Source organism: Trifolium pratense, linkage group LG6 (assembly GCF_020283565.1).
Source record: "Trifolium pratense cultivar HEN17-A07 linkage group LG6, ARS_RC_1.1, whole genome shotgun sequence".
NCBI classification, from domain to species: Eukaryota; Viridiplantae; Streptophyta; class Magnoliopsida; order Fabales; family Fabaceae; genus Trifolium; species Trifolium pratense.
In genome coordinates, this window is record NC_060064.1 from 24,219,425 (window position 1) to 24,291,513 (window position 72,089).

Genomic DNA, 72,089 nt, shown 5'->3' on the forward strand with positions numbered 1-72,089 from the left:
TTTATAATGAAAGAGAATTTTAAAATAAGTAAGTTAGTTGAATAAAGAGTAATTAAATAAGGGTATACATGGAATAAATTTAAATTTATAAGAGTATTAAATGAAAATAACTATGTTAAATGTGCTTCATTGGTATGTGTGATTTTTTCAAAGTGTTCCTTATAAAAAGGACCGGAGGGAGTATTAACATTATCCTATAACAAATAACATTAAATACTTCATTGATATTGTAAAACAACTTATAAGTTTATACTCCCTATAGTCCATAATATAAGAAAGACTTTACTTTTAGATACATTGGAAAGTTGATGTATCTAGTATATAATTTTTTTTTTTGAAAACTTGGTATTCGACCCTAGGACCGACTAATCCAAGGGGACCAATCCCACCGCCCACTTGCGGGGGTCCCATTTAAAGCCACATTTTTTTTTGCTTTGTATGGACTTATCCCACCGAAATTGGCACAAGGGGGAATCGAACCCGAGACCTTGAGATGAGCATACTCTAAGGACCCAAGCCAACACCACTAGACCAACCGCAAGTGGGTTAATATTGTCTAAATACATCAATATCTCAATATATATAAAAAGTGAACTTCCCAAGTGCTCTAGTATATAATATTGTTTAGATACATCAATATTTCAATGTATCTAAAAAAGTGAACTTTTTCTTATATTAAAGATCAGAGGAAGTATATTTTTCTTTTTCTTTTTTTCTCAAAGTGACTTATAATTTAGTACGGAGGGAGTAAAAATTTTGGTAAATTAACTATTAATAAAAATAAAATTAAAAAATCTATAAAAAAATATAAAACAAACCAATTTTTGAATCTGGATCTTCTCCAACCATTTCTCTCATGTTTTTTCCCCTACTATCATCTCAGCCATTCACTAATCTCTTTGTCTCTTCTGCACTATACTTTTTTCTTTTATTGATTAGTAATCATTAAATTAATTTTTTTTTTAAAAAAAGAAAGGCTAGATACAAAGTGTTGGAAAGATTCAATTCCCTAATTTCTCAAAGGAAATTTAGTTAGGTAAAGTAGACAATTAAAAAATGAAGGCAACATGAAACATGAATGTTTGAAGTAGATTGAAAACCTGAAAATTCATAAACACATTCCAACACATTCCAATTCTTAAACACGTGTGAGACATTTGTCCTAAATTTTCGAATAATACCAAATTTCCAACGTGTACCTAACTAACCACGAGCTCGCCACACGCCTCTCTCATCAAACTATCCCATCCCTCCACGTGTCTCTAATCCAACGATCCATACATCATCCCTTCCATACAAAATCCCCAAAACACCCCTCACTCCCATTATTTACTCCCTTTTTCCCTCTCCAGATTCATCCACAAACACTCATTTCTTTGCTCTAATGGCTCTTTCTTCTTCTAAAGTTTCATCCTTTAATGGATTTTCTCTCTCACCCATTTCTGGGAATGGTTTTAAAAAGCTAGATTTATCATCTTTTTGTAATTTGAGAGTTGATAAGAAATGTGGAAGTGGAAAGTTTACGGTTTGTGCAGCAACAACGGTTCCTTTGACTGGTGTTATATTTGAACCGTTTGAAGAGGTTAAAAAGGATTATCTTGCTGTTCCAATTGTTCCTCAAGTTTCTTTGGCGAGACAGAATTTTGCTGATGAATGTGAATCTGTTATTAATGAGCAGATTAAGTAAGCATTTTTATGATCCTTATTATGTTCATCTGAATTAGTATTTGGTGTTGCAATCACATTTGGAAATTGATTGATTAACTTGAGAGATAAAAAAGCTACATTTTCCATGATAAAAAACATTACACTGGACCTCTGATTCTCTAAAAATAGTATTAATTGTTTTTAAAAATCAAATATGGGAGCATGTTAGTATTTATTTTGTCACAGTCAGAAAGATGTGACTCCAACGCAGTCGATTGAACCGTTTGATTAAAATCGATCTACATTTTCAGCTCAAATAATTAAAATCTTATCTTAAAATTTGGACGGTTTAATATTAACCGGACGATTCAGATGTGCTGACTGCATGTAGTCACAATGCACTGAATCCATTTCCATGGAGAGATTATCAGAGATACATGCAAGGCCCCAATCAGAATTTACTATAAAATTTACATATATAGCCTATCATAGGGTAAATTTTGGCTTAGTGAGCTCCACAGATGAATCTGGTTGAGTTCGATTAGGCAGGAAATTTTTTTCGTCGGACTTCCCCTGGATTTTGGATTACAAGGGCCCGTACCACGGAACAAGATGTTAACACAAAAATAAAAATAGGAGAAATTTTGGATTCCAACTCATACAAAAACTCTAGGATCTCATATTTTGTTACTTTTTTCTTCTAATAATTAACCAAATTTTCATAATTTCTTTTTTCCTTTTGCATTCATTGGAGATTCCCTTGTTTCTATGATAACTTGCTAAGTGATTTTCCTTTGCAATTGTGTCACAGTGTGGAATACAATGTTTCATATGTGTACCACTCCATGTTTGCATACTTTGATAGGGACAACGTGGCTCTCAAGGGATTTGCAAAGTATCAATCATAAACTCCAATATATGTCTTATCCTTTTTTTTTAATCTCTCATTTCTTAAACAGGTTTTCAATTTCATATTGCTGTTTTTAATTGTTGAAAACAGGTTCTTCAAGGAATCTAGTGAAGAAGAGAGAGAACATGCAGAAAAGCTTATGAAATATCAGGTTATATTATATTACCTTTGTACTTCATACTTATATGTTTGAATTGACTTATTTGAGCTTATAGATAAGCATAATTACTTGTGAGACTCTGAATCTGATAACATATGATATCCTTAAGTTGTTTTCAGCTTATAAATAAGCTCTGTAGTATAGCTTATGGAAACGATCTATAGTGTATATTGAAAACATTTGGAGTTCATAGAAATAGGCAAATAGCTTATATATAAACACTTATATGATAGTAAGTGATTATTTAAGCTATTTATCCAATAAGAGAGGTTCTTTTATAATAACTGTATTGACATATCTAGCTTTTATTAACTTGTTTAGAACATTCGTGGTGGAAGAGTTGTACTTCACCCCATCAAGAATGTGCCGTCAGAATTTGAGCATGTCGAAAAAGGGGATGCATTGCATGGTGAGCTTCTTTGCTGATTTCATTACCTTGATGTTTGCAGCTTGACACATTATAGTTTGTCATATTCAGTAGTTTACACTTTAATCTATTATGCTGACTTTGGCTTTTCTTTTTCCTCTATTGTTTCCTTCAGCAATGGAATTAGCTTTGTCTTTGGAGAAGTTAACAAATGAGAAACTTCTGAATGTGCATAGTGTAATGCATCTTTGTCCCTTTAGCTTATTGTTGCAAAATTTTTTAGGAACACAGAAATTATTTGATTTGTAGTTGTCAAGGCTAATCAATTAAAGATTTGTGAATAACAGGTCGCAGACCGCAACAATGATCCTGAAATGACACACTTCATTGAAAGCGAGTTTTTGGCTGAACAGGTGAAACTCATTTAAATCAGTGTTAGGAATTCATATAAGCTTTTGAAAATTTAGAAAAAAAAAATGAGAAAAAGTTGGTTTAACAATGTCAGGGACGCTATATTTTGTGTAGCATTATAACTAATGTGTTTGTCAAAACATACCATTTTATTTCTTCAGGTTGAAGCAATTAAGAAGATATCAGAGTATGTGTCTCAATTGAGAAGGGTTGGAAAGGGTCATGGTATGTTTATAACTACCATCATTTTTCATATTGGTCCACAAACTTTGCCTTACACATAACACCTAGTATGATCCATGTAGCACCCATATTTCAAATTAAAGGCACATTTGATGTCCAACATATGCCAATGTCCGACACCAACACCGCATGGTTACATTTGATCACTGCTATTTTTTGTTCCCTCCGGTCCTTATTATAAGAAAAAGTTTATTTTTTAGGTTAATAGAATGTTATGAATCCAAAAAGTAAAGTTTTTCTTATAATAAGACTAGCGGGAGTAAAATTACTACCGGTGCCTATGTGTCAATGTCGGTACTGTATCTGATGTTTGTTTCTGTGTCGGTGCTTCATAGTTCATAGAGTATGATATTTCCTCCTATGGATAAGAAAGGAAATGGAGGGAAATGGAAGACTAGGAGTAAGGTGAACTCTCTTAGGGTCTAATGAAATTGATGTTTTGTGACTTGCAGGTGTTTGGCACTTTGATCAAAGACTTCTTCATGAGGAACATGCAGCTTGATCATGACTAGGCTTCTTTTCTAGTAGTATCTGTTAATCACGTTTGGTCTTTTATGAAGTGCTTGGTTGTTTTCTGTTATATCATATTTTTCCTATGTACCAAGATTGCAAAACTTGGAGTATTTTAGTTGTTAGTGTCACATGCAAAATGTTACAAGCCTTGTGTAGTAACATCTGTTAACCAAATTTAGTAATCTAAGTCTTCAATAAAAAGAGGTTTTCATGTTCACTATGTTTGTACCACAACTACTGAGATTTGTTAAATAGCCGCATAGCCGAATTTGAACAAATTTTTATTCTTCGGTCATATGGCATTGTTGCAAAGTAGAATTTTAACAAACTGTTACAGTTGCGTAGCGGAATTTGAACAAACTCCTTTCTTACGCGATATGCAATTGACAACACTGCAACTATAACCACAACTTTATTGATCGACTTCATGATATATGTCACTTGGATTATTGATCAAAATACTTTATGCAGTTTTATTGATCACTTAGGATTGTGGAAATGCAATGAATTTTTTCCCAGTTCATGATGATGGTTTCAGCATGTTTATGTTTGAAAGTTATGGAAACAAAACCAAAAAAACTCAAATATATATATTACTATCAGATTCTGTCTTTAAAGGAGAATCAAATTTGTACTCTGATCATTCACTTTCACTTCCTATGGTAACAAAACTATTGACATGATAGAAATTGAGGTATGAAGGAATGAATTGAGATACAAATTTTGAGTTCCCTTTTCTCTACACGCCTATGAATCATTCTTTAAACTTGGGACCATTTTGCTGATGACAAAAATTCATGTTGGCCTGAAACAAATCATCCAATAAGAAGACTTAATGATCTTTTTCTTCTTGCAAGCATGTTGAGGAGATGAAGATTCAATCATTTTCCACATCACTTGAATATGCATATTCTCTAATAAAGACTCACAAGTCCATTTCTGTGTCCTGTATTTAGTCAAGACCATAAGTAAACATAAAGGATCAAGGACCAAACATATACAAGTTAATCTATTTAGTCTATGTTGGAATAAACAATTTAATTAAGTGCTTATATGAAAGTTATTTCTATAACAAAATATTTAAGAATAATTGTGTTTATATAAGCTATAAACTGCTTTCATAAGCTATCCTGAAGGAATTGTCAGAATAATTGTAATGGACAAGACATAAGATGTTTCTATAAGCTATTCCAAAATCCAAACAGTCTTACAAGTATTTATGTGAGTAAATATGTTCAAACAAGCCGATAAAAAATTCTTACTTATATAGTTAAATTTCGGAATGCCACTGCAAAAAGCAATAAAGAAGACATTTGTGTACTTTTTTATCCTCTCATTTTGCAAAAAAAAATAAAAATTCAAGATATTTGCTTGAATATTTTTTTTTGGAGTAATTCGCTCGACTATTTTATTCAAACAAATATCACTATTTAAATTTAATAATTTATGGTTGTCAAAATAAAAATAAAAATTAACAGTATTATTATTTTTTATTATTATTAATGTTTCAAAAATATCTATTTGTTTTAATAATGACTAATCTCCACTAAAAAATCAAGATGACCAATTTTATTGGGTCATCCTTCCAAAAACTACGTTTTATTTTTCTTTCTAAAATGCTCGAATATGATATCTTGCTTAAAGAATTTGTGTCCAGTTCTACTATGATTATGGGTTTTTTTTTGTTTTCTTTCAAATTTCTTATTTTTAGAATGTCTGTTACTTAAATAGCGGATGTGTAAAATCTTGAAATTTTATGTTAGGGGTGTTTTTTTTTTCTCTCATTTTTATAACATCCGCTACTTAAGTAATGTAAGTGTAAAAATGAAAATGAGAAGCGCACGCGAGAAGTACTTAAGGTAACCCAAGCTTTCAAATTTTTGGACACAAACATTTAGGCATCAATTCTTTTTGGGTAAAAAAATATCTAATAAATGAATGCCACAAATATTTAGCCATGAAAGAAATATGAGGATTAAACGATATTTAGACTTGTCCATAAACCTTAACTCAACAGATAAAAATGATAAATCGTAAGGTAGAATATCGACATGACCCGAGTTCAAACGCAAATCTTTAACTTAGAAAGAAAAAAAAAAAAAATTTTAAGCCAACCATTCCATTAAAATAAAATAGCCCAATATAAAATTCTATACAACCCTAACGGATAGTTTCATTCCGTGTCCCCTTCTTATACACGCGTTCCACATTTTTCAATTTTTCTTCAAAGAAAAGGTTTATACACGCGTTCTGAAGAGAAACCCTAAAAATCAAGATCATCGATGGAATCTCTCGATCAAGAGTTACGAAGGTTGCATCTTCAAATTCGCGCAGTGTCACAAATTTGCGTTCCACTTCGAAGATTGCAGCGATTGATTCGTTTGATGGAATAAACCCTAAAAATCAAGATCGTTGACGGAATCTCTCGACCAAGAGTTACGAAGGTTGTATCTTCAAATTCGCGCAGTGTCACAAATTTGCGTTCCACTTCGAAGATTGCAGCGATTGATTCGTTTGATGGAATAAACCCTAAAAATCAAGATCGTTGACGGAATCTCTCGATCAAGAGTTACGAAGGTTGCATCTTCAAATTCGAGTAGTATCACAAATTTGCGTTCCACTTCGAAGATTGCAGCGATTGATTAATTTGATGGAATCTTGTTTTCTTCAAGATAGGGTTCAAACGTCCACTGAGTTTCGAAAAGCGATTGATTCATTTGCTCAGGTAATAGAATTTCGATCTTTTGATTGTAAATTGGGAATTTCATTACAAAAGTTTTGCCCCTTCAGTTTATAGTTGGTACATGTTTCAATCTTCTGCTGTTGGAATACCAATTTTTTCATTCTTGCTTCAAGATGCTTCCATTTTGTGAGTGAAAAATTTAACTGGGGAATATAAATCTATGAGATTTTTTGTTTTTGCTGGAAAATCCTATAATATCGTGAAACACGGTAAAATGAAATATTTTTCTGCACTATATGACCCTAAATTTTAAAACAGTTGGAAGGAAATATCATGGAAACTATATTCATAATGTACAAGTTGGATGATATTTTTTATGGACCGAATGGAATTCTTTACTGTGAATTGTCCATGTGATTTGAAATCTCTTTTTGTAATTTGAAAAAGGATGATATAACCCTGAAGTTTGATGGTAGGAATCAATGAATATATTTTTTGCTCCAAAATTTTATAATTGTCGGGATGCACACTTTATTTATAATGTACAAATTTACAATGCTTTAAATGCATTATGAATGTGAATTTGTATTCACAATATAAGGTTGGTATCTATTGAGCTTTTATGACTTTAATGCAATTCTATAGTGCGAGATAAACTATGAGCCGAAATTTTGAGACAGACTATTGGCTGCCTTGCTGACCCGAAAGGAATCGATGAATATTATTTGTTATAAAAACTGTTGCTACTTGCTAGTATTTGGAAGGCTCATTGACCGTAAAAAACTTTATAAACACTTTACTCATAATGTAAAAGTTGCCTGATGCCTTTGACGCGATATTGATATGAATTGAATTTGATTCCTTCATAATACAAGGGATGGCTTATTGGATGCCTATGCCTCATTGACTGTAAAAAACATCATGAACTCTTTACTCATTGTAAAAGTTGCCTGATGCCTTCATTGTGATATTGATATGAATTGAATTTGATCCCTTCATAATATAAGGGATGGATTATTGGATGTCTCGATGATCCGAAAGGAATCAATGAATATTATTTGTTATATAGATTGTTGCTAGTATTTGGATGCTCATTGACAGTAAAAAAACATTATGAACACTTTACTCATAATGTAAAAGATGCCTGATGCCTTCGATGCGATATTGATATGAATTGAATTTGATTCGTTCATAATATAAGGGATGGATTATTGGATGCCTCAATGACCCGAAAGGAATCAATGAATATTATTTGTTATATAGATTGTTGCTAGTATTTGGATGCCTCATTGACCGTAAAAAAAACATTATGAACTCTTTACTCATAATGTAAAAGATGCTTGATGCCTTCGATGCGATATTGATATGAATTGAATTTGATTCGTTCATAATATAAGGGATGAATTATTGGATGCCTCACTGGATGCCTCAATGACCCGAAAGGAATCAATGAATATTATTTGTTATATAAATTGTTGCTAGTATTTGGATGCCTCATTGACCGTAAAAAAACATTATGAACTCTTTACTCATAATGTAAAAGATGCCTGATGCCTTCCATGCGATATTGATATGAATTGAATTTGACCCTAAGGGATAGATTATTGGATGCCTCAATGACCTGAAAGGAATCAATGAATATTATTTGTTTTAAAATAAAATGTTGCTAGTATTTGGATGCCTCATTGACTGTAAAAAAACATTATGAACTCTTTACTCATAATGTAAAAGATGCCTGATGCCTTCAATGCGATATTGATATGAATTGAATTTGACCCTAAGGGATCGATTATTGGATGCCTTGATGACCTGAAAGGAATCAATGAATTTGTTATAAAATAAAATGTTGCTAGTATTTTGGATGTCTCATTGACCGTAAAAAAACATTATGAACTCTTTACTCATAATGTAAAAGATGCCTGATGCCTTTGATGCGATATTGATATGAATTGAATTTGACCCTAAGGGATGGATTAATGTGATGCCTGATGCCTTATAATGTAAAAACATTTTGGCATATCTCAATTTTGTTTCTACCGAGAAATTCTATTAATGTGATATTTGCCTCTTGGCATTGTTTAAATTGAGTAGAATATGGCCCTAGGCTCTTGGTTTGTTTAGATTATTTCAACTGTTGTAGTTTCTGCATAGATTATTTTGTGTTAGAGGTGAGATTCAGAAATTTGAATCAAAATTCCAAGCTAAATGTTTTGTGGTGAATGATGAGAAGAATAAGAAGGCTAATAATCAAGTCAATCAAAATAATGGCCAGATTTTGGTTCTGTCCTGTCACTGAAATTTTTCTACAAGATTTTGGAGCTATTTTATGTGTGTTGTGTACATATATAATATGCTAGTATTTGGGATGATGTAGCCAATTTTCTGATGGAGCTTTGTTTGTTTTTGCCTTCAGGTGTCTCTCTTCAAGTTAGTTTTACTATATTCAGAATACTTAAGAGTACAAGCAAAACCTCAACTCCTACTAAAGTGTAAGTTTTTAGAACTGTTATGGGAAAGCAAATGATTTTATAGTGTAATCCAGTGCATGATTTGTTACTATATGTTTCTTGTTGCTTACATTTTTTCATTTTCCGTCTTTTGAACTCAAGATGATCTGCACCCATTTTCTGTTTTCAACTTGTTCAAAGGTGTCTCTCTTATGCTTCTTTACTTATTCTCTATACCATTCTTTGTTATTTACTAGACACATTTGGTGCTTTTCAACCTTCATATTTCTAGAATTCTACTAGTTTTGAATAGCTATTTCTAGAAGTTCTAGAATGATGAACTGGGTGCGTTGAATGATTCATAATGTCATGATATTTTCCAAACTATTTGATTCTGCCCTAGTTTGATGAAGGATCATCTTAGTTTGATGAAGGATCATCTTAGTTATGGCAGACATAGGTTACTTGCTTTTACAGGAACTTCTGGATATAAGACAGGCACCGAGCAGAAAACAAAGCATGTAAAAAATGTACCACACTTTACCTGGAACTTCCATTTTAGCTTTTCATTCCAGATATTGTTTCTTTGAAAAAATTAATTATGTTTTGAAGCATTGTTTTAATGATGGCATTGTATAAAAACTAGAATTGACAAGTCTGTTGTAACATTCATAGGTAAGAACAAATTTCATGTCAATGCCTTACAAAGTTCAAACAATAGAGGACTTTGTAAAACAAGTAGAAGCAGGGGATCTGAAACTCCAAGTTCGAGTACTAGAGTTAGGCAAATTTTTTAATCATCACATCGTATGGTATATAAGTTGTATATCCATATAAGTTCTTATGTGATTCTGCAACTAATTTATTCTTATTGGAAATGTGTTTCTTGATTTTTCTAGTCTGAAAGAGCTGCTAGGAATTCGAAAGTGTTACAAATAGCAACTAGAGCAGAGCTGCTCGGAAAGCGACAGTCTGAAATAGCAAGGATGATTCTTTCTTTGTTTTATGTGTGAAGGGGTTATTGGAAGGTCAGTATTGTAAGGAATTGCAAAATATGCTGACATAGATAAGTTATTAGTATCAGTTTTTCTGAGTCTGCTTGTTTTGGTGAATTTGTGGTTTAACTATCATGCTATGGCCTATGAGTAATACTTACAAATTTACAATGAAAAGTCATGTTTTTGGATCCATCATAAAAAAATGGCAGCTAGAGATGGATCGAAAGATTTTTTTTTTTTAATTTTTTCTTTTTATCTCTCTCTAGATTGAATTCGGTTTGTTTCGACTATTGGTATGTGCTCTAAAATTTTTATTTGTCGAGTGTTCAAGTTTTTTTTATCATGACAACACATATCATGTATGATTATGTGATCATTTTACTCCTTTCAGGCCGCAACAACGACCCTGAAATGACATACTTCATTGAAAGCGAATTTTTGGCTTAACAGGTGAAACTCATTTAAATCAGTGTTAGGAATTCATATAAACTTTTGAAAATTTAGTAAAAAAATGAGAAAATGTTGGTTTAACAATGTTAGGGATTTGTCAAAAAAATAAAATGTTAGGGACTATATTTTTGGTAGCATTATTACTAATGTGTTTGCCAAAACATACCATTTTCTTTTTTCAGGTTGAAGCAATTAAGAAGATATCAGCGTATGTGTCTCAATTGAGAATGGTTTGAAAGGGTCATTGTATGTATACCATCATTTTTCATAACACCTAGTATGATCCACGTAGCACCCATATTTCAAATTAAAGGAGCATTTGGTGTCCAACATATGCCAATGTCCGACACCGACACCGTGGTGAGCATATGCCAATGTCCGACACCGATACCGCGTGGTTACATTTGATCACTGCTATGTGTCGATTATTCATAAATGTTACACAAATTGAGTACCAAGATCAATTATTCACAACTACATATATTGCTTTTAGTAACATTTTTCAGGTAACATTTATAAAAAATGTTACCCATTTTCACTAAAACCCAATAAAAATGACTGATGCTGACTCGATAGCCCACTGTTTTTTCATTTCATTAGTGAAATTCTTTCTTGGCCAAAACCCTTATTTCCCATTCCAAAAAAGCGGTTTCGATCTCGCATTGTTCTCCCCCATCGCAATTCTTTCCAATCCCGATCGTTTCATTCATTCATCTCGCAATCGATCTAAGATTTACTTGTTCGTCCATCATACTGTTTTGTTCGTTTGACTATCCAATGCTTTGTTTGATCTCAGCCGAAGCTCCAGCATAATCAATCTAGGTACACAATTCATTCATAGATGTTTTGCGTTAGAACTTTACACATCTTTTATGTTGTTGAATTGCATAGATAGATTAACAATCGTTAAGATTTTTGCTCGAATTTCATATATTTGATGCTCTTGAATTTGATATAATTGATCTTGGTACTCAATTTATTCATAGTTGTTTGATTTAGTACCCTACATATCTTTTATGCTTTTGAATTTTGTAGATAGAGTACCAAATATGCAGATTTTTGCTCAAATTTCACATATTTCATGCGTTGAAATTGATATAATCGTCTTTTGCATGGATTTTTGCTTTGTTCAGGTAGATTGTATGTTTGAAATATCAATTGACTAATGGAGATAGCATCACTCATATAGATTGTGTCTTACCTCAATTATCTTAATGGACAGATCAAATGTAAGACATCTTTGCATAAGGAATTGCGTTTTAAATGAAGCAGAGTGTCTGATCGGCGCTGGTAACTTCTTATTACCCGCTTCGAATTTTTTTTCTCTCTCTGTGGTTTTGATCACAACTAAAACTTATGTGTAGGATTCAATGAAAGACTACTAGAAAGGTACTGAAATGATTCAGTTGGAAATTCCAGAGCTTATGGAAGATGATGTTCAACTTGTAAGTGGAATTGTAAATTATCATATGTTACCTATTTAGTTATCCAGTATTTAATTGGCTTGCACATATGAATGATCCTATAGTTATCTAATGGACAGATCAAATGTAAGACATCTTTGCATAAGGAATTGCGTTTTAAATGAAGCAGAGTGTCTGATCGGCGCTGGTAACTTCTTATTACCCGCTTCGAATTTTTTTTCTCTCTCTGTGGTTTTGATCACAACTAAAACTTATGTGTAGGATTCAATGAAAGACTACTAGAAAGGTACTGAAATGATTCAGTTGGAAATTCCAGAGCTTATGGAAGATGATGTTCAACTTGTAAGTGGAATTGTAAATTATCATATGTTACCTATTTAGTTATCCAGTATTTAATTGGCTTGCACATATGAATGATCCTATAGTTATCTATTTGTAGTTGGTGATCTTATAATTCCTTGTGATAGTTTCTTATAGTGAGGTTTTGCAAATCTAATATTTTCCTTTTTTGGTTGGATTCTACCATGGAATTAAGTTTTGTCTTTGTAGAAATTAGTAAATGAAAAACTTCTGAATTAGTTTCTGGTATGTGGAATCATATGTTGCAGCATGTGTGTTGACTGTTGAGAGCTTTGACTTATTATTGATTAGGGATTCTAAAACTGAATGTCTATGATAAGGATGTAAGTTGATGGGCATTCTTGGTAGTATGGGGGAGTACAGAACTATGAAAATTGGAAGAAAGCTTGAAAACATTGATGTGGTGGTGTTAATAGATAGTGGTGCTAGCCATAATTATTTCACCAAACTTGGCTATTGCGTTGGGCTTGACTGTGAAGCCTGTTACTGAACGGAGAATTAAACTTGGAGATGGTCATAAAGTAGTGAGCAAAGGAGTGTGTGAAGGTATATCATTATTACTGGGAAATATGAAGGTGGTGGTAGATGCTTTGATTTTGGATTTAGGAAGATTGGATGTTGTTTTAGGGGTGTCTTGGCTGTGTACTTTGGGGAAGGTGTTGATGGATTTGGAGACTCTGACGATGCAATTTTGGCATCAAGGAAAGTCAGTAACTCTGCAAGGCCAAGGAGAAAATCAAAAGAGGCAGAGCTACCTAAATTCTTTCCTCGCCAACAGATTTCATGATGGAGATTGGTGGATGAAATCACTTCATCAAGAGAAGAGCAATGAGGAGAGAATAATTGAAGATCTGAAGTTATTATTGGAAAAATTTGCTGCAGTATTTCAAGATACTATTAAGTTACCACCAATGAGATCTCAAGCACATCAAATTGAACTTTTCCCTGAACAGGGTGATGTTAATGTGAGACCTTACAGATATCCACACCATCAGAAAGAAGAGATTGAAAGGCAAATTAGAGAATTGTTGGAGGCTGGGGTCATCGGGCAAAGTATGAGTTCTTTCTGTAGTCCTGTTCCTGTGATATTGGTAAAGAAGAAGGATAATAGGTGGAGAATGTGTGTGGACTACAGAGCTCTGAACAAAGCTACAGTGCCAAATAAGTATCCTATACCCATTGTTGATGAACTGTTGGACGAATTATTTGGGGATACAATATTTTCTAAAATTGATCTTAAGTCTGGATATCACCAGATTAGGGTACTTGAAAGACATTCATAAGACTGCTTTTAGAACACATAACGGGCATTAGGAATACTTAGTAATGCCTTTTGGCTTAGTGAATGCACCTGCTACGTTTCAAGCCACTATGAATGATCTGTTTAGGCCCTATTTAAGAAAATTTGTGCTGGTATTTTTTGATGACATTCTAGTTTATAGCAAAACTATGTCTGAACATCTTTTACATTTGGAACAAGTATTGGCTGTGTTGTTAGAAAACTGTTTTGTAGCCAATCAGAAGAAATGTAAATTTGGTGGCCAACATGTGGATTATCTGGGCCACATCATTTCTAGTAAAGGAGTGGTGGTTGATCCAGACAAGGTTAAATGTGTCAGTGAGTGGCCTGTACCAAAAAATGTCAAAGGAGTGAGAGGATTTTTGGGGCTGACTGGTTATTACAGAAAGTTCATTAAGGATTATGGCAAGATAGCCAAACCCTTGACTGAACTAACAAAAAAAGACAATTTTAATTGGGGACCAGAAGCAGCTAATGCTTTCATTAAATTGAAGCTTATCATGGCTACGGCACCTGTATTGGGTTTGCCAAATTTTGAGCTGCCATTTGAGGTGGAATGTGATGCTGCAGGGAGAGGCATAGGAGCTGTGTTGATGCAGCAAAAAAACCTATAGCTTATTTCAGTAAGGCCTTATCTGAAGGAAATCTAGCTAAATCAGTTTATTAAAAAGAGCTCATGGCTCTTGTTTTATCATTTCAACATTGGCGACATTATTTATTAGGCAAGAAATTCTTGGTGTTCACTGACCACAAGAGTTTGAAACATTTTTTGCAACAAAGAGTTTCATCTCCTGACCAACAATGTTGGCTTGCCAAACTGTTGGGATATCAATTTGAAGTGTTGTATAAAAACCTGGACCAGATAACAAAGCTGCTGATGCTTTGTCAAGGTGCCATGGTGAAGAAGAAATGAAAGTCTTGTTGTCATCTTCTCAAAGGTTGGGAGGGCAGATGCCATTGCAGAATTTGACACAAGATGCTGACTTGGATTTGAATGTCTTGGTGTCTTCTCCTCAATGGCCGGAAGGGCAGAAGCTATTGAGGGAAGTGGCACAAGTTGCTCAAATCCAAAAGTTGATCTCTGAGTTGACTGACAATCCTGATAGCAAACCGGGATATGTAGTCCAGCAGGGAATTTTGTTTTACCATGGGAGATTGGTTATTCCTGCAACCTCTCCTTGAAGTAGAAAATAAGATTTGGAAAGGAAAGGTGTTTGTGAGGAAGAACCATAATGATAGAATAGAATATTATTGTCATTAAGCATAATTATATTTGTAATTATTTGTAATTACTTTCATTAAAGTCTGTCATTATTCATAGGTTTGATTAGCCTATTATTATTGTATATATAGACACTTAACCATATCAATGAAAGACAACAAAAATCATTTTCCAATAGAATATTATTTCCTTCAGTATTCCTTCCCTTTTTCTATTATGGTATCACGAGTATTGTTTTCTTTCCACGCGTGACCTACAAAACAAATTGCAGCGCCGCATCTTCTTCTTTCTCACCCAAATCCGCCGCATCCTCCCTTGCACCGAGCGTCTACCTGAGCCAGCTCTCACTGTCCGCGCCGACTAACCCAAAATGCGCCGACCACCGATCTGTTCGCGCCAGCACCGCCGTGCCATCCTCCGTCACCGCACAAGCCGATCATCAATTATGGTTCTGTTCTGCTCGCAAAACACAGCAACAAAATCACTGTTTTGGATTTGCGTTTTCTCTAAGTTTGAGTTTTCTCAGTTTCGCACAAATACGGTATCTTTGTATCTGCGTTTTGTCTGTCTCGCAAAAACAGAGATATCAAAACAGTTGTTTTATTGTGTCCTATTTTTCTGCCGGTTCACAAAACACAGCAAGTCCCTTTTGTTTTCACATCGGTCGACATGTCTTCCTCTCCTGCCGCTGCATCCACAACCTCTGTCGTCATTTCCACATCTGTCTCTTCGGCAAAAACAGATTTTCATCCTGCCCTTGCCGTCACCAACATCAAACATAGCATTCCTTTTGTACTGGAGCTGGAGAAGGATCACCACAACATGTGGGCCGAATTATTTGAGGTTCATGCTCGTGCCCACAAGGTTATTCATCACATCATTCCTCAACCCGGCAAAGAGAAGCCTGCCTCCACTGATGCCAGTTTTGAAATGTGGACAATTCTTGATTCAACGGTTCTTCAATGGATTTATTCGACTATCTCATTTGATCTCCTTATGGAAAAAGGATCAACTGCCATGGCTACCTGGAACCGTTTGGCCAACATATTTGAGGACAATCAAAACTCCCGTGCTGTTGCACTTGAACAAGATTTTTCCTCCACTCGCATGGAAGATTTTCCTAACGTCTCTGCATATTGTCAACGACTCAAGCAACTATCTGATCAACTGAAGAACGTTGGAGCACCCGTCAGCGAACACCGATTGGTCCTTCAAATAGTATCCGGATTGTCTGAGCTGTATCGTGGGGTTGCCACTGTGATTCGCCAGCAGAAAACTTTACCTTCATTTCTTGAGGCTCGCTCCATGCTCACCTTGGAGGAATCTGGTTTGGCCAAAATGCATAGCACTAGCTCACCCACTGTCTTGCATACTGCCATGCCACGAGACACAGATGACTCCTCCCAGCAGCGTTCCAACCGAGAACAGGACAACCGTTCTGGTTCAGGCCGCAACCGCAACAATCAAAGTCGCACAAGAGGGCGCGGACAGCGCGGTGGTTCTAGGTCTAACGGTCCCTCTTGGTCCTCTCAACCATGGCAGCAACTCCAACATCCCTCTTGGTCTCCTTGGGGATGGGTCCCACCTCCTTGGGGTGTGCCTCCTTGCCCATATCCTACATCTCAATGGACACAACCCACCGGTACTCCGAGGCAACCAGGTATCCTAGGTCAACGTCCACAGGCTCACGTTGCCACGCCTTCACCAACCCCCATTGACATTGCAGCTGCCATGCACACCATGTCTCTTAATCCGCCGGACAACACATGGTACATGGACACTGGAGCCACCTCCCACACAATGGCATCTCAAGGTAATCTCACGTCTTATTCTAATTTGAGTCATTTAAATCAGAAACTGATTGTCGGTAGTGGACAAGGTATTCCAATTCAAGGGTCTGGTCACACAACCCTACCTACATCTGACAAACACAAACACTTAGACCTTAAACATGTTTTACACACACCGCAAATTATTAAGAATTTGATTTCTGTGCGACAACTCACTACTGAAAATAATGTTTCCGTTTCATTGGATCCATTTGGTTTCTCGGTATTTGACTTTCAGACGGGTACTCCTCTCATGAGTTGTAATAGCTTTGGCGATCTATATCCAGTCACCTCTCCCTCTCACTTTGATGGTCTCTCTTCCGGTCTCTCGGCCATCCAAGTTCTTCTACTTTGCAGTCTCTTCATAAAAATAAGTTCATTAGTGGTGAACATTTAAGTTCCAAGACTATTTGTAATTCTTGTGTGTTTGGCAAACATATTGAGTTGCCTTTTGATTCATCCAAAAATGTTACTTTAATGCCTTTTGATATATGGACATCACCGATTTTAAGTTCTTCTGGTCATCGATATTATGTTTTATTCTTGGATGATTATTCTGATTTTCTGTGGACGTTTCCTAAAAGTAACAAATCTCAGGTTTTTGAAATGGTCACTTCTCTTTCTAATCAAATTCGCACACAATTTTCTCAAACCGTGAAATGTTTTCAATGTGATAATGGACGTGAATACAACAATACATTATTTCATAAATATTGTGTTGATAATGGTCTTATTTTCCGTTTCTCTTCCCCTCACACGTCATCTCAAAATGGCAAAGCGGAACGTAAAATACGCACCATTAATAACATGATTCGCACTCTTCTCGCCCATTCTTCTGTTCCTCCCTCATTTTGGCATCATGCCCTTCAAATGACTACTTATCTTCTTAATATCCTTCCTCGAAAGAATTTGTCAAATCATTCTCCTACTCAACTTTTGTATCATCGTGATCCATCCTACACACATCTTCGTGTTTTTGGTTGTCTGTGTTATCCATTGTTTCCATCCACTACCATTAACAAATTGCAACCACGCTCAACACCATGTGTCTTCTTAGGATATCCCACTAATCACAGAGGCTACAAATGTTTCGATTTGACGCAAAGAAAGATCAGCATCTCCCGACATGTCATATTTGATGAGACACAATTCCCCTTTGCTCAAATGTTTCTAATGGTTGTTTTGAGCGTTACAAAGCTCGTCTTGTAGGTGATGGTAGGTCACAAATTGCAGGTGTGGATTGTGATGAGACGTTTAGTCCTGTAGTAAAACCGGCGACTATTCGCACCGTTCTCACGATTGCTCTCTCTAAATCCTGGCATATTCATCAGTTAGATGTCCAGAATGCATTTCTGCATGGTGACCTTCACGAGACAGTCTACATGCATCAGCCACTCGGTTTTCGTGATCCTCATCACCCAGATTATGTGTGTCGCTTGCGAAAATCACTCTATGGTTTGAATCAAGCGCCTCGTGCCTGGTACCAGCGTTTTGCTGACTTTGTCTCCACCCTTGGATTTCAGCACAGCACTTCCGATCACTAACTCTTCATCTATCGACATGGTTCTAACTTGGCTTACATCTTGTTGTATGTTGATGACATCATCCTTATCATGACACTACTTGCATCTGAGTTTGCTATGAAGGATTTGGGACCGCTGAGTTACTTCCTAAGTATTGTCGTAACTAGACATGCTAGTGGACTCTTCCTTACACAGAGTACTTATGCTGGTGAAATTATTGCTCGCGCAGGCATGGCCTCGTGCAAACCATCTGCCACTCCAGTTGACACCAAGCAAAAGCTTGGTACCTCCGCCGGCACTCCGTATGACGATCCCACCTTATACCGGAGTCTCGTAGGAGCCTTGCAGTATCTTACTTTCACCCGCCCTGACATTTCTTATGTTGTTCAACAGGTGTGTCTTCACATGCATGCCCCTTGTATCGACCACATGCTTGCCCTCAAGCGCATCCTGCGTTATATCCAGGGAACCCTACACTATGGTTTGCATCTCTATCCATCCCCTATTGAGAAACTTGTCTCTTATACTGATGCAGATTGGGGGGGGGGCTGCCCTAACACCCGTCGTTCTATCTTCGGCTAATGTGTGTTTCTCGGTGACAACCTCATTTCCTGGTCTTCCAAGAGACAACCCACACTTTCTCGCTCGATTGCAGAAGCTGAGTACAGAGGTGTTGCTAATGTGGTTTCTGAATCTTGTTGGCTTCGCAACCTTCTCTTGAAGCTTCATTTTCCACTATCTCAGGCTACGTTGGTATATTGTGATAATGTTAGTGCCATCTACCTTTCTGGTAACCCAGTACAACATCAGCGTACTAAACATATTGAGATGGACATTCACTTTGTTCGGGAGAAGGTCGCCCGTGGCCAGGCACGCGTCCTTCATGTTCCTTCCCGTCACCAGATTGCTGACATCTTCACCAAAGGCCTACCTCGTGTTCTATTTAATGATTTCCGGACCAATCTAAGCGTCCGCGAACCTCCCGCTTCGACTGTGGGGGTGTGATAGAATAGAATATTATTATCATTAAGCATAATTATATTTGTAATTATTTGTAATTACTTTCAATAAAGTCTGTCATTATTCATAGGTTTGATTAGCCTATTATTATTGTATATATAGACACTTAACCATATCAATGAAAGACAACAAAAATCATTTTCCAATAGAATATTATTTCCTTCAGTATTCCTTCCCTTTTTCTATTACATAAAGAAGGCAATGAGTCCACATCCCAACATTGCCATGAATCTGAGCCGAGGAATGATCAGTCTCTATTTCTGAAAGTCGTAGTTTGTATCCTGATATAGATGATCCTGTAGCTGTTAGAAAACCTGTTAGATCTTGCACTATACACCATATGTCCAATTTTATATCAAAAATATTCAAATTTGTCTTCATCTTTTTCTACCTTCACCTCCAAATTGTCTAGTGTAGAGATTCCAAAGAATGTACATTCAAGGACATGCTGACCACACCTTGTTCACAAAGTTCTCCCCACATGGGAAAGTTGCGGTCTTGATTGTTTATGTTGATGATATCGTTCTTACCGGAGACGATATAGTTGAAATGACAAAAGTAAAAGAGAAATTAGCAGTAGATTTTGAAATCAAGGACTTGGGATCCATGAGATATTTTCTTGGTATGGAGGTTGCCCGATCAAAGAATGGTATTGTAGTTTCCCAACAAAAATACATTTTAGATTTATTGAAAAACAGGAATGAGCGGATGTCGACCAGTAGATACTCCCATGAATCCTAATGCAAAACTTTGGGAAGAAGGTAATGTTCCTGTTGATACTAGAAGGTACCAGAGATTGGTTGGGAAACTGATTTATTTGTCACACACCAGACCTGACATTGCTTTCTCGGTTATTGTAGTAAGTCACTTTATCCATTCTCCTTTTAAGGAACATCTTGAGGTAGTCTACAGGATAATGAGATATTTGAAGGAAAATCCCGGAAAGGGATTATTTTTTAAGAAGACTAGTGAAAGAAATGTGTCTATCTTTACCGATGTTGATTGGGCAGGTTCAGTAACTGATAGAAGATCAACTTCTGGATATTGTAGCTATGTTTGGGGTAATCTTGTGACATAGAGGAGCAAGAAACAAGGAGTTGTAGCAAGAAGTAGTGCAGAAGCTGAGTTTAGAGCTATGGCTCAAGGTATTTGTGAAGGATTATGGATCCACAGAGTCCTAGAATAGCTTAAGATGAAAATTGAGCTTCCATTGAAATTATACTTTGACAGTAAAGCCGCTATTAGCATAGCTCATAACCCAGTTCAACATGACAGAACCAAGCATATTGAGATCGATCGACATTTCATAAAAGAGAAGTTACATGCTGGAATCATATGTCTACCTTTTGTAACTTTGAGTCAGCAAACTGCGGATATCTTGACTCTTAGAATTGAGTTTTGGGCCTAACTCATCCTTACAAAATCGGCTTGTAAAGTGAGGATTGCCTCTAGTTTATAAACACTTAGTGAGGCAATATCGCAACCGATGTGAGACTTCTTTAACACCCCGCTCGCGGCAAGCGCTATGGCCTTGAGGCGCGGACATGAATGGTGGAGGGCCCGATCAGAAACCTGATTGCAGGCGGCCGACGAAGTGGCCCAACGAATCGTGAATAGGGTCTGATACCATCTTAGAATTTAGTTTTGGGCCTAACTCATTCTTACAAAACCGGCTTGTAAAGTGAGGATTGCCTCTAGTTTATAAACACTTGGTGAGGCCATATCGCAACCGATGTGAGACTTCTTTAACATTGACCAAAAGCTTAGCAAGACCCACCTTTGAGCATTTGATAGGCAAGTTGGGCATGATAGATATCTATGCACCAACTTTAGGGGGGTGTTGGAAAATATTTAGTTTCATAGTTTGTTATTTCTAGGAGATTCTAAGCTTATTATTATTTCCTTTTATTTTTGTACTCTTCCTATTTAAACCAGCCTTGAGCTGAGGAATAAATCACAACAGTATTCACTTATCTTACTTGCAGAGTTTCATTGTACTCCTATGGGGGGCCGTTCTGGGTTCCTTAGAACTTATAGGAGAATTGCTGCTAATATCTATTTGGTAGGTATGCAGAAAGCAGTTAGAGACTTTGTTCGAGCTTGTGATATCTGCCAAAGGCAGAAATATACAGCTACTACACCAGGAGGTTTGCTGCAGCCCCTACCAATTCCCAATGCTATATGGGAAGACTTGTCTATTGATTTTATCACAGGGTTGCCCAAATCAAAGCGGTTTGAAGCTGTTCTGGTTGTTGTTGATCGACTGTCAAAGTAGTCATTTTATACTATTAAAGCACCCTTATACGGCAAAATCTGTGGCTGAATTATTTGTCAAAGAGGTAGTTCGTTTGCATGGTATTCCTTCTACAATCATTAGTGACAGAGATCTTTTATTCATAAGTCACTTTTGGAGGTAATTAATAGATGTTTGAAAAGTTATCTGAGATGCTTTGCTTCTGATCAGCCTAAGTCTTGGGCTTATTGGATTTCGTGGGCAGAATATTGGTATAACACTACGTATCATATATCAATTGATAAATCTCCTTTTGAAGTAGTATATGGTAGATCTCCTCCTAATTTGTTGAGGTTCTTAAGCAATGAAACTAAAGTTGCTGCTGTGGCTTTGGAATTAACAGAAAGGGATGAAGCTTTGAATCAGTTAAAGACTCAACATAAACTTTTTATCTATATTTGTTGAATATTGATTCGAATTTACATTTCAGTGTTGGTGAATGGGTGTTTTTGAAGCTTCGACCTCATAGGCAACACTCTGATCAAAAGAATTAATCAAAAACTGGCTGCAAGATTCTATGGACCATTTCAGATAGTTGAAAGAGTGGGTGCAGTGGCTTATAAACTTCAATTACCTGCTAGTTCAAAAATCCATCCGATTTTTCATGTCTCATTATTAAAAAAAGCTGTGGGTGATTATCCAGTTCAAGGAGAGCTTCCTAAAGAGCTAGAAATTTCTTTAGAAGAGGATATATATCCTGAGAAGATTTTGGGCTCAAGAATTACCTTGCAAACTGGCAATGCTGTTCCTCAAAGTTTGATTCAATGGAAAAATAAATCTTTGGAGGCGGTTACATGGGAAGATGATGCGTTTATAGAAGGACAGTTTCCAGATTTTAGCCTTGAGGACAAGGCTCTTTTTGAGACAGGTGGTATTGATAAGGGTGTGAGTCTTAATAATAATGTGGAACATAAAGAATGGAGGGTATATTCGAGAAAACGATGGAAGAATGAGAAAATGAAGGGAAATGAGTAATAGCATGTGCAAGGGTGTAGCATGTGCTTATCAGGTGAGTGAGGTGTGTGAGAAGTGCGTGACAGTAGCGCTATATAATGAGTAGTATGGGAAAGAATAAAGTTAGCCAAGTTTTCTGTTGAGAAAGTGGGGTCATCAATCACTGGTGATTTGGGAGAGTCATTGTACTCTTTTGGGTTTGATAGTGTCACTATCATTCTGTTACCCTTTACATTCCTCATTTACAACTTTCTTTTGTATTCAATTCCAACAAAGTGCAGTTATAATACCATTAATATAACATTCCATTCATCTTTATTCATCTTTATTCATAAATTCATATACATACCTATCAGTCTATTTCTTTAAATTTAAGGATTTTAAAACTGAATGACTATTTGTTTATGTCCTTACATATACAAAATTACTATGTTCCAAGTTCTGTATGTTAAAATTAAGCCAATCATTGGAATTTACTAACCTGTTTCTTATTTACTTTACACATGGTGCTGCAAGGGTCCTGTGCTAGAACAAGTTGGTTTCTCACTTGGTGTGAAAAAGGCATAGCTGGTCAGACATGATTCAAGGTAAATAAAAGTTGTTGTTAAATTATGTTTAAAAGGGATGAAGATTTGAGCCATTTTCTGCACTGATTTACTTTACACTAAGCAATAAACTAATAATTTGAACAATTTAAGAAGAGAATTAACTTTGTGCAAATAACATGGTTGATAACTAGAATTGACAAGTCTGTTTTAACATTCATAGGTAAGAACAAATTTCATGCCAATGCCTTACAAAGTTCAAACAATAGATGACTTTGTAAAACAAGTAGAGGCAGGGGATATGAAACTCCGAGTTCGAGTACTAGAGGTAGGCAAATTCTTTAATCATCACATCGTATGGTATATAAGTTGTATATCCATATAAGTTCTTATGTGATTCTGCAACTTATTTATTCTTATTGGAAATGTGTTTCTTGATTTTTCTAGTCTGAAAGAGCTGCTCGGAATGCGAAAGTGTTACAAATGGCTACTAGAGCTGCTCGGAAAGCGACAGTCTGAAATTGCAAGGATGGTTCTTTCTTTGTCTTTTGTGAAGGGGTTATTGGAAGGTCAGTATTAATAAATCTTCCCTCTTCTGCTAGCTGTCTGTTATCTAAGCCTTAATGTTAGAAAGTAAGAGTTGAAGGAACATTATTTGTTATATAAATTATTTCTAGTATTTGGATGCCAAATTGACCGTAAAAAGACATTATGAACTTTACTCATAAATGTAAAAGATGCCTGATGCCTTCGATGGGATATTGATATCAATTGAATTTGATTCGTTGATAATATAAGGGATGGATTAATGGATGCCTTGATAACCCAAAAGGAATCAATGAATATTGTTTGTTATATAAAATAAAAGTTGCTAGTATTTTGGATGTCTCATTGACCGGAAAAAATCATTATGAACTCTTCAATCATAATGTAAAAGTTGCCTGATGCCTTCAATGCGATATTGATATGAATTGAATTTGATTCATTCAAAATATAAGGGATGCATTATTGGATGTCTCGATGACCCGAAAAGAATCGATGAATATTATTTGTTATATTAACCGTTGCTAATATTTGGATGCTTTACTCATAATGTAAAAGCTGCTTGATGGCTTCGATGCGATATTGATATAAATTGAATTTGATTCATTCAAAACATGAGATGGATTATTGGATGCCTCAATGAGCTGAAAGAAATCAATGAATATTATTTGTTATATAAATTGTTGCTAGTAGTTGGATGTCTCGTTGACCCAAAAGAAACATGAAATCCTCACTCATAATTTAAAAGTTGCTTGATGCCTTCAATGCGATGTTGATATGCATTGAATTTGACCCGAAGGGAAGGATTATTGGATGCCTCAATGACCTGAAACGAATCACGAATATTATTTATTCCATAAAATGTTGTTAGTATTTGGCTACCTCATTGACCCTAATGAAACATTGACACTTTCTTCATAATGTAAAAGTTGTTTGATGCCTTCGATGTGGTATTGAATTGAATTGAATTTAATTTATTTATAATATAAGGATGGATTTGAATTTTCGCCTTGAGATGGGTTATTGGATGCCTCAATGACCCGAAATGAAGCGTGAATATTATATATTATATATTCCATAAAATGTTTTTAGTATTTGGATGTCTCGTTGACCCTAAAGAAACATTATGAAACTTTCTTCACAATATAAAAGTTGTATGTTGCTCTTCAATGCGATATTGATATGAATTGAATTTTATTCATTCATAATATAAAAGATGGATTTGTTGAGATATAATGACCCTAAATGCAATTATAGAATGTTTCAAGTATTTGGATGCTTCGATGACTCATGGATATTATTTGTTTTAAAAATGTTTCAAGTTTTTGGATGCTTCGACGACAATAAACGAAGCATTGTCAATTTACTTATAATTTAAAGGTTGCCTGATGCCTTCAATGTTATATTATTTGAATTTAATTCTATTCATTCATAATAGAAGGGATGAATTTGTTGTGATTTAATGACCCTGAATGCAAATATAGACTGAGAGTTGCCGCTGCAAGATGGAATATGGGATGCCTCGATGACACAAACTGAATTATGGATATTATTTGTTCTTTAAATGTGTCAAGTGTTTGGATGCTTTGATGACCCTAAAAAAAACATTGTGAACACCACACTCATAATATGCTGGTTTGAACAGATTGTTATTCTTCCGTGATATGCTGTTTAATATAAAATGTTGCCAAATAACGACTATTGCGGCGATATTGTTGCATACCGGAATTTGAACAAACTGCTTTCTTATGCGCGCAATAGCACTGTTGCAAAGTGGAGTTTTAACAAACTGCTTTTTTACGCGATATGCAATTGACAACATTGCAAACTAACCACAACTTTATCCATTTCATGATTTATGTCATTTGGATTATTGATCAAAATACTTAATGCAGTTTTATTGATCACTTAGTATTGTGGAAATGCAATGAATTTTTTTCCAGTTCATGATGATGGTCTCAGATGTTTGAAACTTGAAAGTTATGGAAACAAAACCAAAAACTCAAATATAGATAGATTACTATCAGATTCTGTGTTTAAAGGAGAATCAAATTTGTACTCTGCTCATTCACTTTCACTTCCTATGGTAACAAAACTATTGACATGATAGAAATTGAGGTATGAAGGAATGAATTGAGATACAAATTTTGAGTTCCCTTTTCTCTACACTCCTATGAATCATTCTTTAAAATTGGACTAGTCCATGAAGAAAATCTAGGACCATTTTGCTGAAGATAAAAAAAATCATGTTGGCCTGAAACAAATCATCCAATAAGAAGACTTAATGATCTTTTTCTTCTTGCAAGCAATTTGAGGAGATGATGATTCAATCATTTTCCACATCACTTGAATATCTGCATATTCTCTACAAGACTCCATGTCTTTATAAAGACTAACAAGTCCATTTCTGTGTCCTGTATTTAATCAAGACCATAAGTAAACAAAATGGATCAAGGACAAAACATATACAAGTTAATCTATTTAGGCTATGTTGGAATAAACAACTTAATTAAGTGCTTATATAAAAGTTATTTCCATAACAAAAGATAAATGACTACAACAAAACTGCTCTGAAGCGTCGGCCCAAACTAGACTCTAAATGTCAAAAAAAGGACGCTACAAGGTTATTAGCGTCAATTTAGAGTCTGTGTCGTGGTGGACGCTAAAAGTGTCCAAGCTAAGTAAGTGCTTTATATAAAAGTCATTTTTATAACAAAAGACTGCTATGGAGCTTTGGCCCAAAGCAGACTCTAAATGCCAAAAAACGGACGCTGTAACGTTGTTAGCGTCGATTTAGAATGGGAATAAAAGTTATTTCTATAACAAAAGATAATAATAATTGTTTTTATATAAGCTATAAGCAGTTTTCATAAGCTATAGTAGAGGAATCGTGGGAATAATTGTTATGGATAGGAAATAAGGTGTTTTTATAAGCTCTTCCAAATAGTCTTACAAGTGTTTTAAGTCGACCGAAACAATTCTTACTTCTTATATAGTTAAATTTTGGTAATAACACACCAATATCTCTATGCATACATAATTCATAAGCAGCTTGTTACTTACCTTGAGATTTGAATCTGAAATTTGAATTCATTTTACTAAAGATACTCTTAAAAGGGTGGATAGTAAGGCTCTTGAAACACCTCCAGCCCTTCCAGTTTCTCATTTGTTTCAGAGCAGATATCTTTCTATTCCTTGGTGGCTCCTTTTTATATAAGGAACAATGAATCATACCCTTCAAAAAAATATTTAATATATGACTTATAGCAAAACAACAAAATGAATACTGCCACTGCACAAAGCAATAAAGAAGAAGACAATGCCATTTGTGTACTTTTTTTATATCCTCCCATTTTGCAAAAAAATATATATTCAAGATATTTACTTGAATATTTTATTTTATTCAAACAAAAGTTGAATGATATTATTGTAGGAGGTAGTGTAAAAATTTGAAATGATTTATATAAGGAGGTGTTGGGTTTCAAGTGTGAGTGGTTAAGTCTCACATCGACTATGTATGGAAGAATGTTGGATTTATAAGAGAGGTGACCCATTAACCTAATGCCTTAAGATTTTGAGTGGCGATGTGGCATCTCTCTCTTTCTTGTGATCCTGGAGCATTTGTCCCATTGTTTCTTCCGAGCTCCCCTGGACTTTTCAACAAGTGGTATCAGAGCCGTGGTTCGGCTTGATGGGATAATGCCTTAAGATTTTAGGTGAAGATGTGATGTCTCTCTCTTATAGTCCTGGAGCATTGAACCCCGGACTCCCCCAACCGGAGTAAAAATATATTCAATCCTTAAATTTCATATGTTAATTTTATTTTTATATTTGATACCGTCATACAAATTAAATTTATGACATAGTATTAGTCCAATTTAGGAATAATGAGTATGAGGGGATATTTATTTGGATTTTTCTTTTTTTCTTAATATTATTTGGATTTTTCTTTTCCTACATATTCTTCACACGAATATTCTCAATACGATTCATTCATTTATAATGTTTAGTATTGTGGTGTGGACCCCTTGTATAGCGGTTGGTTGGTTTATCTTTCAGTGCATTTGTGTTTGTATTAGCACTTCTCTAGTATAGTTTAATGCACTAAAATAAAGATTTATTATGGCATGTAAGAAATTTATTATCGAGTCTTTTAATATTGAAAGCCAATGTGTTTTGATTTGAAGAAGGCTTTGGATTCTGTTTCAATCACTTTCTGAGGTTAAAATGTCGTTTATGTGAGTGCATTTTAAAAGCTAGACTAGACTAGACTGGGACATTTTGGTGAATAATCACGTTTCATATTTTTGTAATTTTATTATAATGAAAATCTACTTTAGTAGCTTCTTAGCAATAATATGACTTTCTTGTAAAAAGAAGTTGAAATTATATAATTTTAACAAGTGTGGTAAATAATAGAGGAATAAAAGTTAATGTTTGATATTATGAACAAACACAAATTAGCTTCAAAATTATTATACGAAAGAAAACATATTTTTCTAATCTTAAGAAACCAATATTATTTTTTTTTTTTTTATTTTATAAACTAAACAAACCTTAAAGAGAGGTTGAGGAGTGCTCCATAATATGGAGTCCATATTTTTATAACTTTTCATGTATCTAGGCGAATCATATAAAATAAATAGTTACTTATTCCTCGTATTTTAAATAAATAGATAAAAAGTGTACGAGTTGAAGAAAGGAGTAAAAATGGACGAAAAAGGCCACACCCGTGCAGCACAAGGCCACACGCTTGCAGCCGGCACAACAAAGGGCTGGCGACCGCCAGCAAGGGCTCAATGGCGCCCGCCACAAGGCACAAAGGCCTCCTGCAACTTGCTGCGCAAGATTTAATCACGGACGTTCATTTAGATCAAACGGCCACACGCTATACTGCTCAAAGTCCCACATCGGGCAATTCTTGTTTTTGCTTTTTACTATTTTAGTATAAATAGGCTACTTGTCTTCACTTGTAAACATACAGACCTTGAGTCAAAAATACCTTTAGCTTGGGAAAAGTTAAAAGGAGGAATTGACGATAAAGAACTAAAAATTCTTTGTCTCTTCCCTTAGTTTTAATTTTGTTGCTGTTGGTGTTGTACGAAAGAGTCTCGTGGATTAATTTCAGGTTCTTTATTTTATTTTATTTTCTTTTATTTATTTTCTTTATTTTATTTTTCTGTTTTTATTTTATATTTTTATTTATTTATTTTATGTCTTTATTTTTAGTTATGTCTAGCTAGGTTAGTATTGCTAGGATGTGTAGTCAGTAGCTAATAGGGGGTTCGGTAATTAGTTTATGCGAGTGTTTTTAACACGTTTTCGAAAGCCAGTTTTTAATTATACATTTCCATAATTCGTCACGAGAGTGAGAGTTATTTAAGGCATTAGGCCAACATTGGCGAAAGCTGAGGCCCGGTGCCATATAGTAAAAACTGAGACATTAGTTCTAAAGACAGCGAGAGCGAATTTATGATTAATGAAGTTATAATTGGTTTTCAAAAAGTACTTTATTAGCGGATGTGAGGACGCGATTAGTATCTTTAAATCTACGATATTAGTCAAAATCTGCGAAAGCTGAGATTAGTATCTTTAAATCAACATAATAGAAAACTATATCTTTTGTTTAAAGCATGAACTAAATAATGAACCCCTCAGATGCAACTAATAGCACGTAGTATTTTATTCATATATTAAAAATCTAAAAAATATATTTCTTTAATTTTAATTATTTAAAATCCTTTAAATCATTAGCCTTAAATTTACAAAGCGACACTAAATAACGGTAGGTAGATTATTGGTCCTTTGGGTTCGATAATCTTTTAAAACTACGCGACGCAATTGTATACTTGCAGTTAGGTTGATAAACACGCGATCAAGTTTTTGAAATTGCGCAATAAGTACTAAAATAAATACTAATAAAAATACTTAATAACGTATTGAAATGGAAAAAAAATTGTTTGAATGAAAATACTAAAATATGCGGAAATAAAATCACACAGAAAAACAGGGAAATAATTAGTTTTCTCCTCCCCAAACTTATTAAAAGCATTGTCCTTAATGATTGGGCGGAGAAGAGAACGTATTAAAAATAAAAGGCAATCACTAGCCACGTAGAGTTTTTAGAGCAGTATGGATGGTAGCAAATTCTTTGGCACATCTATTGAACTGCTCAATAGCCAAGTCCAAGAAGGTGTTGAGATCTGAGCGAAGTGTCGCAATTGTTGCATTGATATCAACTATAGCAGTTGTATGATCAACCGGGGCAGGTGGTTGGTTGGTGGATTCAGCAGTGTGGATGAGGGATAGTGGTCCAGGTGTATAGTAAAATGGTGGGGTTTGGGGGTCATGTTCATCTCCATCCTCTAAATCATATAGCCAATTAGCCTTATTGTGGACGCTAATCTTTTCGGGATTTGGAAGGGTAAAATGGTGGACCGGTTTATGGTTGATGACTAGTGTGTAGGGACTGAGTCCCAAATTGTGTATAAGGCCATGATTGAAACAGAAGTTAATGTTGAGGTAGCGGAATCCACTTGCTAGTGGTGTACCATATGGTATGAGTTGGCCTAAAGAGTCATCAAGGCCAATGGCTCTAGCTAAAAAGGTAACAAAACCACCAATGCAGATGCGGCGGTTTGGGGTTTCAATGAGCTTTTGAAGGTTGGCTAGAACAAATGGCGCAAGGTTTACTGGGCGACCTTGGAAAGCACAGAACATGATAAATAATTCATCCTTAGAAACAGTAGTGTCATTTTCTTGCTTGCCAAAGATGGTATGGGCTAATATCATGTGAAAGTAGCGTATGGCGGGATTATGGATCTTTAGGTTGTTTCGGTCGGCCGGGTCAGAGTTGGACTCTCCAGAAATACTTCCCCAAAAGTTGCACAATTCGTAGTCCATGAATTCATCTTCTTGAGTTTTGATTGCAGGATCTAGGCCATTGGGTACCTTCATAAATTCAGCAATGTTGCGGTGGGTGTAGGTATAGTCAAGACCGAATAGTCTAAACTTAGTTTGGCCTCGATCGATGGTATATCCATGGTTGGGGGAGTTTTTGAAAAAGCTTAGGAATTCGAGGGTTAAATTACGGTAAGTAGGGAGGGTTGAAAGGTTCAAGGTGTCCCACCCCAACTGGTTGATCATAAAGTTGACACTCTCGGCGATACCTAAAGAAATCATCGTGTTATTGTGAGGGAAATTTTGGAACGACATCTCTCGTTCGAACACGATGATTTCTTTAGGTATCGCTGAGAGTGTCAACTTTATGATCAACCAGTTGGGGTGGGACACTTTGAACCTTTCAACCCTCCCTACTTACCGTAATTTAACCCTCGAATTCCTAAACTCTTTCAAAAACTCCCCCAACCATGGATATATCGTCCATCGAGGCCAAACTAAGTTTAGACTATTCGGTCTTGACTATACCTACACCCACCGCAACATTGTTGAATTTATGAAGGTACCCAATGGCCTAGATCCTGCAATCAAAACTCAAGAAGATGAATTCATGGACTACGAATTGTGCAACTTTTGGGGAAGTATTTCTGGAGAGCCCAACTCTGACCCGGCCGACCAAAACAACCTAAAGATCCATAATCCCGCCATACGCTACTTTTACATGATATTAGCCCATACCATCTTTGGAAAGCAAGAAGATGACACTACTGTTTCTAAGGATGAATTATTTATCATGTTCTGTGCTTTCCAAGGTCGCCCAGTAAACCTTGCGCCATTTGTTCTAGCCAACCTTCAAAAGCTCATTGAAACCCCAAACCGCCGCATCTGCATTGGTGGTTTTGTTACCTTTTTAGCTAGAGCCATTGGCCTTGATGACTTTTTAGGCCAACTCATACCATATGGTACACCACTAGCAAGTGGATTCCGCTACCTCAACATTAACTTCTGTTTCAATCATGGCCTTATACACAATTTGGGACCCACTCCCTACACACTAGTCATCAACCATAAACCGGTCCACCATTTTACCCTTCCAAATCCCGAAAAGACTAGCGTCCACAATAAGGCTAATTGGCTATATGATTTAGAGGATGAAGATGAACATGACCCCCAAACCCCACCATTTTACTATACACCTGGACCACTATCCTCCATCCACACTGCTGAATCCACCAACAAACCACCTGCCCCGGTTGATCATACAACTGCTATAGCTGATATCAATACAACAATTGCGACACTTCGCTCGGATCTCAACACCTTCTTGGACTTGGCTATTGAGCAGTTCGACAGATGTGCTAAAGAATTTGCTACCATCCATACCGCTCTAAAAACTCTACGTGGCTAGTGATTGCCTTTTATTTTTAATACGTTCTCTTTTCCGCCCAATCATTAAGGACAATGCTTTTAATAAGTTTGGGTGAGGAGAAAATAATTATTTCCCTGTTTTTCCGTGTGATTTTATTTCCGCATATTTTAGTATTTTCAAACATTTTCTTTTCCATTTCAATATGTTATTAAGTATTTTTATTAGTATTTATTTTAGTACTTATTACGCAATTTCAAAAACTTGATCGCGTGTTTATCAACCTAACTGCAAGTATACAGTTGCGTCGCGTAGTTTTAAAAGATTATCGAACTCAAAGGACCAATAATCGACCTACCGTTATCTAGTGCCGCTTTGTAAATCTAAGGCTAATGATTTAAAAGATTTTAAATAATTAAAATTAAAGAAATATGTTTTTTAGATTTTTAATATATGAATAAAATACTGCTAGGACGTGCTATTAGTTGCATCAGAGGGGTTCATTATTTAGTTCATGCTTTAAACAAAAGATATAGTTTTCTATTATGTTGATTTAAAGATACTAATCTCAGCTTTCGCAGATTTTGACTAATATCGTAGATTATAAAGGTGATGCTTAACTCTCGTCCTCACATCCGCTAATAAAGTACTTTTTGAAAACCAATTATAACTTCATTAATGCTAAATTCGCTCTTGCTGTCTTTAGAACTAATGTCTCAGTTTTTACTATCTGGCATCGGGCCTCAGCTTTCGCCAATGTTGGCCTAATGCCTTAAATAACTCTCACTCTCGTGACGAATTATGGAAACGTATAATTAAAAACTGGCTTTTGAAAATGCATTAAACACACTCGCATAAACTAATTACCGAACCCCCTATTAGCTACTGACTACACATCCTAGCAATACTAACCTAGCTAGACATAACTAAAAATAAAGATATAAAATAAATAAATAAAAATATAAAATAAAAACAGAAAAATAAAATAAACAAAATAAACAAAAAAAAATAAAATAAAAAACCTGAAATTAATCCACAAGACTCTTTCGTACAACACCAACAACAACAAAATTAAAACTAAGGGAAGAGACAAAGAATTTTAGTTCTTTATCGTCAATTCCTCCTTTTAACTTTTCCCAAGCTAAAGGTATTTTTGACTCAAGGTCTGTATGTTTACAAGTGAAGACAAGTAGCCTATTTATACTAAAATAGTAAAAAGCAAAAACAAGAATTGTCCGATGTGGGACTTTGAGCAGTATAGCGCGTGGCCGTTTGATCCAAATGAACGTCCGTGATTAAATCTTGAGCAGCAAGTTACAGGAGGCCTTTGTGCCTTGTGGCGGGCGCCATTGAGCCCTTGCTGGCCGTCGCCAGCCCTTTGTTGTGCCGGCTGCACGCGTGTGGCCTTGTGCTGCACGTGTGTGGCATTTTTCATCCATTTTTGCTCCTTTCTTCAACTCGTACATTTTTTATCTGTTTATTTAAAATACGAGGAATAAGTAACTATTTATATAGTAAAACTTCGAAATTGAAATAAAAACATATAAAATATAATAATAATTTAACTAAATAAATAGCACATTTTTAGGTGTATCAGTGCATACAAAGGCGGTGTGCTGTGCCTTTACGGTTTAGACATTGAATGTATCAGCATGGACTTTGGGGCGTTACAGCTTGCAACCAGGACAGAAACTTCAATAGTTAAAATTTTGATTCAGAATTACTTTTGATCTGGTTCACATATTTGATTCAATCCCTTCACATTCAAGGCTATTCATAAGATACATGGTATCCTTCAAGTTGTATGAAGACAGCGACCAGAACACCCACCAACACAAATTTTAGTCAACAAACTTAACATATTAATTAACAAGGTTTAAATTCTTTAATAACCATGTACGAGTTTCCATCCTCCATCCACTTCCAAATAATCAATGATGTTGACTAACTACGCAATTTCAAGTCTCGAGAGAACAAATGAAAAACAAATAATTGAAGAGACTAAGCTTTCTCTTATATGATAGTCAAATCATAAATTTATACTGTAATTCAATTCTAATACAACTGGAAGACAAAATTGAGAACAAAAAATGTCATCCAACATAGATTTTCAAACAAATTGAACTCACATCAAGTCATGTTCAAAATTGTGATTCAAACAATCTAGCCGCGAAACAGTCTCATAAACAATCTAAATGGCTAAATTACCAAACAATATAAAGTATTAAAATTTAAGCAGCTGCCACTTGTTGAGAAGCAATCCGCTTCCTAGCCTCCTCAATGACAGTCAATTTAATACCCTTGCCTTTGGGTAGAGACACCCATGGTTTTGTACCTTTGCCAATGGTGAAGACATTACTCAACCGGGTTGCAAACTCATTACCAGTGGAATCCTGGACGTGAATGGTCTCAAAGGTTCCTTTGTGTTTTTCCCTGTTCTTGATGACACCAACACGACCTCTATTCCTCCCTCCAGTCACCATAACAACATTCCCCACATCAAATTTGATGAAATCAGTTATCTTGTTAAGTTCCAAGTCAAGTTTGATTGTGTCATTAGCCTTAATTAGGGGATCAGGATATCGGATGGTGCGCCCATCATAGGTGTTCAAATAAGGTATCCCTTTCTGTCCAAACTGAACAGATCGCACTTTGCAGAGCTTAAACTGCAAAAAAAAAAAAAAAAAAATTATGAAACAATTTATCTTTATGAGTACAAATTAGAGATATTGTGAAGGATTAGACTGACCTTTGCCTCATCATCCCTTACAGAGTGAAGACGGAATCGACCCTTTGTGTCATACAGAAGACGGAAATTTTCATTTGTCTTGGGAATAGACACAACATCTAGAAGTGGTAACAGAATTAGATTAGAACAAGATAATCTCTAATGATAATTTAGAATCACATACCTAGTTACTTATATTGTCTAAATACTAACATTGTCAAACTGAAAAAACACTGGAAAATTGCATTCATTGTTCAATTAGTCAAAGTAAAAGTTGACGATAAAAAATTTAAAATTTCATGTGTCATTTAAGTCTAATGATCATACCCATAAAACCAGCAGGATATGTCTTATCAGTCCTAACTTTGCCATCAACAAGAACATGACGTTGCATTAAGATGGCAATTACTTCTCTATATGTCAGAGCATATTTTAGTCTGTTTCGGAGGATAAGGATCAAAGGCAGGCACTCCCTTGATTTGTGAGGTCCAGATGATGGCTTTGGTGCCTGTACAACAAAAAATTTAATGCATGAGTTCAAATGGAAAATTAAGATGAAAAATAAATTATTATTAGCAACACAAAGCCTAGGAACGATGTTCGTACAAAGGCGCCACCAAGCTTATCAAGCATCCAATGTTTCGGAGCATTGAGCCTCTTCAAATGTTTCTTCAACCCTCTTGCCTGAAATACACGAGAAAATCTATAATTAGATTATGACTAAAAAATTCAAGATATTCTACATCCTATATAAAATGCCAAATAAACAAAATAGAAGATATGCAAAATCAAGCCAATGAAAGCATGCCACATAAGAATTCAACTCCAAATTCACCAAACCGATATGAGCCAGAAAGGCAGGTCGAGTCTGTGATAGACATAACACTCTTTAACCAAGAAAACTAAACAACTGATTTGAGGGATTGTAATGAACCAAAGAACGACTAAATAAATTACCTAGTACATTTAAAAAAAATTCCAAAGGTTACAAAGGAAATAATCCTACATTATGAATCTGTGTACATTTTTATTATACAAAATTAAAATAAAACTTGGGTGAGCCGGTTAGCAGATATCGAATTTTTAGGATTAAAACTAGTAAACACGGTATTAATTTTTCAAAGATTATCAATGGCCAAGAGAAAAACAAAAATAACTGATGATTCAAGTTTTACTTAGAAGAACATTGAAAAACTGAACTCAGTTCCAAATGAATATTAAAATTTCAAACGTTATCGATGGTCGGGACAAAAACAAAAATAACTGATTCAAGCTTTACTTAGAAGTAGAAGTGTAGAACATTGAAACACTGAATTCATTTCCCAATGAATAAGAAAGAGTCTATTAGACATGAATCATAAAGACTACCAAACAAAATCCACATGGGTTGGCTTAGTGGTGAAGGCTTGAGACCTTTGAGTTTGCTCCTCTCAAGGTCTCAGGTTCAATTCCTCCCGGTGCCACTCATGCTCCTCCAAAGCTCTAACTTTATATGGGCACCCCCGCAAGTGGACGGTGGGATTGGTGTTAATCCAAAATTCAAAAACCAAACCAAAATTCACAGCATAATAATCCTAACATGAAAACTTAAGCCCAGACTAAACATGATCCAATCAATCAATATGTTTATGAAAGGCAAATATGAATCAAAATTAAAAACATTAAATCAATTTCTAATCCAAAATGTCTACAATTAATCTCTATACTCAGCAAATGGAATGAGATTCTCAGCAGGAATTGTGTGAAGCAGTAATCAATTTTATTGCATAATTTACAATTGCATTAACTCATACAACATTACGCACAATTACATATATATTGATCATTAGATAATTAAAATCAAGCAGAACAAATAACCTAAGCATATGAAATGAAATCACACAATGCGATTAGAAAAAATACAATAAAAATTCAAATATTAGGCACCAGAAATAACAAAATGAAATGCAGTAAGAAATAAAATGAGCATGTGATTATGGTGTTAGGTTGAACACTAACCATTTTGGTGTTTTGTCAGATGTGATGACAAGGATGCTGCGCCTGTTTCTCCCTGCGTGCGTGTGTGCGAGTTCTGTGATATGGTGAAAGAGAGAACCTAAAACCCTAGTTGAAGTGAATATATATACGATACGAATACGAATACGAATACGAAATTCTTCTCATTTCACTGTCGACGTAGCAAGTTTGAGGATTCCTGGGCCGGGCCTCGAAGGAGTTGTTATTTGCACCTTCTATTTACTAATAAACTTTCACGCGTTTTTTTTTAATACTAAAAATAACAAACAAATGATTTTGCACAATGAAAGGTATAAAGTGTAGATCAACCCAAATGGTTAATGCAAATATTTGAACAAAAATTGTGGAAAATTGCATTTTAGGGATGGAAAAATTATCTGTATCTGCGAGTATCTATGGATAAAATTCGCCATGGGCACGAAGTGGATAGCTTGATGGATATCCACGGATAAAATAAATGGATATTTCAACTACCTGTTACTTAGTGAATACGGGTGCAGATTTAATGATACCCGCGTCCGTGGATATCCGTATCCGTTAATAAAATAGGAAAATTACTTAAATATTCTTATTTATTCAATATAAAAGAGTTTTTTTTTTTACAATAAAAGAGTCTTTTATATTCGGTAAACTTTGTGATGAACTTTTTTTGGTTAGAAATGTATGTATATTATTTATTTGAAGAGAAATATATGATATCATGGTAAGAAGATTATATCCTAAACAATAAGTTTAGGAAAAAAAGAAGGAAAATGAACGTGGTGACATTTGTTGTTAAATTGAAAGTAAAATGTATGAATATATTATGAGTTATTATTTTTTTACTTCTTTAAAAGAAGTTGAAGAAATCTTTTAGGTGATTAGAAAAAATATATTTTTTTAAATTTTATTTTATCTATAGATATTTGTAAATATTCACGGATACTTTAAAATTCGCGGACTATACGCTTAGTGGATATCCGCACGGATATGGATATCATATTTATCCAAATAAGCGGACACGATTTTAAGTTTTAATTTATTTTCTCTCTTAGATGTTTGCTCTCTCACCTGGAGACTACTGCCTACATTCAATGGTAAAAGATGTTGAGATACAATTTAGAAAATTGTATGTACAAATAACATAACTTTGAAAATATAGATGCTAACTTAAAAAGTATCTACCAACAAAATGAAGATGAAAAAACTTTATCAGGTACTTGGCTGGCTGGAAAATAGTTCAGTTTTCAAAAGTAATAACTTCTTTTTAATGACTTAATTGTTATTGTTATGGCAATCTTTTTTTACACGAATTTAAATTTTCGATCTCCAATTCCTTTAATCCTTAGTTCAACTAATGTTACACTTTTCAAAAACCAATAACTGATTTAGACCGAAGTCCAAAGATTGCTAATTTTGATTATGGCAGACATAACATAAAGAGTCCAAACAGAGGCATAATACAAAAGTTCACCCCAAAAATAACATCTGTAGAAAAGGACTGAAAAAATAAAATACATGATACTACTCCGTCCCAAAATATAAGTAAAAGGAGGTCAACAAAAGTGAATGTATCTGGACTAAATTTTAAACCAAATACATCAACTTTCATTGATCACTTTTTGTTTATATTTTGGGACGGAGGGAGTACATTGCAAAAGAATCCCATTTTGATGTGTCTGCTTAGTCACGAACAAGAGAGTTAATCAAAATAGTCGCCTCATCTGCTGTAGGAGCTGCATCATCTGGCCCAAAAAATGCAGTGTATGTCAATCAAATAAATTAACTCTCATCAAAGTCCTTGATAAAAAATGTGGTCATAGTTTAACTGATTTGAACTAAAGATTAAAAAATGTGGAATGCTATTCAATTTAAGTCAAAAAATTTGGTAGACATAATATAAAGAGTCCAAACACTTATTCATCATTAAGATGGATTTTCTAGCCACTACACTTATAACAAAAAAAAATCCAAAAAAATATAGTTAATTAGTAAGCTTTGGTCCAAATCAGTTAGCGAAAATAAGGAAATTAATATTAGAAGATTCAAATTTAAAATAAGGAAATTAAAACGCTAAACAGTGCCTAATATGAAAACCTTTTTTCGAAAGTTGTGCATTCAATACCTTAACACATAAAATGAACAAAATATTTTTAGGTGGAACTATCAAGATCCTACCAAATATCAACTGAACTATACTTACGCGAGTTAATTAATAAATATCTTAAAAAATAAAACAGAAAATATTTTCGCAAAGTAAACGAAACTAAAATGCTACTAGTAATTAATCTAGTATAAGACTTTGCAAAGTGACCCTTAATTTTTGAGTTTTTGTTGATTTTACCTGGGATAGAAGTAGGTAAATGAGATACAATGTCATGAATAAGGCCTCCACCGCCACTGCTGCCACCATTAGCTTCAGTCTGATCTGTCTTCAATCTCTTAATCTTTTCACCACCTTTTATTTCCTCATCATCTTCCTTCTCTTTCTTCTCAGTTTCCACCACACCTTCTTCAGATTCATTTCTATGAAAGAAATTAGAAACAAGATTACTTATGACCCCTTTTTCTCCACCATTGTTACCAATCTCTTCCTCTTTCTCAAACACCTCATTTCCACTTTCATCTTCAGTAGTAACTTTCCCTGTTCTTGGACTCAAAGGTGTCATAAAATTCGAGATAAAGTTGCTAATTACACCTCCACCTCCACTTGAACTGTCTTTTGCTTCATCTATATCAAGACCTTTCTGTTTCACTTTTTCAGCCTTTTCTGTTGAGACAAACCCTTCTTCATTTTCTTCATTATATTTTCTTTTGGATCCCTCTTCTGGATTATGATTTGGTGGAGGAAACAAACTATGAACTTCTGTAACACCGTCTTCCATAGTTCTTTTTATGTGGCTTGCTTTGTGAATCTTGTTTCTCTCTAACTAAAGAGATAATCACCATATATAGAAAACTATTAATAATAGTTTAATGCCGTCCTGTTTCTATTATAATTTTTGTCTTAGTCCAATTTATAGATATAGATATGATATATGAGTTTTAGATTGTTGTGAGATATGATATATGATTCAATGAATATAAAATGTAAAAATTATTTTATATTTGGTCTTGTTAACGGGTGTCTCGCGGAACACTCTTAAAACATTTCATTTAAAGAAATATTTTATTTAAAAAATTAAATATTACTTTTTCCGGTCTTATTTATAAGCAAAAATCAATAAAAAAATTGGTCTCAAATATAAGTAAAAGTGCCAAAATCAACTTTATTTAATGCTATTCTTCCCAACTTACCCCCATTAATTATTCAATTTTTTCACATGATTGTAGAGTTCAAATACAATTGTAATAGGAATTTTAATAGAATTTTTTTCCATAAAATCAAAACAAAATAGTAACTTTAAGTGTGCAAATTAGTATATTTGCTTATAAAAGAGGCAAATATATAGACCGGAGAGAGTATAATTTTCAATACGTTGAATTTACATGTTTCCACAAAAATTATATAATTTTTTTTAATATCTTAAAAAGTGCCAGGGGCACTTGTTACCATTTGCCTTAAATAAAATGAAGTATTATTGATAAATTAGTGAAAACCAAACTTCACATACCGTTGGGCTTAGGCCCTCTTTGATATAAAAAAACTCTTTACATACCGTTATCGGTCATTTATTTTGGATAGAAGTTGATGTTTGATTCCCGATTACAATGTCCGGTCCAACAATTTCATCATTTTTATATTCGAGCTAAGAGTTATAAACTTTCTTCGTTGAAAATTTTCATTGAAATAAGTCTAATTTGTTAGTATGATATTGGTACGAAGTTTTCACCGTTGTTAGCGATAACTAATCTCCGCCGCGGAACCTGTGGGGCACACAAGGTGTGTTCTTCCCTTTCAACCAATTTTTTTTCCATATGTGTGAGTCAGAAATCGAACTCATGATTACATGCTTAAGGGTATCAAGACTCTTATCATTCAGACCAATTCATTGTTGGTAAACAAGTATAATATCTTATATACTCACTAATTTTTATTTTTATTTACTTATAAAAAGTATTATTAGAATGTTTGATCTCTAGCATGTGTATGGAGAAATATTTGTTGGGAGATGTCAATCACTTAAATGGATTTCAGTCATCTCGAGTTTTGATTTTAAAAAATAATATAAAAAAAAATGTGAATAGTAATCATAGTGAAATTAAACTACTTATTGAGGATAGGAAGGAATAACTAATTGTCTATGTAAAAAAAGACAAGAAGGATATTTAATTACACGAACTTTAAAGCTTTTGTTACTTTTGAACAAATTTTAAGCCAATAAAGTTGAGAGAGGGGGATGGGGGACACTTGACAGTGACACGAAGCTAGTCGGTGGGATAAAGAACGTCTTGGCCTCTTGGGCATTGTAGCCACCCTACTTATCGGTACTATACATTTGGTCTCTTACGTTTATTTTAGATTTTTAATTTGGTCTCTTATGTTTAAAAAGTATTAATTTGGTCCCTTACGTTTATTTTAGGTTTCAAGTTAGTCCTTTCCGTCAATTTTGTCACATGTGGCAGTCAATTTGCATATGTGGACTGACACGTGGCACTTGGACATGCTGACACGTGTACTGTTCAAACGGTGTTAGTGACAAAACTAACGGAAAAGACTAACTTGAAACCTAAAAAAAACGTAAGGGACCAAATTGATACTTTTTAAACGTAAGGGACCAAATTAAAACCTAAAATAAACATAAGAGACCAAATGTGTAGTTAAGCCTTTTAATTTTAAGCGGGGACCTAAATAACAATTTAAGCTTTCAAAAGAAAAAATTTCAAATTGTCATTAAAGAAAAAAATTATTTCAAGAAAAAAAAAATCTTTATAAATTATAAGATAAAATATGTTTTAAGTTCCTACTTTTATAGCGAATTTTGATTTTCGTTCCTGTAAAATAAAATCACTTGTTTTATCCCTACAAAATATATATATATATATATATATATATATATATATATATATTAGTCTTTAATCAACAAAATTTTGACATGTTAATGTCAATATTATGATAGTTTTATATTCAAAATGATCTATATTACGTCTATATATCATTTTAAACCTATATAAGTCCATATTATGTAAAAAAATGTCAAAATTTGCCCATTAAAGACTAAAAACAAAAGAAATTTTTTTGTAGGGATGAACACAAATGATTTTATTTTATAGGGATGAAAATTAAAACTCAAACATAAATTATAAGTTCATAGTAAAAAAGATATTTCAAAGGAAAACATAAAAATCTTTGATAAAAAATAAATTAGAAAAATTAGCAACAACGTATAATTTTTCAAATATTAAAGAAAATAGTAATAAATCTATAGTATTGAAATTAGAATTAATAAAATTTTATTTTATATTTTTTGGTAAGTAATTTTTTTTATCTTATCAACAATTTCTTAACAAAGATTATTATCATAATTTAATAAATAATTTTGTTTCAACAAAATAAAGTTTAATTTTTTTAAGCAAAAGACAATAAGAATATTTAATTACACGAACTTTATAGCTATTGTTACTTTTAAGAAATTGAGTCGGCTACCACTTCAATTTTTTCATGCAACTCTTCACAAAAAACTTTGTTCTCAAAGTTCAGGATCTCCAACAGTAGGGAAAGTCATGCCACTCGAAGATGAAATATCTTGAACACAAACGAGATCTTTTTCAACAAAAATAAAATGAATTTCTTTCTCATAATTAAAGACGTACGTCTCCCACGAACATAATAGACATAGCTAGACCTTATAATGTCATCAACAAGAGAGTTATTTCTACAACAATTTTATTATAATCTGTAAAAATATTTGGAATTGGACTTTCACACGTTTCTCAACATTTGAAGTATTAACGATAGATCGCGCTTTAGATTTCTTCACAATTGTAGAACATGATATAGCTTTAGGCAGTGGCGGTATCAGGGGTGGGCTGTGTTGTGCCACAACCAACCCCCACCTCAACAAAATAATTTTTTTAATAGGTAGATTATTAGTTCAATGTATATTATTAATAATTTTAAGTCATTCTTATATGTATTATTACTAATATTAATGTAAATATTAATCTTGAGTTTGTTATTGATGATTATTAGTAGTTTAAGTATTAGTACAAATATTAGTTTATAATCTATTAATAATTATTTCAAGTCAATCGGTATATGTTGAGTATTATTTTAAGATACAATTTAATTTTAATTTGATTTTATTTGACAAAAAAATAATGAATAGCTGATTGAATTTATAATATTAGGTAAAATTAGCAATTGAGCTAGTATAAATAAGCTATACGTTCATACAAAAATGTGATCAAATAGATTTTTTTTCTTCAATATGACCTTATAAGCTATTAGCTACAGGTTTTCTTCAATATAATTTTGGCTTAATTACATATTTGGTCCCTTATGTTTAAAAAGTTTCAAGTTGGTCCCTTATGTTATTGATCTCAACATATGTTGACCCTTTTCGTTAAATTTTGAATTACTTTTTTCTAACTTTTTGTTAAATTTTGAGTTAATTTATTCTAAAACTTTCACATAGTACTTTCCTAAGTGATCCACGTACGCAAATTCATTAGACAAGTTGACAATTAAAACAAAAATTTGACGAAAATGATCAACTTGAAACTTTTTAAACATAAGGGACCAAATTGAATTCTAAAATAAACATAAGGGACCAAATATGCAATTGAGACTATAATTTTTGTATTTAATTTCTAGGCTTAAATATCACATTTTTTTTTTTCAAAAAAAAGAGGAGTAGCAAAGGGCTACTACCTCAATATATATATATATAATAAGATGAGGAAAGAGATACAAAAAGAAGGAGGGGGACTAGGCCAAAAACCTCCCTAACCATGTATAACCCTAAAAAAGGGTTTACCAAGTCTATCACAATTAAAACTTTCCTTAATTTGATGAGGAAGCTCACACCATACAGTAAGCCTGTTTAAAGATAAACCCAAATTTGCTAAACCACCAGCACACTGATTCCCCTCACTAAAAATATGAGAAACAATGATATTCATGCGCCTAGAAGCCACCATGCAATTGTACCAACGACTTCTTAAAGGCCAAGGCACCATATTAGGAGACTTGTAGGACATTACCACAAGCATGAAATCTGTCTTAATCCATAAGTTATTCCATCCTCTAGAGTCTGCAATTTCAATAGCTGACATGAGGCCACAATGTTCAGCATAAAACGCCGAGGACAAAGCAAGATTAACTGCAAAACAACAAATAAATTTTGTACAGTTGTTTCTAAAAATCCCACCACATGCTGATGCAAGAGGAGTAGAAGCACCATCTATATTGCATTTGATCCACTGAGATGGAGGAGGTTGCCATATAATCTCTTTCAAGAAAGATGGCTTAGGAGGGTGGATGATAACCAAGAAAGCTTTGAGAATTGAAAAATCTCTGATAGAAGTCGAAGAAGTAAGATTTGTTTGGTTACCAGTAAGAGTGATGTTAGCAGATATCCAAGATAATGAAGACATCCAATTTGGTCTGCACCTGAAAAATCTAGCATTGTTTCGAGCTATCCAGATTGCTTAAACAAAAAAACAATATAGAGACTAAAACAAAAAAAACGGAAACATACAGGGACCAATGTGATATTTAAGCCTAATTTCTATATTATAATTTTTTTCTCATTTTTTTTGCAGCCCACCCATGTAATTTTTTCTAGTTCCGCCACCGGCTTTAGGAGTTTTTTTTTTTTCAACTGCAAAACTTTATTAATAGACACTAAAACGTACAATGATTACATTACAGCCCAAAAAGAGTACAAATAGCAGTAGGTACAAACCAATATAATAACAAATAGCTAAAATTTTCCACCACAATAAGGATGCAAGAAGTATTACTAATGAGCTCAGAATGACAATAATCTAACATGAGTTATAGAAAAGGGGAAGTTTCTCGTTCTTAATATCCACACAGAAATCAAAAGCATTCCTTTCAACAAGAATTCTTTTGTGAAGATCAGAATTAAGATCAACCTCGATTAAAACTCTGTCAAAATGACCGAAAGTTCTCTTCATTTATGCCTCATCAAGCGCTAAAGGAATTCCTAGAGCCCCTGCAATTTCAAACAATTAATGTTGCGGGTCGCCAATATTTATGAGCAAGACCATGAACGCGTATCCAAGTTTGAGCGATGGTGTGCAGCACAATGTGAGGGTTGAAGTCAGCTGTCCAAGCAAAGGTCCGAAGGAAACCTGGTGAAAGATTCCAAGAGCCAATGGATCTAATTGCACTTAGATCATTGATGGATGAAAAAATAAATTCAAAGTAACCATTCCCTAGTGAAACCATACACCATGGAGCATTGGTTTCCCAAAACTTTAAAATTTGTGCCTTTAAGTCTAGCATGGAAACCAGAGATAGACCCTTTAGGATTGAGACTAAGACACTTGCCAAATATTCATCTTCAATTATTTTGATTGAGACTTGCTTACCTTTCAAACAAAGTTTAGGTAACTGCGATGCATGAATATTGCACGAATTTGACAATGCTTGAGTAAATGTTTTGGTAACAGTTGACTGTGAGGTGGTGGAAGCCATTAGAGTAGAACCCAAAAAGACCACCAAGCAGCAACCCACACAAACAATCAAAACAGAAGCTTGAAGCTTGAAAACGGATGAAAACACACAAACAAACAACAACAATCAAAACAAAGTTCTACATACAACAATCAAACCTTTATCGGGTCACTGTTCATCGCCCTTGAAAAGACCGCATTTGAGCACCTGAGCTGAAAATCAAGAGTGAAACAGGGAGGAGGAGACGCGTTGGGGTGGAAGAGGCAGACCGCCGTAGCGACTAGCGACGAAACGACCGTTCAACCAAAGGAAGAAGACGGGTTACTATACATCTTTCTCCTTTCGCTTTTCCTCGACCACTCTTATTATCTCCTTCTAAAAAATATTTATCTTTCTCCTAAATAAATTTAAATATATATATTTTTGGTTAATTACATGAAGAGAAAAGGAAAAAGAAAAAACAAACACCAGGAGAGACTACTCCTGGGTGTAAATTACACCATTAACATCTTCAAAAAGTGGCTTATAGCTAAATTTCTTGGAGGCGTTGAAGTCATAACCAATGTAATATTTGCTACACCCCTATTTTAGCTAGCACATCCACACACGAATTTTCTTCCCAAAGGATATGAGAGAGAACCACCACCCAATCAAGAGTAATAAGCTGTCGATTGCTCAAATTCTCATTAGCAAAACGGTGATGACGAGAGAACCCACTGCGGATTAGATTAACTACCTGAAGTGAATGTAATAAACAATTAATCTTTGTGTAACCATTCTCCCAACAAATTGTTAAAGCATGCACCACAACCATTATTTTAGTGAAAATAATGCTTTTAATTGACACTGTAGCATGAAATTCTGATATGAATTCACCTTTAAGATTTCGCTGGAGACCACCATAGCCCGCAGAGTTTAAAGAACCCAACAAGCTCCCGTCCACATTATGGCATATCATTCCTTCCATTGGTCTATCCCACGTCACTAAACGAGGATTAGACGATTGAGTTGCTGCTGTTTATGGCAAAAATCCAAAGAGTGTGGCTTAAAGTTTTGCAACGGTTTGGCCATCGTTTATGAAATGTGATGTAGCCTTATAGGTGGCTATCACCTATTCTCTAATTAAGGCCACGTTTTTTTTTTTACTTTAGCCCGCAAAATAAATAAAAAGTGTAAGTTACACATATCTTCTTATCAGGGGCGTCTCCGAGTTTTAGGAGATTCTGTGCAAAATATAAAAATGACCCCTTAATAAAAAAAAAATTTGTTGATTTAAATTGCATATAATATAAAAAAAAAATCAATCTTATAAACATATAAATTACCAATATTAAATCAATTGTATTAAATTAAATGGAACAAGAAATACAAAATAATTATCTTTGTATATAACGTCAAAAAAGAACATCATAATCTAAGATCAAATTGTATGCAAAGATTAAAATGGACTAGAACTATATTTACGATTATAGATAATTAATCTATTGATACATATGATATTTTATGAACATTAACAATATATAACTATTATTTTAAGGCCCAAAAATTAATCTATTAATATACATTTGATATTTTATAGGTATAAATAATATATAAGTAATATTATAGGATCTCAAAATTTTTAAATATAATTTTATGGTATTTTTTTATTTATAAAATAGGGTGTTAAAATCCAAATTCAATTCAAATAAAGGGGTTAAAACTAAATATTCACTTTTTAGATTCATTGAATAACCGATGTATCTAGTCTATATTATAGACGATATACTTTAGTTATTCAATGAATAACTAACCCCCGAACCAGATTAAACTGGCCGTGAAAAACAAAGAAAAAAACTAAATATGATTTTTTTACATTTATTTTCTAGTTTCTGTTTTCTTCGTTTTTTGCATATTGGTTACTTATTATTTTAGTGTGTGTTCAGAGTTTTATACTTTCGCCTAATTATACTCATCATTTATACTTCTGCACATGATTGTTAGGTTTTGAAGTGTCAAAGTATGTAATTCTTTTTTCGTTTTTTATAGTTATGTCTCTCAATCTCTGAAGTCGAGATATGTAATGCGGGTACAATAGGATGCAATACATGTAAACTAATTGTAAAGAACATTCATTGATTTAAAGTTGCATATGATTTACAAAAATAAACGAGATTTACTAAAAATAATATTTTATGCTCAAATCTTGAGAATATATAATTTAAAGTTGCATATGATTCTCACATAAATTAATCACCAAATATATATATATAGGATTTTACAAAATAAATATTCAATCCCAGAAATAAAAAAATTTATATTAAAATTAAAATCAAAGAAATATTCTTGGTTAGAATTTATTTAAAATCAAATTTTCCTAGTATAAGTCAAATCGTAAATAAAATAAATTATCAAATCAATATATTATGGAATAAAATCAAATCTTTAATGGTACATAAATAGGGAGATTAAGTATAAACGAAGAAGGAATATGGACATATATATATATACATTGAACACAAAATTTTGAGAAGAAGATTTTTAAAATTATAAATTCTTCTCAAATAAATAAATAAATATAAAATATCTCTAGGTGTTCAAAATTTTTAAAATATTCTCTACCAAGGTAATGAAGACCGGATCGTATCAGTCGGTTCGATCTGTTGAATCGAGAATCATACCTCAATCTGATCCAATACAAATAGGAAATCGTTGTGCCACATAACCAATATATGAACCAGAAAACCAAATAAAAATTAGAAACAATTGTAAAAACTGACGTTTTTTTCCAGTTTCAATGGTTGCGCAACATATTTCTCTTTTGACAAAAGATAAAAAACAAGCTCCAATTTAAGATAATAAAGAAGTCAATTTGATGTTTTCATAGCAAGCAAGCATTGATCTAAGAAGAACAAGAAGAAAAAGGGGAGACATAAAATGAAATAATGAAAAAAAGAAAAGAAGAAGATGCATACTAAAGGAGAGATGAGATGAGAGATTATAGAGGATGACAGCTACTTATTTAATTATAGATGAGAGATTAACTTTAGGTTTTGTGTTATATATATAAGTGGGTACTTATGTAGGCTTCGGCCAAAAATTTAATCATCCCACAAAAAACAAGAATTTGAAGTGATGGGCAAAGAAAGAAGGTCCATTTTAATTTATGACAAATCTGGTCCGATGGTTGTTCTTCACTAACCACAAGGATATAGGGACTCTATATTTCATCTTCGGTGTCATTGCTGTAGTGATGGGCACATGCTTATCAGTATTGATTCGTATGGAATTAGCAGGACCCAGCGATCGAATTCTTGGTTCATAAATTTTATTTTTTGGTGAGAAAATTTGAACTAACATCACGGAAAACGTCTGATGCAGTTACGATGTGCCCGTACACCTGTATTAAGATCAGACCGTAATTGTGGGGCAATGCTGTTGCGGAGGTTTTCACATCAGCAATACTGCAGCCACAAGGCGGATCGCAATTTAAAACCTTGACAGGATCGGTCATGCCACAATGTGATCAGGATTTTTTTTTTTTCCAGCTTAACTGAATTCGTCGTGCCATGATGGGCTTCCATGATGCAATAATGGAGACTTGATTAGAGCGTGTTTTTCACAATAAATAGAGGTCCGGGTCTCAAGGATTTGAGAGAAGCAAAAGTGGCTAGGAATACTATGTTTTATTATACTCACTCCGCTCATTTTTATAAGGAACACTTTGGAGAAAAAATTTGGTCATTTTTATAAGAAATTTTTACCAATTTTCAAATGTTTTAATGTTTAATTTCATTTATGCCCTTATTTATTATGAGAGATAATATTAAAAATAAATAAGTGAGTTGAAGGAAGAGTAATTAAATAAGGGTATATATGAAATCAATTTAAATTTTAAGAGTATTAAATAAAAATAACTATGTAAAATGTGTTTCCTTGATAAGTGTAATTTTGTCAAAGGAGTCGAGGGAGTATATTTTTGACTGGATGAATGAATTGTTATGCATGCACGCTGCAAAAATACTGTTATACTATTGGAGATGGACAAATTTTTTTGTCAAACTAAGTCTTATAAAAATGGACAATTTTTATGTCAAACTAAGTGTTATAAAAATGGATGAAGGGAGTATATGTAAGTAGAAATCACCTAACATTTCTGTACATTTCTGTTAGGGGTGGGCAAAAAAACCAAAAAATTGAACCACAACTTACTGTTTTGAAACTGAACTGAAACAATTCAGTTATTATCGGTTCAGTTTGCTTTAATAGTTTTGTTTAGTTTAATGGTTCAGATCGGTATTTGTGTTTAAAAATTCCTAATATTTAATTTGATTTTCTTATATTTTTTTCAAAGGTACTAATAATAACAATACAATTAAAAAAATATAGTAAATTTTAATTATTTAAAAGTTGGTTATGCTTTGCTTTGGAATCATAAAGTCGAACCATTTTAACAGTTCGGTTCAGTTCGAAAGACAAACAGTTAAACTACTATGAATTTTGAAAACAATTTGGTTCGGTTTTCCTTCGTAACCGAACCAGGCCCACCCCTAATTCCCATTAGAATAGGGGAAAAAGAAACTAGTTACAGATATAAGTCCACTTTGTAGGGATAAGCTTGATATCATATCCAAGAAACTATTAAGTTTTGACGATCTCTTCAACTTTTCGGTGGTTTGCAAGGAATGGAGCGCAGTTCAAAAAATTTTGTTGGCGAAAATTCCTAGAATCACAATCATCGATGATTGTGCAAACTACTAGGTATGCAAAAAGGTTTTACTATTTATATAGCGTACCCAAAAAACGAGCTTACAGCTCTAAGATGAGTTATTTCTGGGGTTTATCTTATTGTGGTTCATCTAGTGGATATCTGATCATGACAGGTGCGAACAATACACCTTTCATGTTGTTGACACCTTTCAAGAATAGATATCCACTAAATGAACCATAATAAGATAAACCCCAAAAATAACCCATCTTAGAGCTGTAACCTCATTTTTTTTAGTATACTATAAAAATAATAAAACCTTTTTGCATATGTAGTAGTTTGCACAATCATCGATGATTGTGATTTTAGGAATTTTCGCCAATAATTTTTTTGAGCGACCCTCCACTCCTTGCAAACCCCAAGAAGTGGACAAATATATTCTAGATAATAAGTTCATTATAAAGTAGTAGATGATATCTTAAAGAAATTTCTTCTTATATATATATACAATCATATATAATTAGGCATAAGAGGTAAAAAATAAAATTACAACTAACCTCAAAGAAAGTGACTTTCATCCTTGCAAGTAGAATTACTAAGCTTTGATGACTTGACGAGAATATTAAATAAAATTGCACATTATCATCCCAAGTGGTTCTGAAATCAACAAGAAACTGTTATAACAAAATATAAGACTATATTCTAATATGTGCAATTTAAGGTGCCTTGCTCAAAAGATTTATTTTGTAGATATCTTCATAGTGAGCATGAAATAACCACCAAAAAACATAAAATTTCAATAAATTCATTTACATGATATTTGGTGTCATCATTAGCAAAAATTAGTCTCGTGAGCTTAGCTCATTTGGCAGGAACATTGTATTACAAAGATCGGGATTTGAACCCTGATCATCCCACTTATCCACTTTAAGGGTGGAATTTCTAGACACAAGATTACTTGACAAAAAAAATAATTAACAAAAATTAAGCCTAAAATAATTTCACACTATAACACTTTAGTAAAACAATATACATTAGTGTTACTTCAAGAGATTTACAAAAATTATCAACAAAAATAAACGAGATTTACAAAAAAAATATATTTTATGCTCAAATCTTGAGAATATATAATTTAAAGTTGCATATGATTCTCACATAAATTAATCACCAAATATATATATATATATATATATATATATATATATATATATATATATATAGGATTTTACAAAATAAATATTCAATCCCACAAATAAAAAAATTTATATTAAAATTAAAATCAAAGAAATATTCTTGGTTTGAATTTATTTAAAATCAAATTTTCCTGGCATAAGTCAAATAAGTCAAATCGTAAATAAAATAAATTATCAAATCAATATATTATGGATCAAATCTTTAATGGTACAGGGAGATTGAGTATAAACGATGAAGGAATATGGACATATATATACATTGAACACAAAATTTTGAGAAGAAGATTTTTAAAATTATAAATTCTTCTCAAATAAATATAAAATATCTCTGTGTATTCAAAATTTTTAAAATATTCTCTACCAAGATAATGAAGACTGGATCGTATCGGTCGGTTCGATCTGTTGAATCGAGAATCATACCTCAATCTGATCCAATACGAATAGGAAACCGTTGTGCCACATAACCAATATATGAAGTCAATTTGATGTTTTCATAGCAAGCAAGCATTGATCTAAGAAGAACAAGAAGAAAAAAGGAGTCATAAAATGAAATAATGAAAAAAAGAAAAGAAGAAGGTGCATACCAAAGGAGAGATGAGATGAGAGATTATAGTAGGTGACGGCTACATATTTGATTATAGATGAGAGATTAACTTTAGGTTTTCTGTTATATATATATAAGTGGGCACATATGTGGGCTTGGGCCAAAAATTTAATCATCCCACACAAAACAAGAAATTTTTCTCCTCCCGCCCCATATATTTCTTTTACACCCCTAAATTTCCAATTTTTCTTTAAACTTATTTCGAAAATGTTTTCTGCTCGCTACATTTTGGAAAACGTTTTCCAAAATATCCCTTTATACACCAAAACACAAACAAGTAAAAAAAAAAACCCTCCTTTGTCAATTTTCCCACTCTGTTCTTTCTCCATGGTACCACTACACAAAAGTCGCCCTTCACCGGCAACATCGCAAAAATGCCGCACAACCCTCCCGAAACACCACGATTAACTCTCAAGTAATAACGTGGACTAGGACGTGGATAATGCGTGGATAACCTTACCCACAACATTATCTGGGTAGCGAATTACCAACGCAACAAAATGCCACAGACCCGTTCCCTAGGTATGTCGTGGATAAATTTCATATATACTCAAGATAAAACTGTGGATAATGGCAAAAATGGCCGTGGGAGGGAGCATGAATTTTTATTAATAGATATTGTCATATAGTGTAGATTTAATTTATTATAAAAAAATATAGATTTGGTGTTTTGTTATAAAAAATAAATTATAGATTTGATTTTTTGGTTTTTATAAAGTATAGATTTGATTTGAATCCAAGCAAAAAAAAAAAAAATTGACAAAAAAAATGTAATATATAGAATAATATGAAATATCATCAAATTAACATCCAACTCCAACGAAAAAAAATCTTTTCTGCAATGTTGTTGAAGAAACAAAATTGAATGAAAATTTATAAAATGAAAGGCAATAAAGAAATAAAACTTTCCTATAGTAAAAAAAGAAAAAGAAGATCTGGTCATTGAATGTCAACGATAATATTTTGACATATATGGAAGGTAATAATAACATTAAATTGATGATACGGTACCTTATTTAAGGTACCGATATCATCTATTTTGATACCCTAATTGCCACGTCATGTAACTCCAATGATAAAAAAAAAGGTACCGTATCATTAGTCTATGAAGCTCTCTTAGATACCCTTATTGGAGATGCTCTTAGTATAAGAGAAGTTTTTTTTTTTTTTTAGATTCATTGAGTTATTAATTTAGTTAGTCTATAATATAGACCAAATACTTTAAAAATTCAATGAATCTAAAAAGCAAATTTTCTCCTATATTAAGTATTATATTTTCATTTTGGTAAAAAAAAAAAGTAAAAAAAGTATTTGTTATAATTTGGTCAAAAGAGAAAACAATTTATAAATTTCTTTTATTTTGGTCAATAAAGAAGAAAAAAAAAACCATTTATTATATTTTGGTCAAAATGGAAAGACTATTTATTTATATTTTTTGGTCAAAAAGAAAAATCTATTTATTATCTTTCTTATAAAAAAAACTATATTTTATAAAAAATACTATTTATAATGATTTTTATCAACCAATCAAAATACTCTCTTCGATATTATTTTTTGTAAGAAACTTTTAAATTTTCAGAATTATTCAATAATTAATGTATTTGGATTATATTATAGACCAAATACATTATCTGTTTAATGAACTCAACAAAATGACGGTTTCTTATAAAAAGGAAGCAGAGGAGAATGTAACAACTATAAATAATGTTGTTGTCATTGTTCAGTGTTCACCAATTATGAATCTGTTTAAACAATTTTCTATCAGGCTATTTTTTCCATGAAGTGTTTATAGAAATCTTTCTTTCCGTCTCTGATATGCATTCACTGAAACCCTAAGTTCAAACGCAAGTTTTACTGAAACCCTCTCACAAAAATCATTCCCTCTCTATAAGCCATAAGTTCAGACGTATTCATTTATTACTGAAACCATTCACAAAACCAATCACAAAGCTCTCATTTAAGTCATTCATGAAATTCAATCACGAAGTTGATTCATGGCCTAAATATCAGTCATGAATCTCATTCACAAGCGTGCACGAAGTATCCTTCACAAGTGTCCATGGAATAGAGTAATTTTCAGATCTGAATAATACTAATTCCACTTTCTATATATAAAGATTTTTCACATTCAAGGTAATTTGATTCTGTTCTATTTTCGACTAGATGGTGTTTTTGCTATTGATGCTCTTGATTCATAAAACTATTTTTTGCTATCATTGTGGTGTTTTTGGTTGGTTCCGCCGATATATAACTGCTTGTTGAGATTTCAAGATTTTAGAATATGGTTTTTGAGTTAGTGGATTTTTTTATTTGTATATGATATATTTTTGAGAGTATTCTCTGAATCTAAGTTACTGTGACGGTCATGGTAAAAGTTAAACATATCAGAACTTCACAATATGTTGAAAGATGAGACTCATCGGAAAGAGAAACTTGAAGAAAATCTAGGTCCCGTTTGTTTCAGATTTTTTAGAAGAAAAAAAAATTTTTTTTTTTTAAGTTATTTTATTTATGTTTGTTTTAGATTTTTTTAAAAATCATTTTTTAAAAGATGTTTTTAATAGTTTTTTTAAAATCTATATTTGTTTTCTTGATAAACATGAGGAAATCTATTTTTTTTTTTTAAATTACAAACCACGTGCAAAGTGAAGTTAATTGAAGGAAATATATTTTCATAATTGTAAACAAATGTAAAGTAGCTTTAGATTTTCTTCAAAATCTCTAGATTTTATTAAAGAAAAAATCACTTTTAGTGGTACTGAATTATCTATTATTTGTCATGTGATCTACATCTAGTGCCATGTTAATATTTGTTGCCTTATTGTGATTGTTCTGGAGTAGGACTTGAACGTTGACACTAATTATCTCTTGCATTATGGCAGGGTGTGATTTTATTTTTGAATGTTTAATCTAGATTGACTTGTTCAAATTAGAAAATCTTCCTAATATTAAAAATGTAGTTGCTTTTATTTGTACATTTTCATATTATGAGTTTATGACATGTATATGTAAAGTTTCTGTATTATTTTTTTCTTGCTTTGTTTCTTTTGTATCCATTGAGTCGTTTTTTGTTTATAAGTGATTGTGAGTGCCAAGTTACTTATAGTTAGTATTAGTTTACTTTTGTTTTCTTAATATGTGATGTCAAGAACCTTTTCTTATGAATAAGTCTGTGAGGATCATTAAACTTTTTGCCATGTGTGTGATATGTGTCTTTACATATTAAACAAGTATAGTTTTTTGTTCCTTTGCTTCAATCTTTTAATTTGCTTCAATCTTTTAAATTTGTATAAGTAATACTATGACAGAAATAGTTGCTTGGATATGTTAACAAATGCTAACAATTTAACATTCTTATGCCTTCATTCATGTATACTAGACTGCTTCACAAACAATCCATGTCAAGTCAGGTAGCATCAATTTAACTCGTAGATGTCGTCTTTCTTTTGATTGGCTGTATAGGTTTCACAGTATGTATATATATATATGTGTGTGTGTGTGTATTTTCAGGTGGAGATATGAGCTTATATGGAGAACATTTTTCACTATATATAGATAGATGTAGTAATTGTAGGATTGCTACTTTGGATTTAATGATTCCAAAGTAGGTAAAGCTAGCGATAATAATCACCATTTGAAACAGGTGTGGTCTATGGAGGAAATTGAAGGTGAATACTGGCGCATAATAGAGCAACCGATTGATGAGGTCGAGGTATTATTCTTTTGAAATATTGTTGGTTTTCAATGTAACATGCATAATATATAATTTTTGTAGGTGTATTGTAGAGCTGACTAGCAAACTAGAGCCTTTAGAAATGGTTTTCCAAACACATCGTCCTTAACTAGAGAATTTTGTATGCCATGATTGGCTGGAATCTTATTCAAATAAGGACAAATTTGAATCACTCTTAGTTAAGGATGATGTCTTGTGAAAACCATTTCCTAGTCCAGTTTGTTACCAAGTAAGCTCCATAATACACCTACAAAAGTCATATATTGATACATAAATTGTTTTCTTAAGCATGTTATACATTGTAATCCAACAATGTTTTATTGAAATAATACCTCAACTTCATCAATCGGTTGCTCTATTATCCGCCAGTATTCACCTTCTATTTCCTCCACAGACAGCACCCGTTTCTCATGGTGATTATTATTACTACTTTTATCATCTTTGCAATCATTGAATCCAAATTAGCAATGCTACATATACAACAGCTGTAGTGAAAAATGTTTTTCCGCCTAATACATAAATGAAGTTTGAAACATATACAATCAAACAAAAGATAGATGACACCTACAAGTTAAATTGATGCTGTAATCCCCGACTTTTAGATTTATGTAGGATTTAGTTAATTTCTAGTTTTGTTCTATTAAGAATTAATTATTTTGTGTATTTGTGTTATTATTTAATTTTTTAGCATGTTAAATAATTAATTAACGGGAATTTAGAGTAGAAGGGACGAGATAGTGAAAATAAGTAATTAAGTTATAATTACAAGACTTTTAGGAAATTAACATAAGTGAAGAGAAAAATAGAAAAAATAAGAAATTTAGAAGAAATTAACATAAGATTATTTATATTTCATGGTTTTGGTTTATAGGTAAAATAGCTAGTAAGTCTTTTCGTGTGTTTTCAGATTGGTGTAAGGATCCATTAAAATATATTATTAACATGTAATGGTCCCTATAAGAATTGTAAGGGTTGAGTACCACTTGTACTTCTTATAATTCAATTTATGCTTATAAAAAAAAATAAAAAAAAATAAAGAGTGGGGTGCGGAGTTTAATTAGCGCGTAAAGAGAGGGATATGGGTTAGTAAAACGGTAGAGAAAGACGTTTTGGGTATATAAATCAGTTTCTAAATGTTTATGAGATTTTTCCTATGTTTAAATCGCCGAAATCATATTTTTTGGGTGTTTTAATGGAGTTTCGTGTTACTGTTCATGTTGTTCTTCGTGTTTGCATCGGTGCAAACCATCCTTGCACCGGTTCATCTGGGTTTTGAGAGGTTTGCATCGGTGCAAGCCCTTCTTGTGTTGTTTGCATGGGTGCATCCCTGCTATGCATCGATTCTTGTTTGTTCTTGGGTTGTTCGTTTTTTCTTCTTGCATTGGTGCATCCCTGTTATGCACTAGATCAACCATTCCTAGGTAGTCTTGCATCAGTTCAAGGCTCCCTGAGCCGACTCAAACTTTTCCAGAGTTGCCTTTGCATCAGTGCAACCCAGTTTTGCACCGGTGCAACTTTGCCAGAAAATTATTTTCTCGAAGTTGTTTTGAAAATCGATAATTAAGCTTTTCTAGAGTTTTAAAGAAATTATGTTTTGTTACGGGGCTCTATTAATGCCTGTTTTTTTTTTAAAAAAAAATTAATAAAGTCGATTAATCCCTTTCTGTTACTAATTAACATAAATTTTTAGCAAGTTCTAAAATGATCTTAAAATAAAACGTCCGTGTTGGGAACTGTTTGAATTTTAAGAAATAATTTATAAGTTATTAATTGACGAGGTTTAAGCCGTTGAATATTAAGAATTAATTTATAAGTAAGCTGTTGCTATTTATGTTGTCATAAGCTGTTGTTTATAAGCCGTTGATCATTGATTTAGTTCTTTTAATTAGTTGATTTTATTAGTTGTTTAAATTGATGTTGTTGAAGAGTGTTTTCTGGAAAATAATTTTGACCTCCGCCCTTGGTACCACGTGCATCTAGAGAGTGTGTTGCATTGCATCACATTATGTTTGTAATTATTGAATTTAATTAATTTTTATGCTTGAGTTGTTTTTATTTTCAATAATTCTATCTTGAGTTACTACATGATGTGAGTTTAATTATGTCGTTATGTTTTATCCTTCAAAGAAGATAATGTGTTTTTTACTATTTCTTGGATTACTTTAAATTCAGTAATCTTTTGTGACCGTGTTACTCACCTCTTGTTGTTTCCCTTTCTAGCTTGGCCCTACGATGTACAATCGTATATTTTTAGGTAGATGATCATCCTTAGTCGCTGAGTCTGGAGATGGCATTAGGAGGCTGTCAAAATTTATCGCTTTCTGTTATGTGGAGTCTATGCTAGGATATTTTTTGGGGAAACTATATTTTAATTCAGTTGTTCAATTTCATTAAGGATTTCTGGATCGTGTTATTCTTTTTTTCGAGACACCGTGATCTAAACTTGGAGATTAGTTATTTGGTTTATTTTAAGTTCCGCCGCATAAATTTTGTTTGGTTGAGTATGTGTGACACCTTTTTTAAATAAATGAAGTTATTTTGATAATTAAAATCAGTGGGGTTTTTTTTTTAGATAAATTAAAATCAGTGGGGTTTAGAGGGTGTTACATATGTACCTGACTTGCCATGGATTGTTTTTGAAGCAATCTAGTATACATAAATGGAAGAATAAAAATGACATTACTTTATACAATTATATATACTTAAAATTTAATTCAACATGTTATACATGTCATATAATTAAGAGAATTGCTTTATGAGCATTGCTTCTAATTAAGCGCATGATCTAAAGTGAATTCACATGATTACACTCATAATAAACAATTTCGTGAGTAGTTCGTGATGAATATTTCGCGAGGAATAGCAATGCTACACTCATAATAAGCAAATGGACAACTAAAGTGAATTCACATGATTACTGTCATTCTTGATGCTACAATTTAGAATTCCATGTCCAAATAATGCAAATATTTTTTTATAAAAATCAATATATACCGATGACAGTCTGTCATATGATAATTTTAGTAGTATTTTAATAATTTCTTGGTAAGTACCTAAGTATTTTAGGTCAATTGAAGAAGGTACAATAGTTTGAAGAAAAAACACAAAACAAGGTAAAAATGCTAATCCAAGGTTTTAAATTGCGGATGCGATAACGGTTGCAGTTGTTGCGAATGCGATCATTGTGGTTGCTACAACGCGCAATGCGACTGTTGCGGCGTAAAATCATTTTGAAATTTCACAAGCTATATAAAATGAAACTACTATGTAACTTCACTATTTATCCGCCGTTGCATAATCTTAGTTTATTCCATAACCACTGATTTGAATCTTCTTAAAACACACTGTTGAGAGATTGTTAAAAATAAGATTTTCCATTACATTTGACATAAATTAGAATTTGAAGTGATGGGCAATGAAAGAATATCCATTTTATGACAAATACGGTCCGATGGTTGTTCTTCACTAACCACAAGGATATAGGCACTCTATATTTCATCTTTGCTGTCATTGCTGTAGTGATGGTCACATGCTTATCAGTATTGATTCGTATGGAATTAGCATGATCCGGCGATCAAATTCTTGGTTCATAAATTTTATTTTTTAGTGAGAAAATTTGAACTAACATCGCGGAAAACGGCTGATGCAGTTACGATATGCCCGTACACCTAAATTAAGATCACACCGTAATTGCGGGGCGATGCTATTGCGGAGGTTCCCGCATCAGCAATACTGCTGCCGCAATGCGGACCGCAATTTAAAACCGTGACAGGATCCGTCATGCCACAATGGGATCAGCAAAAATAATAATTTTTCAACTTAACTGAATTCATCGTGCCATGATGGGCTTCCATGATGCCATAATGAAGACTTGATTAGAGCGTGTTTTTCACAATAAATAGAGGTCCGGGTCTCAAGGATTTGACACACCGGAATTGAGAGAAGCAAAAGTGGCTAGGAATACTATGTTTTATTATACTTCATTCGGTTGTTTTTATAAGGATCACTTTGGATAAAAAAATTGGTCATTTTTATAAGAATTTTGACCAATTTTCAAATGTTTTAATGTTTAATTTCACTTATGCCCTTATTTATTTTGAGAGATAATATTAAAAATAAGTAAGTGGGTTGAAGAAAGAGTAATTAAACAAGGGTATACATGGAATCAATTTAAATTTGCAAGAGTATTAAATATAAATAACTATGTAAAATGTGATTTCTTGATCTATGTAATTTTGTCAAAGTATTCCTTATAAAAATGACCGGAGGGAGTATATTTTTGACTGGATGAATGAATTGTTATGTATGCACGCTGCAAAAATACTGTTATACTATTAAAGATGGACAAATTTTTTTGTCAAACTAAGTCTTATAAAAATGGATAATTTTTATGTCAAACCAAGTGTTATAAAAATGGATGGAGGGAGTATACGTAAGTAGAAATCACCTAACATTTCCGTTAGGGGTGGGCAACAAAACCAAAAAACTGAACCACAACTTACAGTTTTGAAACTGAACTCAAACAATTCAGTTATTATTGGTTCAGTTTGCTTTAATAGTTTGATTTAGTTTCGATTTTTTTGTTTAAAAATTCCTAATATTTAAAAATTCTCCAATAATTTGATTCAGTTATTATTGATTTTCTTATATTTTGAAAACAGTCTGGTTTGGTTTTCCTCCATAACCGAACCAGGCCCACCCCTAATTCCCATTAGAATAGGGAAAAAAAAAAAAGAAACAAGTTACGGATATAAGTCCACTTTGTAGGGATAAGCTTGATATCATATCCAAGAAACTATTAAGTTTTGATGATCTCTTCAACTTTTCGGTGGTTTGCAAGGAATGGAGCGCATTTCAAAAAAATTTATTGGAGAAAATTCCTAGAATCACAATCATCGATGTTTATGCAAACTACTAGGTATGCAGAAATGTTTTACTATTTATATAACATATCCAAAAAATGAGCTTACAGCTCTAAGATGAGTTATTTTTGGGGTTTATCTTATTGTGGTTCATCTAGTGGATATCTGATCATGATCAGTGCGAACAATACACCTTTCATATTGTTGACACCTTTCAAGAATAGATATCCACTAAATGAACAACAATAAGATAAACCCAAAAATAACTCATCTTAGAGCTGTAAGCTCGTTTTTTTGGGTATGTTATAAAAATAATAAAACCTTTTTGCATATGTAGTAGTTTGCACAATCATCGATGATTGTGATTTTAGGAATTTTCGCCAATAATTTTTTTGAACGACCCTCCACTCCTTGCAAACCCCAAGAAGTGGACAAATATATTCTAGATAATAAGTTCATTATAAAGTAGTAGATAATATCTTAAAGAAATTTCTTCTTATATATACACAATCATATATAATTAGTCATAAGAGGTAAAAAAAAAAAAATTACAACTAACCTCAGAAAAAGTGACTTTCATCTTTGCAAGTAGAGTTACTAAGCTTTGATGACTTGACGAAAATATTGCAAAAAATTGAACATTATCATCCCAAGTGGTTCTGAAATCAACAAGAAACTGTTATAACAAAATATAAGACTCTATTCTAATATGTGCAATTTAAAGTGCCTTAAGAAATGCTCAAAAGATTTATTTTGTAGATATCTTCCAAGTGAGCATGAAATAACCACCAAACAACATAAAATTTCAATAAATTCATTTACATAATATTTGGTGTCATCGTTAGCAAAAATTAGTCTCGTGAGCTTAGCTCAATTGGCAGGAACATTGTATTACAAGGATCGGGATTTGAACCCTGATCATCCCACTTATCCACTTTAAGGGTGGAATTTCTAGCCACAAGATTACTTGACAAAAAAAATAATTAACAAAAATTAAGTCTAAAATAATTTCACACTATAACACTTTAGTAAAACAATATACATTAGTGTTACTTCAAGAGATTTACAAAAATTATCAACAAAAATAAACGAGATTTACAAAAAATAATATTTTATGCTCAAATCTTGAGAATATATAATTTAAAGTTGCATATGATTCTCACATAAATTAATAACCAAATATATATATAGGATTTTACAAAATAAATATTCAATCCCACAAATAAAAAAATTTATATTAAAATTAAAATCAAAGAAATATTCTTGGTTTGAATTTATTTAAAATCAAATTTTCCTGGTATAAGTAAAATAAGTCAAATCGTAAATAAAATAAATTATCAAATCAATATATTATGGAATAAAATCAAATCTTTAATGGTACAGGGGGATTGAGTATAAACGATGAAGGAATATGGACATATATATACATTGAACACAAAATTTTGAGAAGAAGATTTTTAAAATTATAAATTCTTCTCAAATAAATAAATAAATATAAAATATCTCTAGGGGTTCAAAATTTTTAAAATATTCTCTACCAAGTTAATGAAGACCGGATCGTATCGATCGGTTCGATCTGTTGAATCGAGAATCATACCTCAATCTGATCCAATACGAATAGGAAACCGTTGTGCCACATAACCAATATATGAACCTGAAAACAAAATAAAAATTAGAAATAATTGTAAAAACGGACGGTTTTTTTTCCAGTTTGAATGGTTACGCAACATATTTCTTTTTTGACAAAAGATAAAAACCAAGCTCCAATTTAAGATAATTAAGAAGTCAGTTTGATGTTTTCATAGCAAGCAAGCATTGATCTAAGAAGAACAAGAAGAAAAAGGGGAGACATAAAATGAAATAATGAAAAAAAGAAAAGAAGTAGATGCATACCAAAGGAGAAATGAGATGAGAGATTATAGAGGGTGACGGCTACTTATTTGATAATAGATGAGAGATTAAATTTAGGTTTTGTGTTATATATATAAGTGGGCACATATGTGGGCTTGGGCCAAAAATTTAACCATCCCACACAAAATAGGAAATTTTTCTCCTCCCGCCCCATATATTTCTTTTACACCCCTAAATTTCCTATTTTTTCTTTAAACTTATTTCAAAAATGTTTTCTGCTCGATACATTTTGGAAAACGTTTTCCAAAATATCCCTTTATACAACAAAACACAAACCAGCAAAAAAAAAACCCGTCAATTTTCCCACTCTGTTCTTTCTCCATGGTACCACTACACAAAAGTCGCCCTTCACCGGCAACATCGCAAAAATGCCGCACAACCCTCCTGAAACACCACGATTAACTCTCAAGTAATAACGTGGACTAGGACGTGGATAATGTGTGGATAACCTTACCCACAACATTATCTGGGTAGCGAATTACCAACGCAACAAAATGCCACAGACCCGTGCCCTGGGTATGTCGTGGATAAATTTCATATATACTCAAGATAAAACTGTGGATAATGGCAAAAATGGTCGTCGGAGGGAGCATGAATTTTTATTAATAGATATTATCATATAGTATAGATTTAATTTATTATAAAAAAAATATAGATTTGGTGTTTTGTTATAAAAAATAAATTATAGATTTGATTTTTTAGTTTATATAAAGTATAGATTTGATTTGAATCCAAGCAAAAAAAAAAATTGACAAAAAAAATGTAATATATAGAATAATATGAAATATCATCAAATTAACATCCAACTCCAAGGAAAAAAAAATCTATTCTGCAAAGTTGTTGAAGAAACAAAATTGAATGAAAATTTATGAAATGAAATGCAACAAAGAAATAAAACTTTCCTATAGTAAAAATAGAAAAAGAAGATCTGGTCATTGAATGTCAACGATAATATTTTGACTTATATGGAAGGTAATAATAACATTAAATTGATGATACAGTACCTTATTTAAGGTACTGTATCATTAGTCTATGAAACTCTTTTAGATACCCTTATTGGAGATGCTCTTAGTATAAGAGAAGTTTTTTTTTAGATTCATTGAGTTATTAATTTAGTTAGTCTATAATATAGACCAAATACATTTAAAATTCAATGAATCTAAAAAACAAATTTTCTCCTATATTAAGTATTATATTTTCATTTTGGTCAAAAAAAAAAAAGTAAAAAAAGTATTTGTTATAATTTGGTCAAAAGAGAAAACAATTTATAAATTTTTTTATTCATTTTGGTCAATAAAGAAGAAAGAAAAAACCATTTATTATATTTTGGTCAAAATGAAAAGACTATTTATTTATATTTTTTGGTCAAAAAGAAAAATCTATTTATTATCTTTCTTATAAAAAAACTATATTTTATAAAAAATACTATTTATAATGATTTTTATCAACCAATCAAAATACTCTCTTCGATGTTTTTTGTAAGAAACTTTTAAATTTTCAGATTTATTCAATAATTAATGTATTTGAATTATATTATAGACCAAATACATTATCTATTTAATGAACTTAACAAAATGACTGTTTCTTATAAAAATGAAGCAGAGGAGAATGTAACAACTATAAATAATGTTATTGTCATTGTTCACCAATTATGAATCTGTTTAAACAATTTTCTATCAGGCCATTGTTTCCACCGATGGAAAAACCCATTTCCATGAAGTGTTTATAGAAATCTTTCTTTCCCTCTCTGATATGCATTCACTGAAACCCTAAGTTCAAACGCAAGTTTTACTGAAACCCTCTCACAAAAATCATTCCCTCTCTATAAGCCATAAGTTCAAACGTATTCATTTATTACTGAAACCATTCACAAAACCAATCACAAAGCTCTCATTTAACTCATTCATGAAATTCAATCACGAAGTTAATTCATGGCCTAAATATCAGTCATGAATCTCATTCACAAGCGTGCACGAAGTATCCTTCACAAGTGTCCATGGAATAGAGTAATTTTCAGATCTGAATAATACTAATTCCACTTTCTATATATAAAGATTTTTCACATTCAAGGTAATATGATTCGGTTCTATTTTCGACTAGATGGTGTTTTTGCTCTTGATGCTCTTGATTGATAAAACTATTTTTTGCTATCATTGTGGTGTTTTTAGTTGGTTCCGCCGATATATGTATCTATAACTGCTTGTTGAGATTTCAAGATTTTAGTATATGGTTTTTGAGTTAGTGGATTTATTTATTTGTATATGATATATTTTTGAGAGTATTCTCTGATTCTAAGTTACCGTGACGGTCATCATAAAAGTTAAACATATCAGAACTTCACAATATGTTGAAAGATGAGAATCATCGGAAAGAGAAACTTGAAGAAAATCTAGGTCCCGTTTGTTTCAGATTTTTTAGAAGAAAAAAATCTATTTTTTTTTTAAGTTATTTTACTTGTGTTTGTTTTAGATTTTTTTAAAAATTATTTTTTAAAAGATGTTTTCAATAGCTTTTTTTAAACTCTATATTTGTTTTCTTGATAAACATGACGAAATCTATTTTATTTTTTTAAAATTACAAACCACGTGCAAAGTGAAGTTAATTGAAGGAAATAGATTTTTATAATTGTAAACAAATGTAAAGTAGCTTTAGATTTTCTTCAAAATCTCTAGATTTTATTAAAGAAAAAATCACTTTTAGTGGTATTGAATTATCTATTATTTGTCATGTGATCTACACCTAGTGCCATGTTAATATTTGTTGCCTTATTGTGATTGTTCTGGAGTAGGACTTGAACGTTGACACTAATTATCTCTTGCATTATGGCAGGGTGTGATTTTATTTTTGAATGTTTAATCTAGATTGACTTGTTCAAATTAGAAAATCTTCCTAATATTAAAAATGTAGTTGCTGATACATTATTTGTCAATCAAAGCATCAAGAATGACAGTTATCATGTGAGTTCCTTTTATTTGTACATTTTCATATTATGAGTTTATGACATGTATATGCAAAGTTTCTGTATTATTTTTTCCTTGCTTTGTTTCTTTTATATCCATTGAGTCGTTTTTTGTTTATAAGTGATTGTGAGTGCCAAGTTAATTATAGTTAGTACTTAGTATTACTTTACTTTTGTTTTCCTAATATGTGATTGTGATGTCAAGAACCTTTTCTTATGAATAAGTCTGTGATATGTGTCTTTACATCAAACAAGTATAGTTTTTTGTTCCTTTGCTTCAATCTTTTAAATTTGTATAAGTAATACTATGACAGAAATAGTTGCTTGGATATGTTAACAACTGCTAACAATTTAACATTCTTATGCATTCATTATATGGAGAACATTTTTCACTATATATAGATGTAGTAATTGTAGGATTGCTACTTTGGATTTAATGATTCCAAAGTTGGTAAAGCTAGCGATAATAATCACCATTTCAAACAGGTGTCGTCTATGGAGGAAATTGAAGGTGAATACTGGCGCATAATAGAGCAACCGACCGATGAGGTCGAGGTATTATTCTTTTGAAATATTGTTGGTTTTCAATGTAACATGCATAAGAAAACAGTTTATGCATCAATATATAATTTTTGTAGGTGTATTGTAGAGCTGAGTCAGCTGACTAGCAAACTAGAGACCTTAGAAGTGGTTTTCCAAACACATCGTCCTTAACTAGAGAATTTTGTATGCCATGATTGGCTGGAATCTTATTCAAATATGGACAAATTTGAATCACTCTTAGTTAAGGATGATGTCTTGTGAAAACCATTTCCTAGTCCTGTTTGTTTCCAAGTAAGCTCCATAATACACCTACAAGTCATATATTGATACATAAATTGTTTTCTTAAGCATGTTATACATTGTAATCCAACAATGTTTTAATGGAATAATACCTCGACTTCATCACTCGGTTGCTCTATTATCCGCCAGTATTCACCTTCTATTTCCTCCACAGACAGCACCCGTTTCTCATGGTGATTATTATTACTACCTTTATCATCTTTGCAATCATTGAATCCAAATTAGCAATGCTACATATACAACAGTTGTAGTGAAAAATATACAGTAAAGCACTCTTCCGCCTAATACATAAATGAAGTTTGAAAAATATACAATCAAACAAAAGATAGATGACACCTACAAGTTAAATTGATGCTGTAATCCCCGACTTTTAGTTAATTTCTAGTTTTGTTCTATTAGGAATTAATTATTTTGTGTGTTTGTGTTATTATTTAATTTTTTTATCATGTTAAACAATTAATTAACAGGAATTTAGAATTTAGAGTAGAAGGGACGAGATAGTGAAAATAAATAATTAAGTTATAATTACAGGACTTTAGGAAATTAACATAAGTGAAGATCTAGAAAAATAGAAAAAATAAGAAATTTAGAAGTAATTAACATGAGATTATTTATATTTCATGGTTTTGGTTTATAGGTAAAATAGTTAGTAAGTCTTCTTGTGTTTTTTTCGATTGGTGTAAGAATCCATTAAAATGCATTATTAGCATGTAATGGTCCCTATAAGAATTGTAAGGGTTAAGTACCCCTTGTACTCCTTATAATTTAAGTTTTACTTATAAAATAAAAATAAAAAATAAATATAGAGTAGAGTCCGGAGTTTAATTAGCGCGTAAAGAGAGGGATATGGGTTAGTAAAACGGTAGAGAAAGACGTCTTGGGTATATAAATCAATTTCTAAATGTTTATGAGATTTTTCCTGGGTTTAAATCGCCGAAATCATTTTTTTTTTGGGTGTTTTAATTGAGTTTCGTGTTACTGTTCATGTTGTTCTTCGTGTTTGCATCGGTGCAAACCATCCTTGCACCGGTTCATATGGGTTTTGAGAGGTTTGCATCAGTGCAAGCCCTTCTTGTGTTGTTTGCATGGGTGCATCCCTGCTATGCATCGATTCTTGTTTGTTCTTGGGTTGTTCATTTTTTCTTCTTGCATTGTTGGTGCATCCCTGTTATGCACTGGATCAACCATTCCCAGGTAGTCATGCATCAGTTCAAGGCTCCCTGAGCCGACTCAAACTTTTCCAGAGTTGCCTTTCACTACAAGAAAACTGTCTTAAAGCGTCTGCCAAAATGAGACTCTAAAGGGCAAAAAACGGATGCTACAAGCGTTTTAGCGTCTACTTAGTGTCTACATCGTGGCAGACTCTTAAATGCCTGAAGCTAACAGTTGCGTCTAGTAGACGCTAGCTTAGAGTCCGCTTTAATAGACACTACGTTGAAGCTAGTGAACTGTATATAAGGCAGACGCTACTAGAGTCCGCTTTAGGTTGACGCCACTAATATATTTTGTTGTTATAAAACGTCACTTGTAGAGTCCGCTTGGCAGACGCTAATTTATTTATTTTTATTTTTTAATATAGAATTTTAATTAGCTAATGGAAAATTAAAATCAACTAACAATTAGTATTTATGTATCTAAAATATAAATTCATCAATTCTTAACAGGACCATCTATTTCTCATAAAATGCAACAAAAAGTTCTACATCTATAAAAATATATATCCCACAAAACATACAACACCAAAATATCCCACAAAATATATAACCTATCAAAATAGCTCTTAGATTTGACTTCAAAATAACCCACAAAGTCTACACACCTAAGGTTTACAACCAAGTGTCCGGTACCATAACACCTACCCCGAGACTTACCCCCAGAAACAGCTTTCCATATTTAAATTTTCTGTGATCATCACCCTCTTGAGTGTCACCAGTAGCACCACCATCAGTTTGTGCCATTTGGGTCAGATGTTCCCGATATTCATCCTATAAATCAACATGAGACCAACATCAATAAATTTCAAGAGAATTTATATATATGTGAAAACTACAAACTGTGTTGACACACATTCATATAAGAGAAAATGAACAATATGTTGACACACAATTCAGTTAAGTTAAAAAAAAAACTATTGACCAGGTTCCAGATAACAGTCCTGACTCTTAACCAAACCAAAAGAGATCAACTTAGAGTAAGGAGCTACAAAATCAGTTAAGTTGATTTGTTGCATGAATAGATTCCTTTTAAGTATATAAAAGTACTTTAGGCAACCTAATTTGATTGATGTAGCAGTAGAATCTATTTTTTACTATGAAAGAGAAGCAGCCACTTGGAGGTTCTGCTAGCAACAGAAACTATAAGCAAACATTATAAACACACTGGTTCAGTTACAGTTTGGTTCCAGTTATTATAACAATGGTTCAGTTAATAAACTGTTTTTATAAACACAGTTTGGTTCTCAAACTTTATTATAAAGGTTCAGTTCAGTTTGGTTCAGTGTTTTGGTTTTTTTGAACACCCCTACTTAGAGATCAACTTTAACCAATATATTTAATAAGAATATTCTTTATTGATGTTGATAACTATCTTCAGAGAACACAAGGTGATAGGATTAGTGTGGAATGAAAAACCACCAAGATGTGAATATTTTACAAAATGAATCTTTTACCTACCTCACCCCATTTCAGTGGATATGTTGGTGGAGCTGCTGGTTTTACCATACATGTTGGTCGATGCAGATTGAGTAGACGTATTATAATCAGAATATGACCGAAAAACTAGTTAATAAATTAGAGAAGTGCTTAAGACTGATATAATCAATAAGCAAAAACTAGTGAATGCAATTGCCCTCCCACCAAACCTCCAACTTACAAAGAACCCAACCAACAAACACATTACTATCACTATCAAATGCATAATAACGGGACACCAAACAACACAGCAAAAGCAAAATAACAGATGAGACACAAATTTTCATTTTCATAAGTTACTATACAAAAGAGGAGTGTTTGAACTTACTTTAGAACATATAGATATAGATGTCAATAACTTGCAAATCAGCACATGCCATGCCTTTCCTATGTAAACCATGACTCTCTGCAAATACAAATCATAACCATGACTCTCAATTGGGCATCTCTTTTGACACTAACATGATTTATCTTACGTGTATACTTCCATAAAAACTAAAAAGAGTGGTTTCTCTTACTGCTAATAAAATTTTATCAGCACTTCTTTTTGGAGAAACAAATCCAGAAAATAAGGTTAAAGTAGAGAAATATATGAATTAGATAATAACAAAAAATAAATATCAGAGGATTAAATTTGCAAACCTAGAGGAATAGAAATGCAACAGCAGGTTCTTGAAGCACATAAGAACATAAAACTGAAGATTAATGAATAGAATACATTGCAAAAGGGTTCTTGAAGCATATAAGAACATAAAATACTTACCCTAGCAGACTTGTAAAGAAAAGCCATAAGATACTTTGGCATAACTTCATCCATAGAAATTCCAATTCATTCGGTGAACACATAGATCTATCACAGTATCAAATTGATTTAATCAAATTAACCGAACATAAAGAGCGAGTTACAAGAAAAATAATCAAGTGAATAAACAGGGAGATAGAGAAGGGAGAAAATAAAATAGAATTAGCCATTTTGTTAACATTTTCTTTCAATTGATTTCATAACCAAGATTTGGTCTAAAACATGACACTACACAACTCCAATGCAATTACACCACATAACATAGTAAGAGACATGTTTGGCCTAGTAGTAAGTAAGCTTATTTTTACCATATCAATATATAAAGAATACTAATACAGTGAGAAGGAAAAAGAGAGAGAGGCCTAGAATAGAGACATTGCAAAATGAAGTTTGGCAATAGCCTCACAACTGAATGATGAAAGAAGGTATCCTTACAAATGGGAACCAAGTTGAATTCTTCATCCATTTTCATTTTGTGATTCATGTTTTCACCACAACAGCCACAATCCATATCCACTCAATAAACCTACACAAGAGAAAAATTGGGTCAAAAAGACAACTATAAATGAATAACAACTCTTGTGATCAACACCAAACTAGTATAGTCACATAAGCATAGTCACATAGTGTGTGTGAGTACAAACTAGTAACGTTGCAAGAAACAAATACAAATGGAGATAAATGGTGAGATAAGAGTATCAAAGTTCAAGAGGGTTTGTGTGTTTTGTGTGAGTAGCCCCGGCAAGAAAAGTAGCTATCAAGATGCTGCCATTCAACTTGGAAACAAATTGGTATATACTTTATTCATTTTCTCCCCTGTTTTTTTTTATGTTCTACAAAAAGGATTTCTTTTTCTTATTTCTTTTTTTATAGTTATTAGTTGCTGTTCAAATATTTAAACTTTATGAAAAGACATATTCAATATTTCAGTTGGGTCAATTCCTTATGTTCATAACATGTTTGTTGATAGTTCTAACTTAAAAAAACTATGTCTTTCTTTCTTTTGGTTAACTTAGTTTCTAACATAACACAGAAATTAACTAACTCATCCAAACAACTAGCTTAAATTCAACACAAAGATTAAATTCAACATAATAACTTAAATTCAACACAAAGATTAAATTCAATACAGTATAGAAGAATACCTAACAACAAAACAACAAGCTTTTTTAAAATAGCAACCAAGTACAACTATACAAGTGGTACTTAGAAGAGTCACAATACAGAATACATGGAAACAGAAGGGAATCCAAACATGCACTAACTCAAAATTAAAAGAACAAGAGTTAAGGAACTAACTTGTTGACTGTGAGAGCTTCTTCGATGGCGGAATGGACGGCGGAAGTGAACGGCGTAAGTGGACGGCGAAGTGATTGTTCTTCAACGGAATGAACGCGGAATAGGGTTAAGGTTCAGGAACGGCGAAGATGTTTTGTTTGTGTTCTTTGAGATTTGGGGAAAAAAAAGGAAAATTATTTTAAGACATATAATAAATTAAATGATATACTCCGTATTCTATCAGTAAGAATGAAATTGCCCTAAAAAAAAGTGAAAAGAAAAAAAAAAAAAGGGGGAAAATGAAAAATTGGGAAATTTTTTTGGCGCTTAACAAATAATTTAATTTTTATTTAATTTATTATTTATGACTAGAGTCCGCCTCAGCAGATTCTAAGATGAGGGATTTCTTTATTTTTACTTAGCGTCTCAGTAGTGTCTCTGAAAGCAGACACTAATTATAATTATTCAATTAAAATAAAGATTTAAAAAATAAAACCAGTAGCGTCTACCAGTTAGACTTAAAGCGGACTCTAGTAACGTTTGTGTCGGGGCAGACGCTAAATAATTTGAAGCTAATCAGCAGTTTTGTTGTAGTGTTTGCACCGGTGCAACTTTGCCAGAAAATTATTTTCTCGAAGTTGTTTTGAAAATCGATAATTAAGCTTTTCTAGAGTTTTAAAGAAATTATGTTTTGTTACGGGGCTCTATTAATGCCTGTTTTTTTTTAAAAAAAAAATTAATAAAGTCGATTAATCCCTTTCTGTTACTAATTAACATAAATTTTTAGCAAGTTCTAAATGATCTTAAAATAAAAATGTCCGTGTTGGGAACTGTTTGAATATTAATAAATAATTTATAAGTTATTAATTGATGATGTTTAAGCTGTTGAGTATTATGAATTAATTTATAAGTAAGCTGTTGCTATTTATGTTGTTATAAGCCGTTGTTTATAAGCCATTGATCATTGATTTAGTTCTTTTAATTAGTTGATTTTAGTAGTTGTTTAAATTGATGTTGTTGAGTAAAAAATATGATCATGCATTCGTCCATGAATCTAAGCCGTTGATAAGCCGTTGAAGAGTGTTTTAGGGATGGCAATGGGTAGGGTA

General features: G+C 32.8%; 4 protein-coding genes and 1 long non-coding RNA gene across 7 annotated transcripts; 2 read left to right on the forward strand and 3 right to left on the reverse strand.

Moving 5' to 3' along the window:
* Window positions 1-1,362: 1,362 nt before the first annotated feature.
* LOC123889759 (ferritin-1, chloroplastic-like) lies at window positions 1,363-4,520 on the forward strand. Of its 2 annotated transcripts, XM_045939247.1 has the most exons (8): window positions 1,363-1,683; window positions 2,459-2,542; window positions 2,648-2,708; window positions 3,039-3,126; window positions 3,260-3,321; window positions 3,432-3,497; window positions 3,657-3,720; window positions 4,191-4,520. In XM_045939247.1, the coding sequence occupies exons 1-8, from the start codon at window positions 1,385-1,387 to the stop codon at window positions 4,238-4,240; spliced, it is 774 nt and encodes a 257-aa protein (XP_045795203.1). In that variant the 5' UTR covers window positions 1,363-1,384; the 3' UTR covers window positions 4,241-4,520. The 2 variants fall into 2 exon arrangements, with proteins under 2 accessions (XP_045795203.1, XP_045795204.1); XM_045939248.1 differs by lacking the exon at window positions 2,459-2,542 and having other exon boundaries at window positions 1,372-1,683.
* An 8,033-nt stretch (window positions 4,521-12,553) lies between these two features.
* Window positions 12,554-24,035, forward strand: LOC123893231. The gene is made up of 4 exons (XR_006803371.1): window positions 12,554-12,595; window positions 23,271-23,341; window positions 23,523-23,627; window positions 23,747-24,035. It is a non-coding gene; the product is annotated as an uncharacterized LOC123893231 (long non-coding RNA).
* Window positions 24,036-25,877: 1,842 nt separating this feature from the next.
* LOC123893230 lies at window positions 25,878-27,138 on the reverse strand. The gene is made up of 2 exons (XM_045943167.1): window positions 26,906-27,138; window positions 25,878-26,256 (listed from the first exon to the last, which is right to left on the reverse strand). The coding sequence occupies exons 1-2, from the start codon at window positions 27,072-27,074 to the stop codon at window positions 26,087-26,089; spliced, it is 339 nt and encodes a 112-aa protein (XP_045799123.1). The 5' UTR covers window positions 27,075-27,138; the 3' UTR covers window positions 25,878-26,086.
* A 6,988-nt stretch (window positions 27,139-34,126) lies between these two features.
* On the reverse strand, window positions 34,127-36,979 carry LOC123889385 (40S ribosomal protein S4-3). Its single transcript, XM_045938687.1, has 5 exons — window positions 36,835-36,979; window positions 35,443-35,520; window positions 35,164-35,344; window positions 34,858-34,955; window positions 34,127-34,774 (listed from the first exon to the last, which is right to left on the reverse strand). The coding sequence occupies exons 1-5, from the start codon at window positions 36,835-36,837 to the stop codon at window positions 34,340-34,342; spliced, it is 795 nt and encodes a 264-aa protein (XP_045794643.1). The 5' UTR covers window positions 36,838-36,979; the 3' UTR covers window positions 34,127-34,339.
* A 1,171-nt stretch (window positions 36,980-38,150) lies between these two features.
* Window positions 38,151-39,875, reverse strand: LOC123889984. 2 transcript variants are annotated; one of them, XM_045939518.1, is made up of 2 exons: window positions 39,176-39,875; window positions 38,151-38,567 (listed from the first exon to the last, which is right to left on the reverse strand). In XM_045939518.1, the coding sequence occupies exons 1-2, from the start codon at window positions 39,714-39,716 to the stop codon at window positions 38,515-38,517; spliced, it is 594 nt and encodes a 197-aa protein (XP_045795474.1). In that variant the 5' UTR covers window positions 39,717-39,875; the 3' UTR covers window positions 38,151-38,514. The 2 variants fall into 2 exon arrangements, with proteins under 2 accessions (XP_045795474.1, XP_045795473.1); XM_045939517.1 differs by having other exon boundaries at window positions 38,431-38,576; window positions 39,176-39,871.
* Window positions 39,876-72,089: the final 32,214 nt, after the last annotated feature.

Coding starts and splice junctions, on each gene's coding strand:
- LOC123889385 (XM_045938687.1), bottom strand. Junction 35,345..35,442: donor ATAAGCTTGGTGGCGCCTTT/GTACGAACATCG, acceptor TTTGTTGTACAG/GCACCAAAGCCATCATCTGG. Junction 34,956..35,163: donor ATATCCTGCTGGTTTTATGG/GTATGATCATTA, acceptor TACCACTTCTAG/ATGTTGTGTCTATTCCCAAG.
- LOC123889984 (XM_045939517.1), bottom strand. CDS start 39,716: ATGGAAGACGGTGTTACAGAAGTTCATAGTTTGTTTCCTCCACCAAAT. Junction 38,577..39,175: donor TTTACCTACTTCTATCCCAG/GTAAAATCAACA, acceptor TTTTTGGGCCAG/ATGATGCAGCTCCTACAGCA.
- LOC123889759 (XM_045939247.1), top strand. CDS start 1,385: ATGGCTCTTTCTTCTTCTAAAGTTTCATCCTTTAATGGATTTTCTCTC. Junction 2,543..2,647: donor GCTCTCAAGGGATTTGCAAA/GTATCAATCATA, acceptor TGTTGAAAACAG/GTTCTTCAAGGAATCTAGTG. Junction 3,721..4,190: donor AAGGGTTGGAAAGGGTCATG/GTATGTTTATAA, acceptor TGTGACTTGCAG/GTGTTTGGCACTTTGATCAA.
- LOC123893230 (XM_045943167.1), bottom strand. CDS start 27,074: ATGATTCATTGTTCCTTATATAAAAAGGAGCCACCAAGGAATAGAAAG. Junction 26,257..26,905: donor TTTCAGATTCAAATCTCAAG/GTAAGTAACAAG, acceptor GATTAAATACAG/GACACAGAAATGGACTTGTT.